Source organism: Apium graveolens, chromosome 4 (genome assembly GCF_009905375.1).
Source record: "Apium graveolens cultivar Ventura chromosome 4, ASM990537v1, whole genome shotgun sequence".
NCBI classification, from domain to species: domain Eukaryota; kingdom Viridiplantae; phylum Streptophyta; class Magnoliopsida; order Apiales; family Apiaceae; genus Apium; species Apium graveolens.
Genome location: NC_133650.1, coordinates 166,108,263 through 166,180,351, shown reverse-complemented (window position 1 = coordinate 166,180,351; position 72,089 = coordinate 166,108,263). Strand labels below are relative to the sequence as shown.

The window sequence follows — 72,089 nt, the reverse complement described above, 5'->3', positions numbered from 1 at the left end:
AATCTTTAACTACACATTCCAATCCTTTACACCAATAAATCACAGACAAATAGTATATATCAACATACTGCTACCAAAACCAAGACACATATTTTATTTAATTAATACTTCCACAATTACATATTTAAATAATTCAAAAATACACGAGTCGTTATATCATTTCCCCTTAAAAAAGATTTTGTCCTCAGAATTTGGTTTAACTAAATAAGTGAGGATATTTGTCAAGCATATCTGACTTTAGTTTCCAAGTAGACTCTTCTACTCGAGGATTTCAAATGTACTTACTATAGATATGCACTCATTTCGAATGACTTGCCTTTAACGATCAAGAATTTAGATCGATCACTTGATTTGAATCGGATACTTATCGCCCTAACCTTGACAGGTAAAACATATTATATGGACATACTGTTGTGACGGTAATATCAACTCATAAACAACTTTATCTATAGTTATCAATACCTCAAATGGTTCACTAAATTTAGGACTCAACTTGCCCTCTCTCTCCAGATCTATCCAACCTTTTTCAAGGTAAAACTTTTACTAACACTACTAGTCACATTTCTATACCCATACACTCTCTCGATACAAATCCGCCTTCGTGCTTTGATTATCCCAAACTGCTTTAATCAATATTACTACGCCCTTGGTGTGCTGAATTAACGTAGAATTTGACAACTTCCTTTCTCCCATTTTATCTCAATAAAGTGGTGACCTACACTTGCGTCCACCTAAGGCTTGGTAAAGTAGCATTCTAAAGCTGACATTGATGATAAATAATCATCCCTGTTTTCCTTAAAACTCAACCTCTCCACATATCTTGTTTTTCCTGAATCGCTTCATCACTTTGACTCTTCGCTTAAGGATGGTAAGCGGTGCGCATTTTAAACTTGGTTTCTAAACATTTAAACATCTCCTATTTGTTTTCATCAGTTAAGGCTGAAAAGTAATCTCATATATAAACTTCAGATTCCACTCTTTCCAATTCATTTATTAACTCCTCAGTGATATTAATTACATTCAATCCCTTCTTTCTGTACAAGGCATCTGTTACCATTCGGCTTTATTTAGGTAGTTGGTAATGGATTAATCAGAATCTTTTGTTAACCTCGGTCAAAATTTTATACTTGAGAGCTCAATGTATAGTTGCTCTCCTTCTAATCTTTGGGGAAAAATCTTTGGGCATTCCACACAAACTTTCTTATTCTTTGAATAGATGAGGATGTTATCAATAAGTACAATTTGCTTATCCAAGTACTCCTTATACACCATGTCCCTTAATTCCTTATAGAAAACTGATACACTTGTTATTTCACATAATATCACCAGAGCTTACAATGCTTATAACTCATTTTAATCGTAATCTCTGTTATGTCCTCAGGTCGGATCCTAAGTTAATTCCCAATACATAACACACTTCTTGAATTAGGTCTCATAAGTAATCAATTCTTTATAGGGTCTCACTTCTTCTTTTTCATTGTTTTGTTAAACTCCCGATAATCAGTACATACTCTTATAATTTCATTCCTTTTCTCCATGAACATCACTGGTACCCTTCACGATTCACTTCTTGTAAAACCACTCCCTGGGTCTACCTTATCCACTAGGCCTCCAATACTTCGCCTTAATTCTTTGACATATCCAACACTTCCTAATCCATCTTGAAATTTCCTTCTTATATTTGGTTATCACTATTTTTCTTTAAATTTCCGTATATCTTGGCATTTCTTCAATAAATTAAATACTTTATATTGTGAATTCCCTGTGGGATCTCATTTCTTAGTCCTTCTACTTGTAGCATCCAAGTGCTGGAAGAAAACCTGGGGGTATCATGTTCGTTCTCCTGGGCGCATAAATTTCATCTTACTAACTGCTAACATCGTGATCCATTATCTTTTCTTAACATCTCCTTATCTTTCCCTTAACAATTTTGACTGAAAGGTCATACTATCTATCCTTTCTCCTTTTGGATTATAAACTCTGACTTCCAATTCCAACTTTTGAAATTCCATAGATAATTCATCTGGTACAGTTTCTATGTTTACTTTCTTCTTTTTACTTATCATTTTCCACTACATTGATTTTCCTTGTAAATATATACTTCAAACTTTTATGGTCCGTATAGATTTTACACCTGTCTCCATACATATTATGTTTCCCAATCTTTCAAAACCAATCTTATTACTATTAGTCCCAATTATGAGTAGGATACTTCTTCTCATAAGGTTTCGGTTGTCTGGGTGCATATACAATAACTTTATTGTGTTGCATCAACATACTTCCTACTTCCTTATGGGAAGCATCACTATAAACTACCAAATCCCCTTGATACTTTCCAAAGTGATAATGCAGGTGTTGTAACCATTCTTTCATTTAACTTCGCAAAACTTTCTTCACCCTTCCCCATTTCCTATAAACTTCGTACTTTCCTGGTTAGCTTCGTCAAAGGTATTGCAACTTTCAAGAAATCTTGCACAAATTTTCAATAATAACTGGTCTATGGTAAAACTTCTTACTTTTGTTGGTGCTTTAGGTCTTTCTTTATTCATAGTAACTTTAATTTCTGATGGATCCCCTTTGATCTCCTCCTCACTGCCCATTTATGCTTCCTTCCATCAAAACTTTCACCTGGTAACATTTTCATACATCTTCTTTCTTCTTCGACTTCCTAGTTATCATTAAATATCTTGCATGGTCCTCCTTGGACTTTAAGTAACATAAATATAACTTACTCGGATCTTCCTTCACGATTTTGTTCATCAAGTTTAAATATTACTAGTATATTGGTTAATTCAAACGACAATACTAGAATTTTATACCCACAGTACTTAGTTCTGAAAATTATCTTTGATATGTCCATAGATTTAATCTTCAATTGGTGAAATACCAAGTCTTAAATCAATCTTATAAAAGTACTTTGCTTCTTTCATTTGATCAAACAAATCATTGGTTCGAGGTAACAGATACTTGCTCTTGATAGTAAACTTGTTGAGCTTTCGCTAGTCGACGTATAATCTCATATTTCCATCTTTTATTAATAATTAATACTGGTGCACCTTATAGGGTACACTAGGTCTAATCGCTCCTTCTAACATCTCTTGCATCTGTTTTGCTAATTTCCTCATTTTAACTGGTGCCATTTTGTGTAAGGCCTTGGTCACTGGCTTCGTTTCAGGTGCTAAGTCAATCGCGAGCTTCATTTCTCTATCTGGAGGAAATGTCGATAACTTATCTGGAAACATATCTTGAACCTCCTTAATTGCTATAAAATCTTCAATTTTGTTTGCTTCTAACTTTTATTTATCTCATAATCACCATAATGCTCACATCTTGATCACCGTAATCATCGTTAACAAATTCTTTACCCTCCTTCTTCCTTTATACCTCATCATATTCTAATTTGACATATTCAGGGCTATCTTTTCATCACGACGGTTTATCCGGGCATCATGCTTAAATAGTCAATCCATTCCTTAGAATAATGTCAAATCCTCTTATCTTCCATGATATCAATTCTTCATAACTTATTGCCAGAAATCTCAATACCACCATTGGTACTTACTTATTCAACAATTTTATGTTCTTGACTTGTTAGTCCTTTGATCCTAATCTTATCAATTCAACAGGATAATTCATCTTATCAACAAAACCTTGAGAGATAAACAATTAAGTTCCTCTCACATCTTTTAATACTCTATCGCATAAGGTATTCACCATAATCATCCACGTCATCACGTCCGTATTCTGAATAACATATTTCACATGTAAATTGCATAGTCTCGTTCTCGAAGGCGTATTCCTTATTGGAGCAGATTCCCTTGGCTCTTAGTGGATCCTTCACTGGGGCTAGTGATTGCAATCCTTGCCATATGCTCTGGTCTCCTTTCCGTGCATAAGAGGTAGCTGGAACTTTGTCTGCTTGGTCCATAATACGTTGATTTGTTTGAAAAACTTTTGCAAAGAACGATGGTATAACGAAATAACTAGAAGGATTCATAATTCAATAAACTTGAAGTTGAAAAGAAAGAAGGAATAGTGATTTGGATATGAATGAGACAACCACATTGGTACTTAAGATGGCCAGTCTTTTGTACCATATGGCATACATCACATAATTAGGTGGCGTCCCACCCGACTCTTCGTCATCCTGACAAAGCGTCTCACCATAACACCGTTTGTCCCAATCATAGAGTAAAACTTGAGGGGAACAATTTAAATTTAAAAGGAATGCAATATCCTCCTTTTTGATATCATCATAAGGAGTTTATTAAGAAAAGAAGTTCATATATTTTTAGGAATTAAAAAAAAATATACGTTGTAATATTGAAGACAAGAACGACACCATTGGTCACCATCCACATTTCACTTGTATTTATCTTTCGAGCTTGTTCGATCATATTCCCATTGTTCCATATAACAACTTTAGAAAGTACGTTGAAATGCCTTCGCAAATTAGGCAGTATGGTAAATTCTTACTTGTCACATTTTGCGTCTTTAACATCGCACCTACACGTATAATACTTTAACAATTTAATCATAAGAGCGTCCCTACCAGATAACCTTGAGTTTCCTATTTTTAATTTAGAACAACCCCGAATCATTCAACATAACAATCCTTTTGTTAATAATATTCTTCTTTTGGAAAGGTCTGGAAATCTTCCCAATCTTCTTCGGTCATGCCCAGGCTTCTGTTAAATTAATGAATTCTATAAACTCTGATAGTCCCAATAATTGGATAAGTAATTGCTCCGTACGCTGATTCTGTTGTTAATCTTATCAAACAATATTTGTACCTTTCTGTTAGGAATAATCAACTTCTTCATAATCGCGGGTTACTTTGTTCTTTGAATTAACAATACTAGGCCTGAAACAAGTATCCTTCCAGGTAATCCGGGTCTTTTAACAAACAAGAAACTCAAGTAGTAACTTGACAACCAATGTTTAAAACTTATTTTATTTAAAAAGGCTTTTAGAAATTTTTATAAGAAAAATCTTTTTCAAAAACTTGTTAAAAATTTTGAAAATCACAAATCTGGTTGTCCTTACTATATGAGTTGGTTGTTGTCCTTCCGACCTATAACAAGGTACCAAATTAAAGAAACGATCACATAAAAGTCCCTTCATTTTAATCTACCTTCTTTCCTTTATGAGGTCCATTTGCCTTCCTTAATCGATGATCCCTTCAATTGTCGTTGCATGTTATCGTATTTGTAGCTTCACATCAAAACTTTCATACTGGTAATATTCCCGTCATCAACTTTGCAATCGATGAGTGGAGCAGACTATCCAATAGTCAACAAGTCGGCTAATGTCACATCACCTTGTTACTATAAATATATCACATCGTTATAACATCATTATCTAAATTCAAGAAAGCTCCAGATCTATACTCTTCTCTAACTCTCTTTCAAAACTCATCTAGTCCATTCCTCAAGCTAGTCATGGGGGCCTAGTCACTAATGGCTTCATTTAATCTGGTAGCAGCTATCCTTCGAAACACATGAATCTTCTTTCTAAACTTCTTCTCATCTTTATTTATATCTCTAATACTCACTATTTACTGTAACTCCCGAATTCATCCTCGTAGTTATTGTTACTTCATAGGACAAGTTTTAAACTTGGGTATAGAACAGGGTGTAGGGTAAGTTGAAAAGACACACTCACAGCCAATTGTCCAGTAAAACAAGAATAAACAGATGGAGGTTCTTAAATAGATAGTCTCGTATCAAGAGGTGGTAGAATAGCGTAGAATAGCTTGAAGAGGGGAAACTGTCATAACGGAAGGTAATACCATTAATAATGATGGAAGAACAGGCTGCAATTCAAATCTGGGAGAAGATGACGACCCTCGAACGGAAAGCTCCAAATGATCAGATGATATAGGGAAATCAGGATTTGCCATTGCCGTTGTCTGGAAATCATGTCGCAAGCTAAGAATCCCGAATTGCAACACGAACCATGTCGGAGACCTACTATACAATCGCACTCATCCTCACGACGTCTTATCTTTCTATTTCCTATTCCTAATCCTAACCCTCTACCCAATCCCGACAATCTAGGCTTGTTTCAGTGACTTATAACCTGTAGCTCTAATACCAACCTGTGGCGCCTTTCAAACCCGGGTCAGAAGTTTGGGGTCCACAACACAAACACAATATATAAACCTGTATATAAGATACTATTTACAATGACCCTGCTTTACATAAACACGGATCGCAACAGGTTAAAGTACAAAAACAAGCCACCACCTTAACTTTTATTACAACGTACCAAATCCCAACTAATTTAACTTACAACTGATAATAAAATTATTCTTACAATCTTACTATCTCATTACTGTAATAAGCTCCTGCTAGCTCGATCCAATTCAAACTGAAATCTTAGCTCGTACATTGAACTAGGAAACCTCGCTATCAACCGTATCCTTCTTAACTGTAAAATATATAAAAAGATTCGCAAGAGTGAGCTAACTAGCTCAGCAAGTCATAATAACGATAACTGAGGTTAAATAAAGATCAAACGAGATGATTCAGAGAAATCAAGTTTTTTTGAACTAATCATTAGAATTGGATATTCATTTTAAATTTTAAAACCAAGGTTAGGCTGTTGATCAGTCACGTACTAACCCCGAGCAAAGCACACAACACTGCTCTAACTAATGGATCCAAGTCACACATTGGCCTAACTTGACCATTGATATGGTCTGACCACGAATCTGGTCCATACATATATAAAAAAAACTATCCAATTCTAAAGCAGTTCAATATGATAAACAATATAATTCGATACAACAAGATCATAATCAATGATGATTAAACACTTGAATAAAATGTAAGGAAACTCATGGATATCACAAGGGTATATCATGGTAGGTATAAGAAACGGTTTTCAGTCCGTAAAGGATCCTGTATTAGACAAATAATGATTTTTCAAGGTATAGTTCTTTGATGTTATAAAGAATGATTGGAGTATAAATTTTTTAGTGTTTTCAAACAATTTTGTTCCAGTGCTTGGTGTTTGGTAGTTATACATTTGGGGAGTAGTATCATTTTTGGGTGGTTTGGTATCTGAAAATCAACAAAGGATGGTTTACAAAGAATAAGGCTTACGGCTCAAGATCAAGAAAGATCAGGGTTCAAGGGTAAATAGTTTAAAGCACTTGCAATATTAAAACAAGAGTTATTTTGAATAATAGCGACATGTTATAAAACAATTCGAAAATATTTGCAATATATCTTGAAGAAAAGTTCAGAAGTACTTGCCTTACAGGGCTTTACAACTAGTACTGATCAGTTCTGAGCCGAGTCTGTCGCTCAGGCTTTAACGTCCAACCACTAGATCCCATTGGATTCGACTTCGACACTCAGGTTTTTCTGTTGAAACTCTACTGAGGTCGTCGACTGAACACTAGGTTATCTCTAGTCCATTATCCACTTTCGGTTTTCCGACTAGAACCTACAGGGTCGAAATACTCTATTTTAGGTACCCAGTTATGCTTGACATATCCTCGCTAATCACCTACCCATACGATAACATATTTCGACTCGTAATCATTCATATTGTAATAACACAAACCATAATTAGAGTTCACGTTCTCGAAATCGGTTCAGTGTTTGTTTTCAGAAAATCCTTATACTTGTCATTTTACGAAATTAGGGTTACTAAGTTTTGGACATAACATTTACCACAACATACAATCAATTTCGTATGTGTATTTACTTATACTCGCTCGACGTCCCGATAATCCTCGGATACGCTCCATTATTTCCGTAGTTTGATTTCCCGGAAATCGGACAGCGTTCCCTTTATTTATCGGACTACCCGTCGAAACATCATCGACGTCAATAATACAAATCACAATCCAATTTTCACAATTCCACAACCATTCCTATACGAAACTAATTACACGATTCTTTTTATTTATTCTATAAAAATTAGGACTCAGAATAAATTCATCACCGTTGGCTCGCTGGGGCTCATTGCCGACGGCGGTAAAATTTGCGGGTACCCGTTTATTTCGGGTTTCCGACGCGAATCCTACCGATTAAATAATTTTCCCCCATGCAATTATTTTTACATCACGCAATTTACTCAAATAATCTCCTATTAAATAAATAAATTAATAAATAAATAATAAGAAAATGCCAATCAGAATAGGACTAAGAAACCGCACCAACACCACACGCACACACGCGCGGGTGTGGCCGGAAAGGAAAGAACAGCGATCGGAAATACACATAAAACATCACGCAGCAACACTATAATCCCAAAACAAACTGATATATATACACACGCCTATACATACATCTGTATATGTATCAACCGGAACCACCAGGAAACAAATGGCAATTACTGAAAAAAAGAAACGACGGAGACTGGGGAAACCGGAGAAGGCAGGGGGGGTGGGGATAGATATGCAAAAGAGAGAGAAGCACAGAGTGTGAGAGATAGATGAGAGAGACGAGAGCTGTGAGAATTAGAGAGATTTGATTGAGAGAAATCGAGAAAAAGTCTCGAGAATTTGAGGGATTAATGAAAAAGAGGGATGTTGCTGCTGTGTACATGTTGCACTGAAAAAAATATATACGTGTCTCTTTAATTGAATAACCATGAGAAACGTGTTTTACTTACCTGAATAACCCCGCTTCCGTACCGTTTTAATTTGTTTCACGATATAAGGTGCAAATAAATACTAACCGAAATGATTCCAAAACAATCTTAAAATATTATAAATATCCCGAAGTTAATTAAAACGTAAATTTTGAAATTTTAAAACAAATTCTGAAACGCAATTTATACCCGCTTTTAACAAATAACGAATCAACGCGCGGGTGAACTTAATCTTAAAAATCCCCAGAATAATTTTAAAATTCCTTGAATATTCCCAACTTAAATAAATATGAGTTTCATAATTTTTAAAGAATTCTGGAATTAAATACAGATTTTATAATTAAATGCAATCAGAAAATCATACAGGGTTAAATAATTGATAAAATATTGATTTCTAAATTTTATAAAATCCCAAAAATAATTATTGAAATTTTAAAATCATGAAACTAATTTTAGAGTCAATCCAAATATTTACAGGTTTAAAACTCTAATAAAATCACCTTTAAAAATAAAACAGAATAATATAACTCAATCTTTAACTACACATTCCAATCCTTTACACCAATAAATCACAAACAAATAGTATATATCAACATACTGCTACCAAAACCAAGACACATATTTTATTTAATTAATACTTCCACAATTACATATTTAAATAATTCAAAAATACACGAGTCGTTATAGCATATGTAAATGAAATGATCCTACAGCTTCTGCAGCAACTCTTGCTCCATTTCCCATCCGTAGAATCACCTCCTCTTCCTCAAGAGTCCTACTTCTCCTTAGTCCCTGCAACGAATTGCAAATGTGAGAACCAGATGCGGTATCTAATACCTAAGTAGAAATTTGATTTAATGACATATTCACTTCAATCATGAACATACCTGAAACAGAAGCGGTAGTCTCACTACCCTTCTTCTTCTTCAATTCTGCAAGGTAAACCTTGCAGTTCCTTTTCCAGTGCCCCACCTTATTACAGTGGAAGCAAACAGCTTTGCTCTTGGGGTCTTTTGGTGGAACCGGATTTTTCTCACCTGCTTTCTTCTTCTTGGAAGGGTTCTTCTTCCTTTTCTTAGGATTGGAACCTTCACCAATTAGAAGAACAGAGCTCTTCTTATAGGGAAAATTCGATTCCGCAGTCTTCAACATGTTGTGGAGTTCAGCCAGGCTGACATCCAACTTATTAATGTGAAAGTTCACAACAAACTGCGAAAACGAACCCGGAAGTGATTGCAAGACCAAGTCTTGGCTCAGCTCCCCATCCATGGCAAAACCAAGTTGTCCAAGATGTTCAATCAAATTGATCATCTTAAGTATATGGTCATTCACAGATGATCCCTCAGACATCCTACAACCGAACAGCTCCTTCGATATCTCATATCGAGTTGTCCTCCCTGCCACATCATACAACTCTTGTAGATGTGCTAGAATAGTGTGAGCATTCATATGCTCATGCTGCTTCTGTAGTTCAATGTTCATGGAAGCTAGCATGATACATTGAGCAACATTTGCATCATCTATCCACTTACGATACACAAAATGTTCATCATTATGTACATCGTCAGCAGGTTTAGCAGGCTTAGGTGAGTCAAGCACATATTCCAGCTTCTCCACCCTGAGAATAATTCTCAAGTTTCGAAGCTAGTCATCAAAACTAGGACCAGTCAACTTGTGAGCATCTAGTATGCTCCGGAGTGATAGTGTAAAAGACATAACGTATATAGTAAATCTGTAAATGATGAACATATAACAACACTTAGCAAATATTCAATTTCATTTCAAAACACTATATGAATCGGGTCTTTATTCATAAGTGACTCCCACTAGTTAATCTAATTTATACAACCCCCTAAGTGAAAAATTAAGCATTCATAATGCTAGTGGGAATAGGGATCCTACATTCCATCACACAACCTCGGCTGTAGCACGAAACGTCATGTGATGTTCAATAGGCAGACAACTCTTGTCAATTACATCTTATGTTATTCCCTAATAAAACTTTAGCCTCTTGAATAATTGAGTCACGGCTGTAGCATGACAGACTCAATATTCTAAGTCAAGTATAACCCAACATTTTGTACAATTGAATCAGTCTCCAACGGCCCACGGCTGCAGCACATAACGACCTTTAGATTCTAATTCAATGTACACATCTCTATGTAATAGAAAAGTATTTCTTATTTCGAAATCAAAGCCCTCGGCTGTAGCACGAAACGATAATGATTTAAAAATAAGAAATACTTTCTATCATGTTAGAAGGCTATGACTGACACAAGCTCATTGTGTCATTGGCCAATTACTACTTGATATTATTTAATTTTAGAGGGATTATATTATGTTACAATCATAATCATATTATAAAAAGATTATTCCTTTTAAATTAAATATTTCAAATCAATAATCGATAATCAGATGATTCCCAGATCGGGGGGAGCATTGTCAAGAGGCGTCACTTAATACCCCTTTCTTATAGATCGAAATCTGCTTTTGACAGAATCATCCTTTCTCTCAAAATTGAAAATTCATATTTAATTACGTGTTTCATAAACATAAGAATCTCATGATTGTATTCATAATATTATTGTTAAGGCAAGAAACGATTCCTATTCTAGATTTTCTAGAGCACGCCTTATATTGAGTTCACCTAAATCTATCATCGCATGATAAACATAGGCATATATCTCATATATAAAAATAAATAAACAAGTAAGCATGCAAGTAATATCATGTCACACATTGATATAATGATGCATGGATTCGGTCAGAAATGCACCGGAATGTGCAGATCACTTCTACAGACTACACATGAGTTGATTTATGTACTCAGTTCAGGCAACAAATCGACCGTTTGGCTGGAAAACTCGATCGAACCTCGCCGCCGCCGTCGAGTTCTTCAACTCTGGCGAGGCTCCATCTCGATTCCAGTAATCAATTTAACTACATATTTCGAATCCTCATAAGAAACAAACATGATGGCAACGTCAGTTTTTACCCAGATGTAGCCAAATGAAAATGCCCAAAAGTTGATCAAGAACATTCAAAGTTTTAAAACCCTAATTTCGAATTATCAATAATCAAACCTCATCTACACATATTACTCGGATCCAAATTTGAAGTATCATATATGAAAACGAATGGCACATCATACTCTACATCATGGAATCATCAAATCACATAAATCATATCAAAATCAAAAAGTCATAATTTATTCATAATTAAATTCAAATTTAATAAAATAAATAGAAGGTTACTTGATATTTCTGCAGTGGTATGGATTGTAGAACTTGAATCTACTCGTCCATAGTTTTGATTTGACTACTTGCATGCCCAACTCTGAGTTGAATAACGCCTTCGAATCTTCGTTTGATTATGAAGAACGCGACGAATTTTATGGTTTTTCTCTGGAAATTATATAATTTTACTGATTACAAATGATTATCTGAACAAAATACAATATTGTCTTGGCTATTTATATTTATGGAATATTGGTACCCCGTTGGATCATATCGGATATAAAAATATTATGTTTATTTGATCAAACAGATCCAAATCAGTACCAGTTTTAGGATAATTATCCAAATTTATACATTTTGTAAATACAGACTTGGTCTCAGTGCTTTGGTTACACGTATTACGAGAAGATAATATAATAGTTTAATCAAAAGATCTCGTTTCTCGAAAATACGGGTTTTATCGATTTACCGAAACAAATATTGTATCGAAAATTTTGCGTCGGGACCCGCACAGGAAAAACCGTACTCCGGATCGAAAAGGTCAAAACATGAAAAATGCTCGGAATATTGCAATTAGGTTCAGAAGGAGTTTTTCCGAGACTTCTGGGTTATAAACGTAAAAACGGTTGAAGTCGGTTGGTTCCCGATTATACAAAATAGTTTATAAATACTCGGAAAAATAATTTATAAAATCCATAAATTATTTATAAAATCATATAACAATATAAAAATTAATAAAAAAAATTACAATTATCTATACTTTATTTTGGACATATAAAAATTAAAATACTCAAATTTTACCACATTTAAACATTCAAACACAATTACCAATCAACAGATAATTCATCAAAATTCACATAATAATCACAGAATATTTATTTATTGATAAAAATAATTACACGTCATATCCCGGATATTACAGAGTTGGGGTTGGGCCTGCTCACTACAAGGTCCACCCTACAAATATCTATCGAAAGTTCTTGTATGCGTCTAACATGACTTTCATCATCGCTGTTTTCTTGTAGTAATACGCATCATCAAATTTTTCTTTGATGTGTTCTTCAATGACCTTTATGTCATCTTTATTGTGAATAATATTAAAGCTGTTGTAATTTGTCGACAAAATTTTTTTACAAATCGGTCTATCACATTTTTCAATAAACCTTTTCACACTTTCTAAACCCTCAAGATAATTTTTGACATTTATATAACCAAAATCTTCTCTACTTCATACATCTAAGAAGCTACCTTATTTTGGTTGAGTAAATTCATCAAGCACATTATTCACATGACCAGGTTTATACTTTTGAATTATATCATCTCGCTTATTTACACTCAATATACATCTTATAACTATAATTCGTGGGTAAAAATATTTCCATCATCAACTGTCTCGTTCATCATTATGTTTTCTGTCTCATTCTTCACTTTATTTTGATCGTTTCTTTTTTATGTCTCTTGCTCTACATAACCAGTTTATCCTACCAATCACAGTTGTACTCTTTAACCTGTTAGGTACCATTTTCACATGTTTACTCTTCGGATCACCCATAACATCAAAGTATATTATCAATATGTCAATTTAGAAATTCATTAGCTCCGAGATACCCATAAAATAATGATATATCAAACTTCAGAAATTCATTGTTATTGATCTGATTACCTATATAATCAACACAATTTTTCCCACCTCAATAGATTCGATTACGATCTTCTCTTTCACTTCAACACTAATAACATTAATTGTTATTATTATTCATGTTGTCTATCAATGTAGTCATCAAGCCTGTCAAAACCTTGAGAGTCGCAGTAAAATCATCTCATCCTCTATAAGTTCTTTTTCGATAAATTATTTACTCCAAATGAATAAGGTAACAAAAAACGAGAAATCATGTTTTATTTTCAATTGACATAACACCAACATTAGGAATTCGAATTTCCTTAAAGGTCTCATTCTTAAAACGTTTGAATCCAGAAATAATCATCGAGTTCATAAGAAATAATTTTTGAATCCACAAAAAAAACCTCTAGTATTTTAATTTCAATAAAAGATCATAATATGTTGCATCATTTTATTATTTACATAATAATAATAATAAATCTTAAAAATAAAATAAAACCAAATTCTAATTTAAATTATATATTATGTAAAATTTAGTGTGCTCATGGAAGTTTGAGCATGAACATATGACCAAAACCTACTATTGCAGCTCTTTATCTCGACATTGACCATGAAATCAAGAAGCATGATTATACCATCATACAAACCTTAGCATCGTGATCATGCATACTTGCACATGATCATATAAAACTATAATGAAACTCAATTTTGGCTTACCACTTAACCAATGTATTTTTTATGTTACCTTGTTTTGATTCATTGTGGACTCGATATACGATAAAAACTCTCTTATGTCATTATTATATGCACAAAAGGGTAGGAACAACACATGTTTCAAGGATTTCAAAAAATTTAGGTTCAAGATTTACTAGTATGGGATACGATAACTCGTATGAGAAAATATCAAAGAATAATGATTTTTATAAACTCAGAACAAAAAAGCAATATCTTCCATAATGTTTCTTGATTATAATATTAATGTTATTAAGATAAAGTTTGTTAAAATAAAGTAGTCACCTTTTTAATATGATTTGTACATTAATATATCAACAAATGAATGAATAGACTTGATAATATCATACAAAAAAAGATAATTCATCACACAACATCTGAGCCTTTGAGAAAAAAATGGATTAGGTGATATATACTATGATCCCTAAATGAAAGATGTTTATGTGATTGTCAAAAAATAACATGAAATATTCCCAATTTTGATAATTGGTTCAATAATTCATAATAACGTGTATATATATATGGGTGCCCTTCCACAGCCACAGGTGGTTCTAATAACCACCTGCTGCATTGTTACATTGCGGAAGTATAGCAGCATTACTTCAATGCGGGTTACGCATTGTTACATTGCGGGAGCTCACCAGCTTTGACTCAATGCGGCTTGCGCAATGCTTCATTGCTGGAAACAATTTAGTTTTATTTTTAAATAATTTTAAAATAATAAATAATAAATATATAAATAATTTTAATTGATGTTTAAATTGCTAATTTATTTATTGTTTGGTTTTTATATTTTTATTTTGTATTTATATATTTCAGTTAATAAATTCTTTATTTTAACAAACTATTACTTAAAATTTGGGAAATTACAGAACAGCCCCCGCTGCCGCAATGAACCATTGCGGCTGCCGCAATGAGCCATTGCTTCAGACGAGACCCGGTTTTAACCCGTTTCTTCCTGAAATCCCTAATTTCATAATATTAAAAACCTAATTCCAAAAGCAGCGGGCGATTTCAGGTGAATTCGAGCGATTTCAACATCTACTCCGGCGATTCAGCTACTTAGGTATGATTCTCATCATCTACACACACGTATACATACACGTATACATACACATAGTTATATACTGCCGCAATGACCCATTGCTGCCTCCTATGGTGAGATTGTTATAACAATTGCGTGATTCAGACTGTTTGGAGTTATATTTATGTGTTTTTCTAGTGATATGTTATAATTCAATTTACTCGAAGAAGTTTTGAGATTAGGATATGTTATAATTCAATTGCGTGATTAAGAATGCCAAGTATAAAAGATGCAGAATACAAAATTGTAACCTAGCTGATATAATTCGAATTATTTGGATTGCGTTGTTGTGAATTTGGTTAGTAGTAATTTGACTCGTTTGTGCGCTTTAATGGTTCGAAATGTACTGGTAATTGTTTGGCGTAGTAAGTTGAGATATGTTATTGTGATTAGACAGTGGATGGAATGCTTGTTGATTGATTGATTGGTTGTGGCTAGCTTATAAACGAATGAGTCATGCCAATTTTTCGGTAGGACTTAAAATAGAAAATAACGGTTCTATAAATGTTTCGTGTTTAAGTTGGGATTATATAGTATATTTTATTATGCACTTTGTAGTTACTATGGAGAATGAGTGCGGGCCTATTGTTGGATCACTCCTGACGATGCAGGATGATCATATTAGTACTGCCATATGGGCGGGAGGTGTGCGGGATAAGCTGGATGTACGGCAGTACACAGCTAATCATCAGCAGTGGATACTTTCGGATCCCCAGCGTGAGTTGCTGAGCCAATGGGGTTTCTTGGATTTCATGAACAATCGTTCAGTTCCTCAAAACGATATTCATTTGATAACGGCCTTAGTGGAAAGGTACTAATTTGTAATCAATTTTCTCATTTATTTGAATCGTCACTGGCAATGTTTGTGATGTTTGTGTATGAATGCAATTACAGGTGGAGGCCAAAGACTAACACCTTTCACTTTCCATTTGGTGAGTTGACCATCACCCTCGAGGATGTATACATGATTATGGGCCTCCCTGTTAAGGGTCATCCAGTTACTCATAGGGAGCTTGACGCTCCGAAGGAGTATTGGATGAGGGAATGGTAGGATGCAAGATTGGATGAGGTGGGGCGTAAAGATATGTATAGGGACGACCCTTAACAGGTTGTTATTACCTTAATACTCCACTGATTCTTAAAGGTTGTTATTACCTTAATACTTTCCAATTCATACTGTCAAAACTCATACTATCCCTATTAAGGGTGAAATGTCAACCTTTATGCATTCCCCTAGGATTCGTTTTAAGTTACCGATGTTCTATCCTTGACTCCACCTTTAAAAAGGTACATGCATCCTTCCATGGATAAATCAAGTTATATATCCCTGATAAGGGTGTCTTATTCAATCATTCCCACCTCGATAGTATATGCCTAATTTCACAATAACATCTGTTTTCAAAATGAGGTCAATCAATATGGCCTCCAAAAGATAACAACGGTTATCCGCTTTTCTTGCCTAATTTGGTAACGATAACAAGGATGTTCTGGAAGATATTGGTCGTGTTCAACGTGAACCTCTTCTTAATAATTCCTTATTTACTTTTGTTGTTTATCTCAACAGTCACCTCAATGTTGGGATATCTTTCATACCTGGCGTCTCCCTTTCTGGGTATCGAGCCACCGATCTTACACTTCACATTCTTGAAGGTCACTTCCTTCATCCAATTTTCCTAATTTCTTACTTCCTTGTCTCCTCAGTCTATCCGCGTCTCATTATTTATCCTTCGAATTATCTCACGGTTTCCTCGAATCCTCCCAACTTACAGGGGATAAAATATATGTATCTCTTATGCCTTCAACCATCAATTTTAACTCATGGTGAATCACCCTCATCCTAACGATTACATACTTTTCTATTTCTATTGCTACGAGTCTTTAGGGTTTCCTCATACCCAACTCCTTTATCATTCCTCAAACTCTATTGCCTTTATATTCCTTTCCACTTCAGTTTCTTTTTATTTTCCTTTCTCTTATCATTATTTCATGAACCAACACAACATAAGCATTGATTTCAAACATCCCGTCATTCTGGATTCGTGTCCTCAGAACGAATCTTGATAACTTTTACAGCTTAGATTCATAATTCATCATACTCGTCTGCCTTTGTTCTGGCTCTAAAGCTTTTACACTATCTCCATAACCTTGGGAAGTACTTTCCTGAAAACAACTGATTGAACTTAAATCAATTTATTATAATCTCTTGCTCCGTGCCTTCCTTGGCCTTTCACCAGTGGGTGGCCTCTCTCTTAGGAGGGTAAGTGACAAAACAGTCTTTTGTGATTCGTCAATCATTTAGAATCTCAAATGATTCCTATATTTCCTTTAGCCAGGCTCTTGCCCCGACTGGGTCAACCTGTTCATTGGAACTCTGAGAGCTTAGCGATTTAAAGGTCATGAAAGAATTTCCTACTGCATTATTTCCTCAAGGTGGTGGTTGGGAATAAAGTATAAGTTCTGTTTAGACAGGTCCATGAATTTCCGTATAGGAGTACCGTCTCGGGTCTCCTGATCTCGCTCGACTTCTGTTTTCTCAGTCTAAATATTTCTTCCTACTCCCCATAATTTGGGGTCATCTTTTAATTTAAACTCCTCATTTTCCACTTTAGTATATTCTGGGTTCCTTATATCTTAATTGCGACCTCCCTGATTATCCCATTCAAGGTTTGCCCCTAATCTTATTCCTTGTGGGGGCATATTAGTTGGAAAAATTTTGAGAATCTCTGGATATTTGTCTTACTTACTTTGCTTAAGTCTTTCCCTCGTTCAGTCCTTGCACGATTGCAAATTATGAATTCTCAAGTTCGATAAACTTCATGACACTCTCTTAAGTGTTAATAGAGAAATTAACAATGTGATCTTATCACAAACAAACTGATCTGAACTGAAATTAATGAATATATACATAACCATTTGTTCGAGGGTACAACAACTGAACACATTAAAGAGAATTACATTATTTGATCTGATCGCTTCTATCCCAAAAGTACTACCATAGATAATCATCTAGTCATTAAAACTAATCATCCATAACTTAGGCTAATCCTCCAAAAGCGGTGCTGCATGAAATTCTTGTCAGATTGCTCAGACTCTGCACACTATCATGGATCAAGAAATGCGGGCACGCACAACATCCCTAACCTGCTCCATTAAAGCGGTGATGAGGTCTAAGATAGTTGCAAGTAGAGCTGGATCAATCTGACCCTCAAGATGGCCTCTAACTGTAACACGGCTGGTAGCCTTAATCCTTTCCATGCTATACGCTAATCCTGCAGGAAGTACTCCGCCCTCAATCCTTGGTGCAGTAAGTCGGTCCAACAGATCACTTCTAACATTACGGGCCTCAGACAGGCCACCCAAAGTCATGTAATAATTGGCGATAAGAGAAGCCTGAGTGGTTGCATCTAGCAGTCCATGGGGTGCAGGTGGTGCAGGCCCAGGGGATCCAAATGGATAACCAAGCACGGTATCAGGTGACAATGGTGCAGGAGATAAAGGTGGCATTTCCTCAGTAGGTGATGGGCTCTGTACAGGAGAGGGAACATGAATTGGTGGAACCTCATGGATGTCTTCAGGAACCTCGGGAAGAGGGTCTGATACTGGTATAATTGGTGCCGTGGAAGGCCCCACTCCTTCTGCCCTTATTAACCTTTGTGCCTTGGTAACTCTTCATCCTCTAGTGCCACCCTCGCGGCCATTCTTGCTCTGGTAGTCGCCCTGACTACGGTCATCAATTCCTCAGCGGTCCTCTCTTCATTCTCGTCAGGATCCTCCACGAGATCCTCCTCGGCAATAATCCCTTCTGGGATAACATCGTCAACCGCAACATTCTCAATATGAATCTCATCCGGTCCCTCGTTAGGGTACTCTATCAGATTCACAATTTGATCTCCAACATGTAATAAAACATCCTCATGCTGATGCTCCTGAACCTCAGGGTTCGGTGGCTGCCCTATACGAGAACGAACTATGTTACTATCACGGTATTTATAAGGGTTCCCATAAGGGTTTTAACTGTCAGTACTACGTTAGGTAGTCCGACTATGAACTTGGCAAGAGTTCTTATTATCTTAGTGAACTTATTATCTTAACGTCAAATCATCTCTGAGGTTTATAACGCTTCGCTCTGATACCATTTCTGTAACACCCCCAAATCCGGGGTCGGGGATCCGGGTTGTCACGAGTTCCATTTCCCTTAATAACACCCAATCTTAATAAATAAACAACTACTCTGTACTGTGACCCCACAATAAACACACACACCACAAGTTATAGTCTCAGAGATGAATATCCAAAAACAATCACAAGTCGTTTTATTCCACAATTATATGCCAATACACCTTAAAAGGGTTTCTGAATAAATTTACATTTCTTTGCAATTATTACAATTGATAAAGATACATAAGTCTGGTACATCAAAAGTTGAAAGCCTAGCCTATTGGTAGTTCCTACCTCAGCTACAGCGACATCCATGCCTATAGGAAACTGCGGAACGTTTCCTAATCGCTTGCGAATCGGGAGCTCGGTCCTGTTCATCTTTTCTATATGTTGTTGTGTGATGAAAGAAGAAAGCAAGGGTGAGCAGCAAGCCCACCAAAATAATATGTATAATGATTAACAATATATGAGCCTTCTCATAGTACTCATGAAAGTCTTGGTCAAAAGAAATGAACCAAGTTTGATATCTTAATGCGATGAAGTCGCAAAATATTCAGTATATGTACATATATACTTTTCACAATCTTTGAAATCCTCTGACGTGTATAATATACACAGAGTTCCAGTTTATAACTGTATAAAATTATCGTTGCAAGGTGATCTCATATATCTAACCTTGTCTCAACGTTTTTCTGAAAATCTTTGACATGCACAAGATAATCATTTACTAGATATAAGTTTAAAAGATAAAGTTACAAGATACTCCAATATACTTATATCCGAATACTACTTGAACTACCACCGTTCAAGTTATAATCAGTTTCAAAAATTCATCACCCAGATGAGACTACAAGATAAGACTTGAATAGATTCAATCCTTGAAATATCATTATAAATAATGAAGTTACGAGATGCTTCATTAAGTCCCGATATATAATATATTCATATATATCTCCCATACATTTCCTGAAAACCTCTATCACGTAAAGTATGAACAGAGTTGCAATATTCCATAAATTTGGAAAGGAAAAGAATTCTGGCATAAACCCGATATCTTGCTGATCAGGCAAAGATACCAATAAGTAACCTTTTCTACTAGTAGATGGATGAATCCCCCACCAGTCATCACCCTGGCCACATAAGGACCTTGTGCTGGACCGCCACCCGGCCTCTTACACGTTGATGGACTGCCACCCAGCCACTTACACTTTGATAGACCGTACCCCGGCCTGTCGCTTATGCCGACTCAATTAGATGGGCTTACTTCCCGAACGTTGGGTAAGTAATCAATTCATTTGTTTTCTCAAAACAGCAACCACATTGCGAATGTAAAATACACCACAGAGCTGGATCCCCCAGGTTTTGAGCGAGTATTTAAATCCCCTTTGAAAGGAAGATCTTAAATATAAAAATGAGTTTTGGGGTCCACTCTAACTTTAAGAATCATTCTGAAGACTCGAAAACATTTTTAAGAATGTTTGGAGTACTGCTGATTTATTAAAATAAATCAGTCCCAATATATTCGAAATATCTGAATATTATTATTTAAATAATATTCTCATAAAGATAATTCTTATTAAAAATATTCGAAGTAGAAGTTTTAAAACTCATACTTGAAATGAATATTAAATAACAAAAGATATACTTATACGAAAGTACTATCTTTATTTGAATAATCGAAAATAAGTTTGATTATCGAAACGTTATTCTTTGATAAAATAAAGAATATTATTAAATAATAAGCGGAGTCGTAATACCTCGAATGAATATTATAAATAATATTCATTAAATAAAATAAGTGGAGTCATACATCCTCAAATGAATATTCAAATAATATTCATTAAATAATATAAACTGAGTCATAAGCCCTCGAATGAATATTCAAATAATATTCATTAAATAATATAAAGTTATCGAATAAACCTTATTCGATTAATAGTTTTTAAAACTATTCATATATATATATTATACTCGGGAGCCTCGCCTCCCGGTTTTAGAAAAAGTTCACATTTTGATCCCCTATACTAAGGGTAAACTCAAATACCGCTTATCTCTAGCATATGTATTATGCAACTATAAGCATTTGAACCAACAGATATATAAATCAAGAATATGAAACAGGCATGCATATATACCATATCACATGCTACAATATATCGCACGAATTTGCTAATAACAAATATGCATTTATCGCAAGATCATGCATATACACATATACATCACAACAACAGTTATAACGGGTAGAAAACTTGCCTGAGCGACTGGGGGTTACAAATGGCTCGGGACGAGTCTGGTAACCTATAAACAACATGTGAGTTGGAATTAAACCAAAGTCACTTGTAAATCTATACTTTAACCCAATTTAGACTCTAACGCTCACTTTGCGCTTACTGATTCTCTTAAGTCACTCGAGTACCCTCGGCTCCACCATTTTTAATAATTTAACCATTACGAGTTTTAAGACGATTCTTTCGCGAGTGTCTTACCAACTTCCTAACACACTCTACATAAATGTTTCATACTCCAATTAGCCCTTTTTGGTCTTTAACATATGTTTCAAAGTAAGGCGAGGGGTAAGGGTTCGTTCGCGAAACGTCGTTACTTCAAAACGGCCGTTTCTCCTAAACCGTACATCGGAATCAAACGAACCACATATCAAAATGAAGCTCGTAACATGAAATATCTAAACATGGCAATGGTCAAAACTTAGCAGGGAGTTCTCGGGTCCTAATGTTATGAACAAAAGCAGTCTAAAGTAAATCGGACATTACGACGGCTATGTTTACGTGATTTTCCAAATTTAAACCAGTCCAAATCAATCACCAATCAATCCCAATTCATTCATACAACCAACATCCATCCAAAAAACACTATAACAGTCCCAACACCTCAAGTTCTTCGAATTTATGTTATTCTCATCATGAACTTAAACTATACTTAATTCCTTTAACAAATCAACAAGATTCAACATTCATACCACTACCACTCCAACCCAAACTCTAAACAAACAAGCTTCATGCTTCACATATACTATATTACTAATAACCATTCCTAAATACTCAAAACTAAAGCTAGGGTTTGGAGTTTATACCTTCTTGAAGCTTCTTAACACAATCACAAGAGCTTTGAATGCCTAAAGAACCTTGATCCTTGCTTGTATAACCTTAAACTTTCATGAAAATTCAAGAAACTAAAGTTATTTCTTTGAAAGTTACTATTCACCATCTTCTTCCTTGAATTATTGGAAGAGATTGTGAAGGAATTTGAAGCTTAAACTCATGGAATAGCTATATCTATGCATAAGGAGTACTAGATAATTATCTTACCAATTAAGGAAGCTTGGAACTTGAATTTTGAAATTCTTCTTCTTGAAAATGGGGAAAAGCCGAGAGCAAGCTTGGAAGAAAGAGATGATTTTGTGTTTTTGCTTTGATTTGTTTTTGGTTGTTTGTTTTTGTTTAGATTTTGGTTAATTACCTTAATAACCTTGAACTTTGTGTGGTTATCATTCATCCACACCTCCTTCCCTCCTATGTCATGCTTATGTCATGCTTATGATGTCATCATCCCTTACTTGCCCTCTTCTTATTGGTTGGATGACCTCATCATCCCTAACCTCCTTGATTAACTTCCTAATTGTTTGCCTAATGACCGCTGATCTGTTATACGGTTCGCTTAACTTTCGTTCTCGTTTCTCGTTTGAGGGATCATACCCGGGATCTTATTACCTGGGTTTCCTTAACCTTTCTCAATATATTATAATCCTTTTATGATCCTCTCTTATAATCCTATATTTTAAATCCTTTTTATCCTGTTACCTTATACTCAATTCTTTCCGTATCTAGTGGATTTCCGGGAGAAATCAAAGTGTTCGGATTTGGATTCTGACGATCTTTACATACACTTATATACCACATAGAGTACTAATAATATCTCAGAAGATCAATAAAAGAACCCCTACATAGTGTGACATGAAAAGTTTTCTCATTCAGCATAATCTGCAAAATCACTATTCATAAGGGTTTCAAAAATTTCCAAAAATTAGGGTTATTACAGAATACTTGGAAGAAAAGATATCTGATTGATATATTTTAGGAAGCAGAATTATATTTCATATCAATTAGCGATTATCTTGTAACTGTGTAGTATATAAACACAGACATAGGGTTTACAGTATAAGTGTTATCATTATTCGAGAAGATTATTCATTGTAACCCTAGCAGCTCTCATGATATTGTTCATCACTGAGAGGTAACAGTTCCATACTGTAACAGAGTTTATTGTTTCAATAAAGTTTGTTTTCTGTTACTTAAGTTCTTAAAGTTCGATTTGAGTGTACTATACACTTTATTCACCCCCTCTACAGTGTGTGTGTGACCTAAAAAGTGGTATCAGAGCCTATCTGTTAACACACATACAGTTAAAGATCCAAACACAATCATGTCGGACACAGAAACTCCAACTAAGCCTACCAAAACTGAGGAACCACCAAATACACAAATTCAGAGTCGGTATGAGACCATCAGAGTTCCCATACTGAGACCATCTGAATATCCCATATGGAAGGTAAGGATGACCATGTTCCTGGAAGCAACAGATCCAGAATACCTTGATAGAATCAAGGAAGGCCCTCACAAACCAACCAAGCTCGCTGTTGCAGTTGCAGGTGAAGCAGCAAAGACCGTACCAAAGGAGAAGAGTGATTATACTGCTGAAGATATAACATCAATTGTTAAGGATGCCAAGGTACGACACTTACTGCATAGTGCCATTGATAATGTAATATCAAACAGGGTAATCAACTGCAAGACTGCTAAGGAGATATGGGATACTCTGGAAATAAGGTGTCAGGGAACGGAGATAATTAAGAAGAACAGGAAGACAATACTCACTCAAGAGTATGAACACTTTGACTCAAAGACTAATGAGTCATTGAATGATTTATATGATAGATTTGTCAAACTTTTGAATGATTTGTCATTGATTAATAAAGAGTATGATCTTGAAGATTCAAACCTTAAGTTCCTGTTAGCTCTTCCTGAATGCTGGGATTTGAAGGCAACGATAATAAGAGACAACTATAATCTTGATGAAACAACTCTTGACGAAATCTATGGTATGCTCAAGACTCATGAGCTTGAGATGGAACAAAGAAGCAAGAGGAAAGGAGGAAAGTCAAGGACAGTTGCTCTTAAGGCTGAAGAAGAATCCCCCAAAGCAGCTTCCTCAAAGAAAGACAAGGGTAAAGCTCTTTTCATAAAGTCTGATACTGAGTCATCAAGTTCTGAGAGTGATGATGACTCAGATTCTGAAAGCTTGCCTGAGACTGATGCTGATGAGGAGATGATGAAGCTGTGTGCTCTTATGGTGAAAGGAATCACAAAGATTGCATACAGGAAGTTCAGGAAGGGAAAGAAGTTTTCCAGGAAAGGCATAAGTTCTGATAAGAAGAATTTTAGAAGATCTGAAGGCAGAGGAGGAAAGTCTGACAGAGGAGATTACACCAATGTTAAATGCTAAACTGTGGTGAGAAAGGCCACATATCTCCTGATTGCAAGAAGGTAAAGGGTGACAAAGGCAAGGCTCTTGTCACAAAGCAGAAAAGCTGGACAGACACCTCAGACTCTGAAAGTGAGGAGAACTATACATTGATGGAAAATGCTGATAAATCAAGTGCTGAGAGCAGTTCTGAAGCTGCTGAAACAAAGGTACCTCAGACTACTTATGCTTTTCATACTGATGATATTAATGAGTTGAGAAGATATCTTAAAACCATGTTTGTTAGTTATAGAGATCAAACTTTAACATGTGAGAGATTAACTTCTGAAAATCTTGCATTTAAGAAAAGAAATGATTTCTTAGAAAAAGAGTTAGTCATGTTCCATCAAACTCAGAAGGATAGAGATGATGCCTTTTATGTTAGGGATGAAGTTCTAAAAATGAATGAATCTCTAAAAACTGAGTTAGAAAAGGAAAGAGAGATTATCAGGACTTGGACTAACTCTGGCAAAACAACTCAAAATTTGCTAAGTAGTGGAAACTGGAAAGAGGGCTTAGGTTATGGAGAAGATAAGAATGATAAAGGAACTGAAGAAATTAAGCCTGTTCATAAACAAAAGCCAAAGTTAAAACCTGTTAAGTTTGTAACTGTAAAGTCTGAAAATAAGAAATCAGAAGTTACAAAGGAATTAACTTCTGACAAACTAAAACAGGAAAAGACAGCTGAAGTGAACATAGGCTTAATGACAAAGAAGCAGCTTAAGCATAAGCTGAAAGATGTTAAGAATGCAAACAAGGTAAAATCACCTAGAAAAAATAGGAATGGAAAGGAAGGTGTGAATAAAAGCAATAATTATAAACCTGTTCCTGATGCTTCTAGGAAAACATGTCATAACTGTGGAAGTTCTAACCATCTGGCTTCTTTTTGCAGGAAGAATAAGAATATTAACTCCTTACCTTCAAAATCAGGAGTTAAGAGTCAGTCTGTTAGATACAAACCACAAAATCCTTGTTTTCATTGTGGTAGTTTATGGTATTCCATTTATACTTGTAAGGAATATCATAGTTTGTACTATGATTATTATCAAATAAAACCTTCTTTGAAGAAAGTTTCCATTATTCCTTCTAGTGTAAATTCTGATTCAAAGTCTGATAGTGTAAGTTCTGATAAGAAAAATGTTAACATAAACTCTGATGCTAAATCCGCTGCAAATGTTAACAAACTTAATAAGGCCAAAGGATCCAAGAAAGTCTGGGTCCTTAAAACTAATAATTAGTGGTCTTTGTGATTGCAGGGCAACAGGAAAAATATTCTAGTTCTGGACAGTGGATGTTCAGGACATATGACTGGAAATAAGGCCCTGCTATCAGACTTTGTGGAGAAAGCTGGCCCAAGTGTTTCTTATGGAGATGGCAACATTGGAAAAACATTGGGATATGGCAATATCAATCTTGGAAATGTCATAATTAAAGAAGTAGCTCTGGTCTCAGGACTTAAACACAACCTACTGAGTATAAGTCAAATCTGTGACAGAGGTTATCATGTTGATTTCTTTGAAGAACACTGTGAAATTGTGAGTAAATCTAAAGGCAAAGTTGTTCTGAAAGAATACAGGCGTGGTAACATTTATAAAGTTAAGCTTTCAACAAGTACTGATGGTTCTGCAATCTGTCTGATGAGTAGAGCATCAATTGAAGAAAGCTGGAATTGGCACAAGAAACTCTCTTATTTAAATTTCAACAATATAAATGAACTGGTCAAGAAAGATCTTGTGAGAGGATTGCCAAAAACAGTATTTGCTCCTGATGGTCTTTGTGATTCCTGTCAGAAAGCCAAATAAAGAAAATCTTCATTCAAGAGCAAGACTGAATCATCAATTCTTGAGCCTTATCATCTACTACATGTTGATCTATTTGGTCCAGTAAATGTCATGTCTATTGCAAAGAAGAAGTATGCGTTGGTCATAGTGGATGAGTTCACCAGATACACATGGGTGTATTTCTTGCACACAAAAAGTGAAACTGCATATATCTTGATTGATCATGTCAAACAGCTGGATAAAATGGTCAAAGATTCTGTGAAAATTTTAAGGAGTGATAATGGCACTGAGTTCAAGAATTTGATAATGGAAGAGTTCTGCAAAAACCATGGAATAAAGCAGGAATTTTCTGCTCCAGGAACTCCACAGCAGAATGGAGTTGTTGAAAGAAAAAATAGGACTCTCATTGAAGCTGCACGTACAATGCTTAAAGAAGCAAAGCTTCCAACCTATTTCTGGGCTGAAGCTGTACAGACTGCTTGTTTTACTCAAAATGCAACACTCATTAACAAGCATGGAAAAACACCATATGAGATGGTGAAGAAAAAGAAGCCAAATCTGAAATATTTTCATGTATTTGGATGTAAGTGTTTTGTTCTCAAGACTCATCCTGAACAGCTATCAAAGTTTGATCTAAAAGCTGATGAAGGAATCTTTGTTGGTTATCCACTTTCCATAAAAGCCTTTAGAGTCTATAATTTGAGAACAAAAGTGGTCATGGAATCTATCAATGTCTCTTTTGATGACAAGAAGATTACTGGTCTTGAAGATTTCATTGACCATGATCAGCTGAGATTTGAAAATGAAGACTCAAATTCTGATACTGAAAATCCTGACAGTCTAAGTCCTGATACTGTAAACTCTGATGGAATAAACTCTGATGTTATTGAAACTGTGGTGGCTACGCCAAGGGAAGATGCACCTATGCAGGGGGAGCATACTCAAGATCCTACCAGAGCTCAAGAAACATCAGAACATACATCTGGCTCTTCAAGTTCTGATTCATCAAGTTCTGATAAGCCAAGTTCTGATAGTGCTGAAAATCTAAATACTGAAGAATCCAACTCAGAGAGCACAGTTTCAGGGGGAGCATCAGAAAATGAAGATAGCATGGATCATGGGGGAGCATCCAGTTCTAGAGAAAACCTTCCATCTGCAAGGAAGTGGAAAAAATCACATACACCTGATTTGATAATTGGAAATCCTGATGCAAGTGTCAGAACTAGAACAGGTACTTCAAATGAATGTCTCTACAATTCTTTTCTCTCTCAGACTGAGCCAAAGAAAGTTGAAGAAGCTCTTCAAGATGCTGATTGGGTGCAAGTAATGCAGGAAGAGTTAAATGAATTTGAAAGAAACAAAGTCTGGACCCTAGTGCCAAGACCAAAGAATAGATCTGTTGTTGGTACAAAATGGGTATTCAGAAATAAAACTGACAGTGATGGCATAATTACAAGGAATAAGGCAAGACTGGTCGCAAAAGGATATTCTCAACAGGAGGGAATTGATTATAATGAAACATTTGCACCAGTTGCTAGGTTAGAAGCCATAAGGATATTTTTGGCTTATGCTGCTCACAAAAAGTTTACTGTCTTTCAAATGGATGTGAAAAGTGCTTTTCTCAATGGAGAATTGGAGGAGGAAGTATATGTTGAACAACCTCCAGGCTTTGTAGATTCCAAACATCCAGATTATGTCTACAGGCTTGATAAAGCACTTTATGGACTTAAGCAAGCTCCTAGAGCATGGTATGAGACTTTAGCTCAGTTTCTTCTGGAAAGTGGATTCAACAGAGGAACAATAGACAAAACACTATTCTACCTCAACGATGGAAAGGACTTACTTCTGGTCCAGATTTATGTTGATGATATCATCTTTGGATCTACAAATGACAGAGTTTGCAAGAAGTTTGCCAAACTGATGCAGTCAAGATATCAGATGAGTATGATGGGGGAACTTAGCTATTTTCTGGGCCTTCAAGTCAAGCAGAATGAAGAAGGCACTTTTATTTGTCAAACCAAGTACACCAAAAACTTGCTGAAGAAATTTGGAATGCAAGATTGTTCAAGTGCATCCACTCCTATGGCCACTACAACAAAACTGGATAAGGATACTGGTAAATCAGTAGATATTACTGATTACAGAGGTATGATTGGCTCTCTACTCTATCTAACTGCTAGTAGACCTGATATCATGTATGCTACCTGTCTTTGTGCAAGATTTCAAGCAGATCCAAGAGAACCTCACTTAACAGATGTGAAAAGAATCTTTAAGTATCTTAAAGGAACAGCTGATCTGGGATTGTGGTATCCTAGAGAATCAGACTTTAAACTAATAGGTTACTCAGATGCAGATTTTGCAGGCTGCAAAATTGACAGAAAAGGTACAAGTGGAAGCTGCCAATTTCTTGGAGGCAGATTGGTTTCTTGGTTCAGCAAGAAACAAAAGTCAATTTCCACATCAACTGCAGAAGCAGAGTATATTGCTGCATGAAGCTGTTGTGCACAGATTCTTTGGATGAAGAATCAGTTACTGGATTATGGGTTAACATATTTCAAAATCCCTATTTACTGTGATAATCAAAGTGCTATTGCTATGACAGGTAATCCAGTTTAACACTCTATGACAAAGCACATCAGCATCAGGTACCACTTCATCAGGGAACATGTGGATGAAGGTACAGTGGAATTACATTTTGTTCCCACAGATCAACAACTAGCAGATATCTTCACAAAACCACTATGTGAAGCTACTTTTACAAGATTGGTAAATGAACTTGGAATGGTTTCAGGTTCTTTCTCTAAATCTGCTTAGTCTTGTTCTGTGTTATCAGACTTTATGCTCAGTATTTACAGAATTAATCTCATTGTGTATTTTGTGCTTAATTGATAAATGTTTTTAGGTACTGACTGTTGTCTGATATATGTTTCTAAACTCTGATAAGTGATATGTCTGTTCAAGTAACTATTCAATCCTATGAGGATAACTGTGCTAGATACTGACCTAGTAGTCTTCAATAAACAAATGATTCCATGTAAGAAGTAATTATTTCCGTGGAAATCTTATGACACTAGCAAATTCTGATAATTGAGCTTAGTTAAGTTTACTTTGTATATCTTATTACTAAGTCACAAATTAGAATAATGCTACTCATCTGTTAAGTTCTGATACTAGTAAAACTGCTGAATGTACTAAGTGCTGATAAACCTCACTTATCAAAAGAAAAAGCAAAAAGATCAAAGAATAAAATCAGGTACTCCTTTGAGATCTAGAGTAAAAATGTGGAAGGGACGACCCAAGTGCATTGCTGGTATTAAGTAAATATGCATTAGAAAAGCAAAATATTTTCTTGGTGACTTTTCACACTCTATGATTACTGGAGAAATACTCTGATAATAGCATAAATTCTGATAAGCAGTCGTGACTCACTTACACTGAGAAGCCACTATAAAATAGAATTTCAAAAGATGCATAAAATTAGCACAAAATAGTTGAGGTGGACTCAAGCATTAACTCATTCATCAGTAGGTTTCAGGACAATGACAGCTCTTTAGCAAAATTTTAGTTATGCCTTATTTCTAAGATGTACTGAAGTGAATCAGACTTTACTCTTTGTCTGTTATTTAGCTTAATGCACACACTAATCACTCCATCTGAATGATGAAAATTACTGTGGAGGTCTCTGTTATTCTAGATAAACAGTCATTGTGTCACTTTGCATAAATTCTGAGGACAAGCTCTGGTTTCATATTCTGATGATTAAGTTCTGAAGAGTATAACTCAGAACTTGTATGAGGACTTACTAAGATGGGCATTCCTTCTTCGAGTTAAGAAATTATGTTCTGATGACTGTTAAGTTCTGGTATAGGTCTAAGTTCTGATTTCTCAGTCTAATCCTTTACTTGGATTATCTGTGAATAAAATTTGGTAACAGTCTCAGTTCGAACTAGAATATGTTGAAGTGGAAGATTAATAGTCACTATGGTTAGGGTTAATGGTATTTGTACCTGAACAGTCCAATGTTACTTGTTTCTTGTGCGCTTTAAACCATGTTTCCTCTTTCCAATGAATGTTATTCTTTTTCAAAGTCTAGGGAGACGAGGTAGAATTAATTCTACCTGTCAGCATTCAATTTATTTGCGTCTTCTGGCATTCTCTTGCCTATATAAGCAACCACTTCACATCAGCCTTCCCATCACACTTTTATCACAAACTCACTCTCGTTTTTCATTTATCATCACAAATGGCTGCATTTGGCTGGTTCTACAATTATGGTGATGAGACTGTGCATGTCTTTTTGAATGGAATTCCAACTCCATACCTTATCACCAACATTCCTCACAATCTCTGGATTCAATTTCCAGAGGTTATCAAACGTGATCCGGTGGCCGTTCGAAGAGAACTTCATCTTCATCGTCTTCGCCAGCAAGAGCGAATCATCCGACTCGCCATTCTGTTTGTCGAGAGTAGGAAGAAGAAGATGACTTAATCTCGTCTTCTTCCTGTTTTTCTCCATCATCAGCTTTGTCAGGCTTCTTAGCTAGGACTAAGGCTGTTGATGTTAGGTTTAGAAGCTTAGGGAAAATCTTGTATAAGTATTGATGTAATTTCCATTTCATGAATGTATTGTCTTGATATATTAATGAAAGTTGTTTTTACTTCAAGATTTTGTCTCTGAGTTATTTTATCTTGTGTTGATAAATCCTGATTGATATTCTGATGACCATATAAATTTTGTTTTATATTAAGTTCTGATTCGTTTTCAGCACTTACTTATCTAATTTATCTTGGTCATTTTCATGTGATTTATTTTCAGAATATTAATGATGCAGTGAAAAATAATTCAATCAGTGATAACGGTTTAAAGTTTGAATTAAAACTATTTCTCTTGATAAATGGAACGGTTTTTCCTTGAAACTAGGCAAATGGGTAAGTAATGATTCCTGTTTTCTCGAGCCCAGTAACTATCCGTTATTACTGCATGTCTGACAGGTGTCCAACGGTAACATTTTTGTTTAGAGTATAAGTACAACAGAGAGAGGATTTCTTTAATCTTTTATTTCCTTCATATTTTTTTTCTCTCTACTTACTCTCCTTCTTCTCACGTTGGTTTTTCATACAGACATTTTATCAAACACCTAACAGGCACTTTTGAATCTCAATTTTTCACATGGCACCTAAGGATTTAATCATTGATGGAGCTAAGTTTGTTCCAAACAACTATGCTGCAATTCTTGATCATGCTGAAGCTCCATCTGAATTGCATTTTGTTCAAGATCTTCTTGCACACAGTGAGATTGGGTACGCATTAACACAGCCTGAAGTCTTTTCGAGTCAACAAGTTCTGACGTTTTGGCGGACTGGGCACTTTGATGATGGTGGTAAACATGGCACTCCCAGTATTGTTTTTGAAGTGGGTGATTCATCTTTTGTCGTCACTCCTGGTACAATACGCAAAGCTCTACATCTCCCAGAAAATTGTACTTTTTCAACTCCAGAGGAATCAGCACTTCAGGAGTTAATGGCTGATTTGGGATATGAAAAGAGTTTGGCAAAGCTTGGGCAGTTAAAAAGGGCTAATATCAGAAGAGAATGGAGTTTCTTCTTTGACTGCATCACCAAAGCTTTTGGGAACAAATGTTCGAATTTTGATGCTATCCCAATTCTGAGTCAGCACATAGGGTATGCTATTATCCATCAAACTCATTTTGATTTTGCAACTGGAATAATTGGTTCTATTGGGGATAGGATGACAGAGGATAGAAATGTTGTCTATTTTGCTAGATTCTGTCAACTAATATATACTTTTTGTACTGATGAACCTCAATTAGTCAGTTCCTCAACCCCACCTTTTAGAGTTGCAAAACGATATTTTAATGATCTGGTAAATGCTGATACTAAGAAAACAGTGGTTAGACCCTTACAGATTCCTCAATCTGTAAAACAGATCCTAGTAAATGCTGATCCTGATACTTATAGATCTGTTTACTCTGATGTCCAACCAACCACAAACACCCAAAAACCATCATCCTCAGCACCTACCACTCATACTACTCAACCTACCCTCAGGACTTATCTCAAATCCTATCTCTCTACTTCACAGACTATTCAACCCTCATCCTCCAAGCCAAAGAGGACAAAAACTATTCCTCAAACACCTCAAAAGAGGAGGAGGACTGTACTGAGAGATGAATCTGATACTGAGGAACAGGTTCCTTCTTCAGAACCTGTTGTAGGTGAAGCTGAGACAGTGACTTCTCAGAAAGATTCTGGAATTGGGGGATCTAGGCTTCTCAAACGGCTTAGAAGAATGACAGTTCCTGAAACTCCCAAAGAATCCAAATCAACAACGAGATACAAGAAACAGAGGGCAAAAAGGCCAGTTTCAGATGATGAAGAGGAAGCAGCTAAGGAAGGGGATCAGGAATCTCTGATCTCATAAGACAAGGAATTTGCTCCAGTCACTTCTTCTCCATCAACTCCATCTCAGGAAGCTGTTTCTGAAAAGGCTAACACACCTTCTGTGTCTTCTGTTGATCCAGGCACAAGTGCTGATATTGATGTTCAAAACTTGGTTGTGCCTGCAGTAATTCTCTTAGAAGCTCCACCAACAAATATTCCTTCCACAACACCTGTTACTGATGCTGTTCAAACTCCAGAGTTATCAACAACACCTTCTCTGCATCTAGATACTGATGATCAGACTTTAGGTGAGCATCAGGATATGGCTGTTGATCAGAACTTAGTATCAGATCAGCAATTAGAGGATGCTGAAGCCTCCATTGCTACTCACACTGTTTTCTTATCAGCTGATACTGATTCTTTAAGTTCTGATGCTGCACATGCTGGAGATACTGGTGATGCTGCTCCAACTGTAGATGCTGATGAAGCAGGTCCTTCAGGACTTACTCCTCAACAGACTCTTCCTAAGTCTGAACTGGTTAAGCAGTTTATTACCGGGGAAGCACCAGTACCTTGGAGTGAAACTCTTGCAGGTCAGGAGTGGACTAAGGAATGGAACTCAGTTTCATGTGTTCCAACTGAAAAACATCTTGCTGAGCACTTGACTAAAGCTGATGAAATGTTAAATTCTGATGATTTCAAAACTCAGCTTAGAGTCACTGCATTGAGTAATAAACATTTACAAGGTCTTCATTCAACTACTCATGCAGAGCTACACAAGATTCAGGAGAACTTTATCAAATAGGAACAAGTTTGGAAAATTGATAAGAAAAAGTTCTTCCAACCTACCATTGACAGGATTGCTTATATTGAGAAGACTCAAGATCATCAACAAGCTCAGATTGATGAAATTCTGAAAAATCAAGCTTCTCAGCAATCACAACTAACTGAAATCCAATCCTCAGTGGAATTGCTTCTCTCTCTTCTACTACCTGCTGATGCCAAAAAGGGGGAGAAAGTGATTAAGTCCAAATGCAAGACTGACAAGACACTGACAGGAAAGGATAATGAAAAAGATGATCAAGGAAGCTATGGAATGGGTAGAGGTCATAGTCAAGGTAGAGGATTCACATCAAGATAAGCTAGTCACAGGACAAGTTCTGATACTAGGAAAAGAATAAGTTCTGCTGCTGGTAAAAGGATAAGTTCTGATGAAATTCTAGATCTTGATGAGGAAATGTCAAGACAGTTATTTCTTCAGGAAAATCCAGGAATGGACTTGGAAAGTTTAAAGGAAGAAGAAGCCAGACTTAAATCAGAGAAAGTCACATCTAAATCTGAAGCTTCTGGTAAAAAGTCACTTCCAAAACTCAAAGGCATTGTGATCAAAGAAAGGACACATACTGAAGCAACATTGGCTAGATCACAACCACAGATAGATCCAAGATCCAAGGGTAAAGAAAAGGTTGGTGAACCTATCAAGGTTTATGTACCTCCTGAGAAAGAAGAAATTACTGATGAAAAGGATGATCTTGCTCTGACTTCAAGAAATGTTCTTAAAACAACCTCTGACATGGCTCAAGTTGTTCAGAGTCAAAAAATTGTAAATTCTGATATTCAAAAGAAGAAAGTAACCTCTGACATAGCTCAAGTTAACTTGATATCAGAAAATAGATCAAAGACACTCCTACCAGGATTCACTAAAGCAAAACAGACTCAATCTTTGAAGACTACTGCAAGTGGTTTTGAAGCAAGAGTAGTCACTGGAAAGGAAGCAAGAGATAAAACTGGATTGGGAAGTGCTGATGAAAGAAGAGTACACAACACTACCAATTATCCAACTTCCTTGAGTGAACCGGGTATTGGAGCAACTCCTGAGAGATTGAATCAACTGGAATCTGTACAGATGGTTTACCATACCTACTTGAAAGAATACATCATGTTGTATTTCATGACAGATGGTAGGGTTTATCATATAAGACAAAATGCCATTCCATTGAAGTATTTTGAAGAATCGGAGCATGTACTTTTCTTACTTCAAGTGGATGACAGAATAACAGGGACTGCTGCAAACTACTTAAAAGAACAGATTCAGAGACAGAAAAGGCTTTATTCTGTTAAGTCTGACAGCACATATGTTCCAAAGTACAGAGATCACAATGGTGATATTGTTGATATGAAGCCTAATACTGCACAGATCAGAACATATCTTGGTATTAAGGGACTTGAATTCAATCTGGAGTCTGACAAAGCTTATGTCATAAGACTAGATAAGAAGTTGAGAAAAGCAAAGATCAATGATCTCAGAGCTGCAATCTTTCAAACTGGTGAAGATACTGCAGAGCTTAAAGATGTCAAGAGGAGAATGATTGATGAACTCAGATATGCTGAGAAATGTTTGTTGAAGAACTATCTCAGAACAACTGCTGACATCAGAGAGATCAGAAAATAATGAAGCCAAGTCGAAGATCTACAACTGCTTAAATTCTGATATTTATACAGGCTGAAGTTGTTATCAGAAGTTGAATATTGGTAAAGCTTTAAGGACTGTAAGTTGTAGTTATCTAGTCTAATTCTCATGCATTTGTACTTAATGTTTTTGACATCATCAAATATCTGTTAAACTTGTATATTATGCTAATTTACAAGTTGGGGGAGATTGTTAGATATATTTGATAATGTCATGGCTAATATGTTTTATGTTTAGCTTTCAGATCTTACTAGAACAGGATAAATCAGTACTTAACTGTTGATCAGTACTTATACTGGAAGTCAGGACTTAAGGATATCAGTACTTATGTTATCAGGAGATAATCATCAGAAGATAGATATCAGAACTTAAGTGCTGAAGGACGATCAAATAAGGACAGTAGCTGATTAAAGGAAAGAAGATCAAGATAAACATAAGAAGAGATATGCATGAAGAAGGAATTCTGTAAAGAATGGAATACTTGGAAGAAAAGATATCTAATTGATATATTTTAGGAAGCAGAATTATATTCCATATCAATTAGCGATTATCTTGTAACTATGTAGTATATAAACACAGACATAGGGTTTACACTATAAGTGTTATCATTATTCGAGAAGATTATTCATTGTAACCCTTGCAGCTCTCGTGATATTGTTCATCACTGAGAGGTAAAAGTTCCATACTGTAACAGAGTTTATTGTTTCAATAAAGTTTGTTTTCTGTTACTTAAGTTCTTAAAGTTCAATTTGAGTGTACTATACACTGTATTCACCCCCTCTACAGTGTGTGTGTGACCTAAAAATCATGCCCTTATTTTGCCCTGTATTCTTACTTACTCTGTATTTCCTTTGTCGCAGGTACTTACAACTCATCCAGGATTCACCTCGGATTAAATCGTATGCATGGGGAGCTGCTGTATTGAGCTATTTGTTTAGAGGTTTGACCAAGGCTGCTCATAAGAGTGCAACAGCACTTAATGGATGCACGATGCTCCTAATGTTGTGGCACACGAGAGGTTGTTACCTGGTGCTCCTAAGATTGTACCTGGGGTGGAGCTTGTTTGGCCGAGGGCTTTGGCATGGGCTGAGCCAAACCCTGATCGGAGGGAGAACCCTCACCACCATACAGGTAGTTCTTTTTTGCATATTTACTATTTGAACTCTCCTTCGAATAAACATTTGCATGCTTTTGAACTATCCAATTTCATATGTTCCCTTATTGTTTTGCTTATAGGTCAGTACCGAGGGGATTTTGACCGATTTGAGATGAGTTGGCTGACATGGGAGCCTTATCGGTTATTCTTTGATGCGGTGGACTATTCTGAGGAGCAGTATGATGTTGAGATGATGGATGCTTCGTATATGAGTCTCGACCGTATTCCACTTATTTGCTTCGAGATTGTCGAGTATGTCATACCGGACAGAGTCTTGAGACAGTTCGGTATGCTGCAGCATATTCCAGATGATCCTATTGATATGTCTGCTCTACGGAGGGACAGGTTATCTCGTTGGCAGAGGGACCAGCATATGACTACTTTGAGACAGTATCGGGATGAGTGGTATGCTTATCTTGATGGCCGGATAGAGCCCGTTGGAGAGGGGCAGTACGTGAGCATTGACCAGTATATATACTGGTATAGGACCCATAGTAAGCTGAGGATTACTCGTTTTGTGGGTGTTGATTCACGCAAGATAGTGCCACGTGACTGGTACTCTCAGCAGGACATGGCTGATGCGGTATGTTTTAGAGTTTAGATTAATATTTGAATCCCGTATTCATTTATTTCATTGTTGCATTTTTATAGGGTGTTTAGGTAGATGATTAATAGTTAATGATTTGTGTAGCTTGACTGTGGGATGAGGACATTGCATGCTATTCACAGCCATGATCCCCCAGACTTGTTCTATGAGTGCATTCCTGAGTTTCTGATTCGTTATGATCGAGTCAACACTGAGTGGAGGGGTCCTGCATTCAGTAGACCCAGTTTTGATAGACCCTCACATGCACAGGATATGCATATTGATCCAAATGCTCATCCTTCACCGCATAAATGTACACGTGAGGTGCGTTTCATTTAAGTCATTCCAAAATCCAGTCTACTATATTGAATGTGAATGTGTGTATGATCGTTATCTTATCGTGTTATTGCAGGAGTTTGCTTCTGATTCTCATGATTCACCTACATAGGCAGCCAGTAAACGTCCTCGTCAGGTACTACTCTTTAGTTATAGAACTTTACTTTTTTTACTATTGTGTGTCTTATACATATTCGAGCATGTTATTCGAGTAGTCTAACTCTTTAGTTTTAGAGGTGTATATAATGTTTGATACGCAATCCATTTGTAGGTTGCTGCTACTGCTACCCCTGCTTCACAGTCGACCCCCCTATCCGCCCCCCCTGTTGTTCAGTCTGAGGTACTACTCTTTAGTTTTAGAACTTTACTTTTTTTACTATTGTGTGTCTTATACATATTCGAGTATGTTATTCGAGTAGTCTAACTCTTTAGTTTTAGAGGTGTATATAATGTTTGATACTCAATGCATTTGTAGGTTGCTGCTACTGCAACCCCTGCTTCACAGTCGACCCCCCTATCCGCCCCCTGTTGTTCAGTCTGATGTTGTTCAGTCTGAGGTACTACTCTTTAGTTTTAGAGCTTTACTTTTTCTTACTATTGTGTGTCTTATACATATTCGAGTATGTTATTCGAGTAGTCTAACTCCTTAGTTTTAGAGGTGTATATAATGTTTGATACTCAATGCATTTGTAGGTTGCTGCTACTGCTCCCCCTGCTTCACAGTCGACCCCCCTATCCGCCCCCCTGTTGTTCAGTCTGATGTTGTTCAGTCTGAGGTACTACTCTTTAGTTTTAGAGCTTTACTTTTTTTTACTATTGTGTGTCTTATACATATTCGAGTATGTTATTCGAGTAGTCTAACTCTTTAGATTTAGAGATGTATATAATGTTTGATACTCAATGCATTTGTAGGTTGCTGCTACTGCTACCCCTGTTACTCCTACTACCGAGCGCACTTTTGGGAGTTCTGAGTTGACTCCTGCTACTAAGTTGACTCCACTTGCAGGTGGCATGGTGAAATTCGGTAGTCATAGTGATGTTATTCCTGATAGTTTGAGGATGATTCTTGATGTACGTATGTTGAATCATTCCATTTTTTATGTTTGATTCTTGCAGTACGTATTTTGAATATGTGTATGATTTGATTCTCTTGAAATGTATTTGCAGATGGACACTGATGAAGACAAGTTGAAGGATAAACTGAGGCGGGGTGGTCCTGGGCGGCATGCTGATATGACGAGGCCATTGAAAAACAGGAAGATTTTTTGGCTATACAAGCACTGGTGGGGTAATAAGAATGATTTTATTTGGAGAGATCATAGAGGCACTGCTGAGCTTACTTGAGATTATGTCCAGACCTTAAAGCCCGAATGTGATTTAGACAGCAATGTCGTGGATGCCTACATAGAGTTGTTGAAGGTTAGGGAGTCCATCTCAGGTCTGGAGCCCACGGCTAAGAAGTTCTTCTTTAACTTCAGCTTTTTTGTGCAACTGCTGTTAAAAGATTATTGCAAGAACTTGAAGGTAAAACAAAAAGTACTTTTTAGTTTATGTGTTACTAAGTTAATGATAATTGATAACTCTTTGATTTTGTAGTTCATTTGATCTTTTATAATTGTTTCAATGTTGCAGGCCCATCCCGAAGCTGAACTTTCAAATGTGCAGTTGGCCGGTCTGCATAGTTTATATAATTCATATGTAGTCCAAAGGATTGGGCCATCATTATTGGATTGTGACTTTGCTTTCTACCCTTGCTGCAATGATGCTCACTGGTTTTTGTTCATTCTGGACATTAAACAACAGAAGCTCCTTTTAATTGATCCTCTAGCTGAATGGGGGGATAGTCTTAAGAGTATTTACTCTCGATATATATATGCCATGGTATTCTATGTTCTTCGTAATTACTAGTCAATTTACATACACTTGTCATTGTTGGTTACTAATTATATGAAACCAAACCTTTCTAGGAGTGCATAGTGCCAGCTATGTTGCATTACTTGGATCCTTCCAGATTTGATGAACATAAGTTGAAGGTTCATTTCGTACAGGAATGACCGATGCAGTCCAATACCCATGATTGTGGCGTGTACGTGTGCAAGTACATGGATGCTATACTTAATGGCATATCGTTAAGAGATGCTGTTTGGGAGCTTGTATTGGGTATTTGGACATTCCGGTATCGCATAGCTTGGGAGCTTTCAAAAGGGCTCGCTAGACGGATAAGTGAGTATGGGATCCAGCATAGGAACAGAGGACTATAGTTTATATTTTGGATTTGTTCCGGTGTTTTCTTTATTATTGATTATGATTATTTTTATTGGATTGATGTTGCATTTAGATTTGATGTTGATTAGTTGGTTGATTTAGATTTAGTTGAAACAGGTTGGTAAGTTATAAAAATAAACGGAACCATGCCGTTTTTTTTCTTAAACTATGTAAATCACCCGCAATGTTGATGTTAGCAGTATAAAGGTCTGTGACCAGTTTTCTGCAGAAAACTGGCAAGCACTAGGTTGCTTGTCAGTTTTCTGCAGAAAACTGGTCACAGACCTCAGCATTGAATCATTGCGGGAGAGTCATCCGTCGGATAATCAAAAGTATTATCCGTCGAGTGATATAAATCCTCATCCGTCGGAGACCTCAGCATTGAATCATTGCGGGAGAGTCATCCATCGAATAATCAAAAGGATTATCCGTCGAGTGATATAAATCCTCATCCTTCGGAGACCTCAGCATTGAATCATTATGGGAGAGTCATCCGTCGAATAATCAAAAGGATTATCCGTCGAGTGATATAAATCCTCATCCGTCGGAGACCTCGGCATTGAATCATTGCAGAAGAGTCATCCGTCGAATAATCATTGCAGAAGACCTCATCATTGAATCATTGCGGGAGAGTCATCCGTCGGATAATAATAAGGATTATCCGTCGAGTTATTCGTCACTAGTTCGCATTGACTAATTTAATGTTTAGTTGACTTTGTTGATTAAATCACTTTTTTCAAAATTTTACATTAATACTGCATATTTTAAATATTTTAAGAATTTTGGTGTTGGAAAATATTTTAAAAATATTAATATTACTAAACTCACTTTTGTTAACAAAAAGAGGCAGTGAGTTTTGGGTGGAGCAGAGTACCCAACAATGAGTCATTGCTGCAGTGAGACCTCTAGCAATGTCTCACTGATGGGTGCTCTATCACAATTCTCTTACAATATTTTAAGTTGGATAATAAGAGTTTTGGTGTTGAAAATATTTTAAACAATATTAATATTAATAATAAGAGTTGGATAATATTTTTGTTAAAAAAATAACATTAATATGCAACATTAATATTATGTGTAAATTTAAATAACGTTAAAAGAACTAATGTACTACTTGTCAACAATTGTTAGGTTAAAACCTAAAAATTTCTTCGATCATGCTCCTCCCTTAGGGGACAGTTTCTTGCATCATGTTCTCCTCCGATCGCCCCACAATAATTGCACTTTCGAGGCTCGATCTTGATCTTTGAAGTTGCTGTCTCAATTCCACTTTTTTATCTTTTTGTTTTCTTCCTTCCTTTAGTTTTCGACGTTGGAGGATCAAATATTGGATCATGTTGGTAGTCCTCTTGAGTTTTCGCCTCATGGGTTATTTCTCTACGCTCTTCATCCACAAAAGCATCTTTCAAGTATCTCTTCTCTCTATCAATCACACCCATTAAGTATTTATACTGTGAAACAGAACAACTACTGGAAGCAGCTAAATCTTGAAAAGATTTGCACAATGCACCATACCTTAATGGTTGTGATGCACCATCATTACCAATACAGGGAAGAGCATATGGAAGAGGCCCCGCAATTTTGTTGCCGTTCATTGTCCACCTACCCATGATGAGACTTTCCGGTATCTTGATTTTTTGTTTTTTGTCAAGATAACGAATTATGTGTTTGCAAATCATCCCGGAATGTTCAAACTTCTTACACGAGCATTCAATTTTTTCATACATGAAAACCGTCACTCGATATTTTCTTCTGCAATTCTCCGGAAGGGTAGCCTTCTCAACCAAATACAGTTTCGACATATAAGTTCCATTGTTTTTGACACTGTTCACGATGTAACATGTACTTTTCATAAGCTCCTTTTGAAACCGTTTGAACATTTCTTTCGTGTAGATTTCGGATGCATGCATTTCCAAGGATGAGTGCAAAACTAATCTCCTTTCCAATTGTTCGCTGTCATAATCGGCTTTAACCTCCTTCAGATATTGTGTCTCCAAAGCCTTTTGGGAGTTCTTCAATGAATTCCTTCAAACCGGTAGATGATTGCATATATTCATCAAAAAAAAAATTTGTAGACTCGCTTCTTGAAGTTGTAGTCATGCCAGCGGAAAAATGTTGCTTCGTGTAAGCACCAATCCATTGAGTTCTAATAGCATACATGTCATTTAACCAAGCATGATCCTCAAGATCGTATTTCTCGACTAATTGCTCCCATTTACCTTCAAATTCTGTAGGTGTCAACGACTTGTACACACATGCATTAAACTCTGTCTTGAACTCCGGATAATTTGTGTACAAATAAGACAACTTCTCGGGAAACTTACTACTTATATGCCATGTACAATACGTATGCTTTGTTTGTGGCATAGGCATGACCTCGGCAATGGCATTTCCCAATGCAATGTCTTGATCAGTAATAATTGTTCGAGGCGGTTTATTGTCGACGGCTTCCAACCATGTCCTCAAAACCCACTTATACGATACCTCAGTCTCATCCCTTACAAGTGCAAATCCAAATAGTATATTTTGATAATGGTGGTTTACGCCCGTAATAGGTATGAAAGGCATACAATACCTATTCATCCGGTAAGTTGAATCAAACGTAACTACATCACCAAAATTCTTGTACGCGTTCATGGACCGAGGATCAACCCACACCAAACCCCGTACACGATTCTCATCATCTACATCCACCCGATAAAAGAAATTACCAAAACTATTTTCTTGTAGTTCTCGTAACAAAAGTAATCCACACTCCGCATCACCCGATCAAACACTCGGCGCCGAATATCACGTATGACATTACGTACGTCTTGATTAGAAAAACCAAGATTTTCAACACCCCCCTTTGTCTCGCTAAGAAACTTCATTACTTTGCCCGTCTCAATTCCCGATTTGTTAAACAACTCAATCAATGATCGCGTCATAGGATCTATGTTGAGTGATCTTTGAAAAAATTGAACTTTTTCCGGCGACACCAATTTATGATTGTGTTCTAAATCCACCGAACTAATTTGCCATTTGTCCATCTTCATTTTGTGAACGACACACATTCGAGCACCACAATTCGTTCGTGGAATTACCTCTCTAACTCGTTTTCCTTTACCAAAATCCAACGGCGTCGCTCCTACCCTTCCACCTTTTCGACAAATAAACAAACGGTATGATGGTTCATTTATGTTTGTTCGCTTATGAGTATTCCTAATTATTATCTCGAATCCCTCTTTTCGACCATAATTCCTATAAAATGCTTCCGCATCATCCAATGTATCGAAAATCTTGCCGACATAAGGCACAACATCGTTACTATTCTTAAATCCATGATTCTTTTTCTCAACATTTTTCTCATCTTTTACGTCATCAACATTTTCACCGTCAAAATTATCACCACCAACGTTATCATCAACATTATGACCGCCAACATTATCACCACCAACGTTATCATCAACATTATGACCGCCAACATTATTACCACCAACGTTATTATCAACATTATGAACACTAACATAATCAACATCAATATTATCACTATCAAAATTTATAGTATCTTCATCAACAAATAACTTACGACGAGCTACGGGGTTTCGTCTAACGAGGGGGTATAATAATCGTAATTATCATTTTCACTAGAAGAGGAACTACAAGCTTTAAATAAAAAAGAAGCCATCAACAATCGAAAACAAACCTTTTGAGATCACCTTCAAGAATGAGTAAATTGAAAGTAAATTTGAAATTGTTGAAAGTATATTGTAAATTGTAAAATGAGTAATAAGAAGTAAATGTTGAATCAAACAAAACTGTCTCCAGCAATGAAACATTCCAGCAATGAAACATTGCTGGAGTGACCCATTAAATATAACCACCAATGTTGAAGTAAATGTTGAATCAAACAAAACTGTCTCCAGCAATGAAACATTCCAGTAATGAAACATTGCTGGAGTGACCCATTAAATATAACCACCAACCAGATTTTGGAGCCATTATAGCCGAGTTCCTGACGCAATATAATATTATATATTGGATTTTTTATTGCTTTTGCTGTCAAATCGCCGATTCGCCGAGTAGGATTTGACAATGGGTTGAATTGAATATAATTATAACCTAAGCCCAAGGATTCTCTGAGTAAGAACCTCCGAATTGGATCAGTTTCTCCTCAACAAATAAGTATCCGTCGGAGACTTCAGCATTGAATCATTGCGGGAGAGCATCCGTCGGATAATCAAAAGGATTACCCGTCGAGTGATATAAATCCTCATCCGTCGGAGACCTCAGCATTGAATTATTGCGGGAGAGTCATCCGTCGGATAATTAAAAGGATTATCCGTCGAGTTATCCGTCACTAGTTCGCATTGACTAGTCAACAGTCTTACCCCTCAGCTTCCGCAACATTTTTTTTTTGCCTAAATTAAATTTTTGGTTTTCAAATAGTATTTCTGAATTTTTATTATTACAATATTTTGTGAGTTTTATGTTTTTAAAAATTGTCATATATGTTATTTTAGTTAAAAAATCAAATTATCAATTTTAATAATAAAATTTATATTATTAATTTTATACTTTTTTGTGAATTCATACTTAATTTTTGTGCAAATATTAAATCAATATAAATTTTTGTGAATTCATACTTAATTTTTGTGCAAATATTAAATCAATATCAATTTTTGTGAATTCATACCTAATTTTTGTTTTTAAAATTTATATTAATAATTTTATACTTTTTTGTGAATTCATACTTAATTTTTGTGCCATTATTATTATAAGTTGACTGGTCAAAGGTTGGACCGACATACCGCATTGGCTCATTGCTGCAGAATCACTTTCCGCATTGACCCATTGCTACAGTCGTGCCTGCCGCATTGGGTCAATGCGGCAGATTAGTCAACAGTCTTACCCCTCAGCTTCCGCAACATTTTTTTTTGTGCCTAAATTAAATTTTTGGTTTTTAAAATTCCGGTTTTCAGCCTATAAATAGTGCTTTTGTAATCTCATTTTTTTTCATTCTATATTTTCTCTTCAACATTCTCTTCTCTCTATTTTCCGAAAAATGATTTTCTACTATGATTGGGACAATAACAAGGTAATTATCAATGACGTGGCTTATGATGGGCCGGAAGGAGATGAAGACATAGCAATAGCTCTCCGCCGTATTCAAATGGCGCTTGAGCGCAAGAAAAGAAAGGAAGATGAGGCGAAGGCGAAGGCGGAAAGTTGAAGAGGAAGAAGGACGACGATAAGGGTGATAAAGGCGGTTCTTCCAACACCGTTAAAACTTAATCATTCTCGTCGGAATAAAATGTTTAAGTTATTATGTATTTTGTTTAAGAAAATATTTGAATGTACTCCTTTTCTATTTTAATGAAATAAATTATTTAATATTTATCTTTCTTGTATTGTCGAATTTAATTTATCAATTTTTAATTTATAATAAACAAATATAATGTTAAAAATTAAAAATATGAAAAACTAAAAAAATGAATTGTTATCGAATTTTCTTTGCCTATAAAAAATATAAAATAACTTAGCCTCTAAAATGTTAAAAATTTCTTGGTAACAAACTATATAAAAATTTCTTGTTATGTTATCATGCACATATTAAAAATATGAAAAACTAAAAAAATGAAATTTTATTGAATTTTCTTTGCCTATAAAAATTATAAAATAACTTAGAATAACTCGGCCACCTACCGCATTGTGTCATTGCGGCCCCATCAATGAAACAATGCGGCAGGTGGCTCTTCAACCACCTGCCCACGTGTTTTAAATATGTTGTGGCTGTGATTTACACCTCCCGCGTTGACACATTGCGGGAGGAGGAGATTTTTTTATTATTTTGTTCTTATTTATTTAAAATGGAAAAATTGTATAATTTTTTTTAATTCAGTATAACTTCATTATACAGTACAAATGTGTTATTATACATAAATTTGAAATATTTAAAATTTAAATTAAAATAGTTTATGTAGAATTCACTCAAAAAAGTTCAAGGCAAACAAGTATGATTGTTTATTGATCGAAAGGTGTCGGACGACACCTTTCGATCAATAAACAATCATAACATTTAACATTTCAGTTATCATCTGTGTTTTTTTTTATTTTTTTCATTAAAACTAATATTTTAATTATTTTTCCGATTATATATCTAATTAAATTTTAAATTCTTAACTCATTATACAATTGATAATATAAATGGGAAGTAGTAATAAAATTAGTAAATATAGAAATAAGTTGTTGTTCAAATTAGTTATATACTTTTTAACTCCGTTATTATCGGAAACAAATTAAATCATTAAAATATATTTTTTTGTTATTTAAGAAATTAAATAACTGCTTCATTGCGTTGTTGCAATGAAACAATGCGGTAGTATTGTTGCATTGAAACAATGCGGCAGTATCTGCAGCAATGTTTCATTGCAGCCTTTGCAATGAAACATTGCGGCAGTATCTGCCGCTATATTTCAATGCAGAAGGTGGTTAGTACAACCACCCGGGGTTGTGAACCAAAACCCTATATATATATACGGGTTAACTTTTCTAAAATTATCTCTGAAATTGAAATATCTTTTCATATAAATAAATGAGAATGATATTGTAATTACTGAGTATTATTATATACTTTGAAGTTTGTATATTTAACATATTCCATCCAACAAAAAATTAAATGTAGCATAAAATTTTTAGATTCTTTGTTGAAAAATAAAACCATAAATAAAGTAATGTGAGATGCCATAAAGCGCGTGGAAAGAGTGAGTTTGAGTATACACTCAATAAGTAATCTCTCTCTATCTCTCTCCACATAGTACATCAAGTTCTCGTTTTTGATTTGATTAATTAATCGCTTATTATCTTCTCCCAGGGAGATCCAGATCTATTAATTTACTATTCTGTCCTACACATATCATATATACACATCCCATCATCATCAGTGTGTGCGTTTATGTGTGATTGAAAATGGAACGGGGGTTGTCTGTAGTGGTATTACTGGTGCTGACGATCTCATCGTCAAGTGCAAGTTCTTCAAATCACAAGTATAAAAATGGCGATTCTGTCCCTCTTTATGTCAACAAAGTCGGTCCCTTTCAGAACCCTAGGTATTATTATTCCTTTTCTATCCCCCCCCCCAATTTTTAATTTTGTAATTATGCTCGATTTTGTTTCAAATTATTCAGTTGAGTGTTACTGCTTTTTTTGTTGATTGGATCTGGAATTTGTGTTGCTACTGCTGAATGCCTGTAAAGATTTTTCGTAAATTGTTGTTTTCGGAAACAGAATTATTTGTTTGAGTGGAGCTGATTTAGCTGGGGATTGGAAATGTAGATGTTGGTTTGCAAGTCTTTTTTGTGGTTTATGCTTTTAGTTATCTCCACTGTATGAGAGAAGGTGCAATGCGTTATGGGGCTGAGAATCGACTGTCTTTTAATTTCATTTATCTTCAACTGAATATATAAAATGAATTGGTAATTTCACTTCTGAAATTCACAATTGGCGATATTTGAATTATGTTCTACCAATTCCTGTACCTAAAATTCATAAAGTTGTATTTGGATTCTAATTTTTACGCCAAATAAGTATTTTTATGAATTTTGTTCTACCAATTCGTGTACCAATTCTTGTTCATCTAGGGCGATACTGTTACTGACAAAAATTATTCATTAGAAGGAAGCTGTTCATTAAATCTCGATGACAGAGGGGAACCTAAAATACTGGCTGGCTCAGACAAAAAAAAATTATACCTAGCCATTGCACGGACTCCACTGCCGTCCCTGCCTTTTTTTTAAATAATCATGTGAAAGCTAGAAAACTACAGATGTCACCATCATACACCTCAGATCCGTACTCAGGCACCGATGTCTACAAACTACGACATGCCAAACATGCACCAACTTATATGCCATATGTCTCTTTCTTTACTGCTACATGATGATTAAAGCTTCCTCTTTTCTAAATATCTCTATATTACCTTAAAAGATTCTTTGTTTCACCCAGTTATCAAGAAGTTCGCTTATTGAAAATTTAAAGTTGAAGTTCAATTTAGATATTCTAGCTTCTAGGTAATCATTTGTCTTTTTTATAAGTGCTTAAGAAGTCTGGGCAGTTTCACATTGAGAAGAACTAAATAAATGTATATGTAACATGTTAAGAGAACAAAATCTGGTGATTTGTAAATAGACAGTGAACTCCACTAGCTTTGATGTCTTGCGGTGGTAACAAAAGGGCCAATATAGCAAATAGTATAAATTTAAGAATATATCTACTATCTTAATAATCACTGGAATAGGGAACCTTGATCGACCTCTTTTCTTTTATTTTATTGTTTTCGCATACTTGCTGAAATTTATTTGAAGCCCGATTGTTGTCTTACAGGTGATTTATTTCTTAGATTATGCAGTTGGATCATGTAGCCTGTAGTGTACTATGTCCTTCATTATTGATTGTGTGGACATTTTTGTGTATATACTTATCAATTATGTGTTGGTAATTTCAATGGAATACTTTTAATATGTGAGTCGCTATTATCTAATACATACGTATATATATACTTTTTAATTTTTAGAAGAAAATAATGGTCTTGTTTGTTTGGTTGATGCTAATTTTTTTCCTCCAATTGCAGCGAGACATACAGGTATTTTGATCTTCCATTCTGTATGCCAGGTTGGTCATTTATATAGAATTCTCTCCTTTTTTCCCCATACTCCTTCATGTCTTGCTAATAGCTAGATTACTTTTACAATTTTACCTAATTTTGTTTTGATGGTTTATCAGGTTCAACTCATTTGCGTGATAAACCAGAAGCCCTTGGTGAAGTTCTAAATGGTGATCGTCTAGTGAGTGCCCCCTACCAGCTTGACTTTCTGGTTGAGAAAGACTCGGAAGTTGTGTGCAGGAAGAGGCTGACAAAGGAAGAAGTTTCTAAATTCCGAAGTGCTGTTGCAAAGGATTACTATTTTCAGATGTACTATGATGATTTGCCACTTTGGGGTTTCTTGGGTAAAGCTGAAAAAGACACTAAAGCCGATCCCGGAGAGAGTAAATATTATTTATTTAAGCATCTTCATTTCGAGGTACTATACAACAAGGATCGTGTCATTGAGGTTAATGTGCGAACTGATCCTAGTGCTCTTGTGGACCTTAGGGAAGACAAAGAAGTTGATGCAGACTTTATGTACACTGTCAAGTGGAAAGAGACAAATATTCCCTTTGAGAAAAGAATGGATAAGTACTCACAGTCATCAAATATGCCACATCACTTGGAAATACATTGGTTCTCAATTATCAATTCTTGTGTGACAGTTCTACTCCTAACAGGATTTCTTGCCACAATTCTCATGAGAGTATTGAAAAATGATTTTGTCAAGTAAGCAATACGATTTCTATACTTTAATTTTAAGTGTTCCTTGTAATTAATACCTGAGTGCCCTTTTGAATTCATTAGAGAGACAGTCTTTCATGTATAGTACTGTGTCATCTCTTATAATATTGTTTTTAAGCTAGAAAAACACTGTTATTTATATTTTACCTTCACGTCTTTTCAAAACTCTCGTGCCAGTTTAAAATTGTTTCTTAATGTGTGCCAAAGGTACACTCATGACGAAGAGACAGCAGAAGACCAAGAAGAAACTGGATGGAAGTACATCCATGGGGATGTTTTCCGATACCCAAAGTACAAATCTGTGTTTGCTGCAGCACTTGGTTCAGGCACCCAACTCTTTGCTATGTAAAAATATCTTGAAACTTCATAATAACTTTGTTTGGTCAAGTTGACCTATATATTTATCATAGTATATTTATGACTTTTTTCTTCTTTTCAGTGCAATTCTTGTTTTCATGCTAGCGCTGGTCGGCGTGTTCTATCCATACAACCGGGGGGCTTTGTTTACGGCACTGGTTGTCATATATGCGCTTACATCTGGATTTGCTGGTTATACTGCAGCTTCTTTTTATTGCCAATTGGAAGGAACAAACTGGGTATGTTTCAACTGATGCATCTATGGTCGCTTTAGAGTTATGGATTGGGGATGTATGTCAGATAATGAACTTATAATCGATTTTGGTTCCTATGGTCTCATTTACACCTGTGATTATTGGTTCCATAACTTAAAATTTATAATGGAAGGTCTTGGCTAGATTTTCTGATGAGGATCAACTTTAAAATTTTCATTATATAGATGTTGCTGGATGATATTTTCTCATGCAAAATCACATTCAGTGTTGTGGATTTTGCAGGGCTTTAAACAAACCCAAATACATGTTCATACGAAACTCTTTTTACTTGCACATTGTACTTTTTTGCACAATGATCCTTGTTTGTGTAAATGTTTCCGATTGTGGGAAAACACTTACACTATCTGGTCCATTAGATTATTTAAAGAATTAAGCTTTGGATAAGTTCTATTCCCAAAATATGGGAAATGTATATACTGGAGAATAACTGTTCTGACTGACAATTTTTTACTGTATAGGTAAGGAATCTGTTGTTGACCGGAAGTCTTTTTTGTGGGCCTCTGTTTCTAACATTCTGCTTCCTTAACACCGTAGCAATTGCTTACAATGCCACTGCGGCACTGCCATTTGGTACAATTGTGGTGATAGTTCTTATATGGGTCCTAGTGACATCACCTCTACTAGTTCTAGGTGGGATTGCCGGAAAGAATAGCAAGGCAGAATTTCAAGCTCCTGTACGAACCACAAAGTATCCTAGGGAGATTCCACCATTGCCATGGTATCGTGGAACTCTTCCGCAGATGGCAATGGCTGGTTTTTTGCCTTTCAGTGCCATCTATATTGAACTTTACTATATATTTGCTAGTGTGTGGGGCCACAGGATTTACACCATCTACAGCATCTTGTTCATCGTCTTCATTATTCTTCTGATTGTAACGGCATTTATTACTGTCGCATTGACATACTTTCAACTTGCTGCTGAGGATCATGAATGGTGGTGGAGGTACTAATCTACCATGTTTATGCCAAAATATTTATCTACATATGTCATCATTTACTTATTCCCAGTCCCCTACCTGCTTTTGACATGCGGTGATCAAATACATTGATGTGCTTGATAGAAAATCAAATCACACAACTATATGTATGTGTGTGTATATATTATATGTATATGTACATGTGTGTGTATATATGTGTGTGTGTGTGTGTGTATGTGTATATATTTCAAATGTATGTGTTCTATATATCTTTTTAGCTCTGGTATCACCACAGGTATCTACTATGTGAACAAGTGTGAGGATGCTTGTCTTCCCAGTTCCCACCAATAATAATGATATTAGGTAGATTTTCATCCATCAAAAACCTCAAAACTGCTCTAGGTTAAGACAAATGTGGGTGACATTTTACAAATGAAATGGCACAGCAAATATACGTGTCCAGATGTATTAGTTATAAAATTCAGAAGGTGTATTTTGCCATTCTATGATTTGTTTCTTGTAGGTCCTGAATTTTTGAGTTTGTCTAACTTTGCATTTTACTATTGTGGTTCATTCATCTGAATACTTACTAGAAGGATACTTAAATTAGGGGTTGCTTTGTATGTGGACTAACCTTGTCTTCTTTCACGATCTTTCCAGGTCTTTCCTGTGTGGTGGATCGACTGGATTATTCATATACGGCTATTGCTTGTATTACTACTATGCACGATCAGATATGAATGGTTTCATGCAGACATCATTCTTCTTTGGATACATGGCTTGCATTTGTTATGGTTTTTTCCTCATGCTTGGGAGTGTCGGTTTCCGAGCATCTCTGTTTTTTGTGCGTCACATATATCGGTCAATCAAGTGTGAGTAATGAGTCACCACTACTATGGTAGTCCGAAGTTCAAGAGTATGCTTAACAATCAAAAATCTGACTGCCATTCTCGGATCAAAGATGTCCAATGTAGTACAGTAGGAATTCTCAGCTGTAGCACTTGAGTTATTTCACAATTGTAATGCATCACAGGGAAAAGGTTATTCCAGTTTTGCATGACAATTCAAAATTTAATGCTCTTGTAGTAGTAGATTTAGTTTTAAGGACTTTGTTTACTCATTTTGCTCCGGACTCATATATACTATTATATGTATACATGTCGTTGATTCAGGAACTCACACTCTGTTATATGTCAGTGAACTAGAATTTGAACTTACAGAGCTTGAGATGAGCACAAAGTGAACCGTTCTTTTCCCCTTTGCTAAAGAATACTATCTGCTCTATTTTGTTCGGGGGGAGGGTGCTGGTGGTTTCGTGAAATATTTGCACGAAGTTTTGCGTTTAAGAAGGAAAAATCAGGCATTTTTAACGGGCATCTCTTTGGTTAATGAAGATATATTTTAATACAAAATAATGGGTGTTTTTTCAGTCGGGTACGAGTATATGTCAGAATCAGGGGACTCGGTGTTTACAGTCCCCAGCGCCAAGGGATCCTCAATTTTTTCAATCCCGAGTCAGGACCGGCCTTCGAGAGCGGGAATGCATCAGTTATCTTAAGTTCATTTGTTTGAAGACACGGTCGTGTTAGATCTTTTTCTAAACAACAAACACGTTACATATTAGAATCAAGGTATCGCATTGTTGTGTTTCAGTGGATTTATAATGGGCCCAAATTTTATGTCATTATTCTTTGCTCTTCATTCCTCTAAAAAATTCTGCACCAAAATTTGTCTAATGCCCCTTAAAATATAATTTTAACGTTCTACTTTTAAAATATGATATTGTCTCTGATAAATTAATTATTTTTCAATTTAATAATTAATTCATAATCAGCCCATCAAACTTACTTTCAATTTTTGATTTTATAATCATGAATATAGTTACAAATGAAGAAAGTTGCAAAAAATTCCTAATAAGAGTTTATATTTGAAGAAAAAAATTGTGATAATTAGTTTTACCCGAGCTATAGTACTTCAAATAATACTGTTAAGTACTTTTTAGGAATACAGTCGCTCATAACTCAAATTAAAAATTTAAAAATCTCATTATAAAAAGCACTTTCTTCAGAATAAAACATAGAAAGGTAAATCACTAGGGTAATAGTCATAAACGTTCGCTCATACTCTCTCCGTCCCATTTTACATGTTGCTTTTGGAAAAAAACGTATATTAAGAAAATGATTAGTTAGATAACATTTTCAACAAAATACCTCATTAAATGCATTGAAAAAAGAGAATAGATACTCCCTTCGTCCCAATTTATCTGTCTTGTTTGATTTTTGATGGTCAAATTGACCCAACTTTGACCATAAATATAAGCTTATTATTTCAATATTCTGAAAAACTGAAAAATACATATTGAAGTAAATTGAACATACTTTCTAATGATATAATATTTATAAATATTTTCAATAATGTGCTATATGCAATTTTCAGTCAAAGTTGGGTTAATTTGACCGTAAAAAGTCAAACAGGACAGATAAATTGGGACGGAAGGAGTACTAATTTTAGAAAGTCAAATCTTGGAAATAACAAATCTAAGAATAAATTTAAAAAATTATACTTAAATTTACATTGAAAGAAGAGAGAGACAAGTAATTTGGGACAATTTCTTTTCCAAAAAGGATATATATATTGGGACAGAGGGAGTATCATATTTAGAGGTTCCCTAAACCTCTCAACAACGTCCAACACCCCTCCTCCATCAGCAACTCTAAAATCGTGTCTTGGAGTCGGAGACAAATTTCTAATGATTTCAAGATGGATGCATTAGATGACAAGCACATTACAAGAACATACAACACCGTAGAGCAGCTTACAAAAGGTTTCCTTGATAAGATCAGGGAATGGCATAAAACACGGAATGCTTATTTGCACAGATACTAAAGAGTTGGTTTAACCAATAAATATGTCATGAGAACGGAAACGTCCAGATACCTATAATTAAACTGCAAAACAAGATGGTTTAGACAGCACAAACCTTGCACAAACTAGCTCTGCAAAAACATGCCTACTAGTTTACGGTTTACAATGTTTAAGATGAAACATATCAGTGAGCAAACCAACTATAATAAATTATCACAATCAAGAGAGCCAACCAAAATTAAAGTAAAAGCATGGTAGTAATAAAAGTGACAACATGATTCCGTCAGGTCCCAGTCAAGAGTAATAGATAATTTCTCTTTGGGCGAGAATGACCACAAGTTTGATTACCCTGCAAAACTACCTACCACTAACCCACTACTAAGACTTACAACCCTACTACTTCCAACACAATCACTACTAATCACATAAATATATTAATAATAGTAATCAAGTAATTAAAGTAACTGATAAATCTAAAACTCTAATTGATGAAAATAACAGTTGCCCTAAGACATGTTCCAGGGGTCTAACGGATTCAGTATATAAAGCCTCAGGCAATCTGGACAGCAAAGTTGTATTCAGGTTTTCCAAAGACTTCTGGTCCCTCTAAACATCAATTTCAATGTTCTTATGCATGTTTGTCTTTGTCAATGCATTTAGTTGTGTTTCCTCAACTTTGTACTTTAGCAAGGAACCTACAAACCACCCAAGTACCATAGTTCACTGTTAAGACTTGAAAAAAAGAGGAACACGCAATGTTGGAGACCTTATACAATCAAAGTATTTACTTATCTTTGGTGCAAAAAAAAAAGTAACTACTTATCTTTAGTTTGAGCCTTGCAACTGTGGAAAAAAGTTTCTACTTATCTTTAGTTTGAGCCTTGCTATTTCATTGTGGTGACAAAGTTTTCTACCTTCTTAAAGATAAATATGGTAATAGGTTCAATTGACAATATATAACGCCAACTGATAAAATAATACCAATAATTATATTACACAGTTGGGAGGCTGACAGACCACAGGTCCTACAGATATCTGCACTCTCTCGAAAATCACTAAAGTAGAACGTGGCACTTGAAAAAACTCAATAATCCATTATATGAAAGCCCCGCCAGTAATTGTTCAAAGAACTCCTTACATTTAAAATGTTTTTCGAAGATGAACTCAGGTTGAACCATATATACAAACTTAGTTGAGCATATGGAATTGTAACTTAATAATCAGTAATTCTAAAAATTAGCTGAAACATAACCAAATTCCATGAATCAGCTACTTCCCTGCCATTCCCCTTGCACCAAATATAGACATCTCTCTCATATCTAAATCTTTGCATTGATTTCACTTATCTTCCCGCAAGACAAATTTATGCAAGAAAAAAGAAATTCTTCTTGATAATAGTTTCGGTATGTAAATTAACAAATCCGGAATAAGATCCGAATCTGAAAGAAACAAGGTTTTTTTGTATGGAAAGAAGCAGCCTGTCACAAGCAAAATTTAAGCAACTTCCTTAAATATTAAAGCTACTTTTCATATAACATGAATGGCTTAAATATCAGAACCTTTGTATAAAGACTCATGAATGGAGTAACAAGTAATTTGCCTATTAAGAAAAACATGCATAGAATATATTGCAAGTCTGTGTAGAAGTATTTCAACAGAATGATGTACATAATGTAGAAGGTCCTTCAGAACCGGATGCATATAAATCTCGATAGGAAGGAACATTCAGTTTAATCTACAATCCATTCAATGAATGTACTTTAATCTACAATCCCTTCTGTCTCATGACTTCCCAAAGAGTAGACTTTTTACTTATTTAATAATTTTAGAGTAAAACTTTTTTTTTCCAGTCATATTATACAATGGTTTATGATGCCTTGGACGAGGGTCTGGAACAGTATACGAGGTGACAAGCAGTAGCTCAAAAGTGTTAGCTTCAATCCTAGACAAGTAGCTTTTGTTCATAAACTTAAATCAAGAGCTCAAATTGCAGCACAACCACAACATAAATCACAACATAAATAACAGAATTTCCCCTTCAATTGGAAAAGACAACCAAAACATAGATAACAAAATTTCCCATTTAACCAAAAAGACAAAAAGAAAAAGAAATCACTATCCCGGATACATCACAATAAAACAACTTAACTTTAACCAAGGTGCCACGTACAACTAATGAACAACAGAATTAACTTGCCAAATTAAAAAAATTACCTCCAGAACCTACAAAGCAAACCCCTTCAAGTATTCAGGATCACGCTTAGCTCGTTCCTGAAACTTCTTAAACCACCGATCAAGTATATCCATCGGCACAATCAACTTACTCCCATCCACCCCACAAAAAGACTGCATAAAATTGAACAAATTCTCGCCAACTTTCATCGCCAATCGCTCAATTTTCTTGTCAGCCGCCACATCAAGCGAAGGCAATGTGGGTAAATCCACAACAGAAACCCCAATTTTAGCGGAAACAGGAGGAGAATCAGCAGCCATGAGCTGCAATTGTCCACCAGGCTCCGGCCAAGTCAACGAAAGAACAGCGGAGGGACGCGTAATCGTAACAGCGCCACAAAACACGAAAGGTGAGCCCGGAGACTGTATGTATACAGCCAGGGCTTTATCAGGTGGAAGAGTAAAGTTATTCAACAAAAAGATACAAACTTCTCTTATAGAATCATAAGCCTCTCCTGTAAATTTAAACACAATAAATAAATAAATAATATTAAGATTTAGACATAAATATTGTAGGGGGGGGGGGGGGGTTGTCATAAGTACCTACGAAGTGGTTCATGTCGAGGACCCAATGGAAAGTATCGATTTGGGTGAAAGTGGAGATGTCCATGGGAAAGCTGCGATTGGGAAAAACGACACCGAACATTGTCGTTTTGGGTTTAAGTTTGAAAGCAATCTTTTGGGAGCAAGCAGGGGCTTCTCACGAACAAGATGGAGTAGAGGAGAGAGAGTGAATTTTGGGGGTTCCAATGAAAATTTAACAAGTAGTAATGGTTTTCCGGTAATAAGGGGTAGAAGATTCTAGTAAATTCCTGCCAAATCCCGAAGGCCAAAATCAAAATTATTAGGGGTTTTAATTTCAACCAAAGAGATTTTTTTATTTTTTACTCAAATGAATATTTTGCCCTTATACGTGTTACTATATTTATCAGGGAAAAAAATGTTTTTCTAGGCAAACCTAGGCTTTACAATTAATTTACCCTAGTTCTAACCACTATGGTACTTAAATCAATATGTGTTGTTAATCATATATATATATGTTAAGTATTCCTGTATGTCTCCAAATGAATAATAAATATTTGGTATTTCAAGTATTGAAGAGCAAGAATTCTCCAAATCGACCGAAGTCGCCCGATCCAAACTGTCCAAGCTGATATTTTCGATTTATAACGGTTTGGTTCGATAACGGTTTGGAATTTAAAAAACAAATATTTTCGGTTCAGTTTTGATTTTAACCTCCAAACCGATCGAATTAACCGAACCGAACTGATCATTTATATTAAAATATTAATATATATGCGTGAGTAATTTATAATAATAAATGTAATTTATAATCTACAAAATAAGTAAAAGATTAAACATATAAAAGTATCAACATAAAGACTTATATAAATAAGATTGAAAATTTAATTTTAATCCATATATTATGTAATCACATTTTAGTTGACTTATTCCCTCTCTTTTTATTTGTCAAGTTCTTGTAATTTTTACATCCTATTTAAAATATAATTGAAAGTTAAAATATAAATGAGTAAATTGCATTTTGCACCACTTATAAATATTAACTTTTTTGGTTTGATCTTAAACTTTTAATTTTGGCAAAATGCATCCCTTAACTTTAAATTTCACTTCATATTGCACATTTTTTATAATTTCCGTCCAAAATAACCGTTACTGTGAGGGGTAAAGTCAAGTTTTTTTTAAGTTTATATATTGACTATATGTACCCTATAGTTTTAATATTTTGACGATATGCACCCTACAGTTTTATAATTTATACTTTATTTTAAACTAGCTTTATTACCCGTGAAAGGCACGTGCTAGCTTTATTTATAAAAAAATGCTATTTTTTGTGTACTTTTACGATATTTGCGTATTGTTTCATACAATATTGTGTGGTTCATGTTAGAAGGACTGCTGTAACGACGAACATCCTTAAATTTATATTGTGTCGCGAATGTAAAGTTTAGAGTGCACTCTTACCATTAAAAATAATGATTTTCTATCAAGTCTCAATGATTTTTTCAACTGGAGATACCAAAAATATTATAATGTTTAGGTGTCATGTTTATCAAAATATGGGGGCGAAATAGTAAATTTTTTTGCACGGCAAACTCGAACTTCAAATTACTCGGTTCATAAGGTTCACGAGTCTTATCGAGCCGATATTATTTTTTAATAGAAATATATTTTTATCTAAATATTTAATATTTTATTAATATTTTATATATTTATTAGAATCGAATTCGAGCATAACCTATCATATTTTGAGTTTTTGTCAATATTTTGGTGAAATTGATTCAAGTTTTCGAGCCGAACTTGAGGCTACTGGACTATTTTTAACCCAAGTTTCATGCTTGATTTAAGATTCAGGTGAAACCGAGCTCGTGCTCGAGCCCATATATTTTTAGTCGAGTTCAAGTCTGAAAGTTTTCGACTCGGCTCGACTTGATTATACCCTTAGTTGTTATAAAGTTGGTATTTCGAAGTGAGTTAGTTACCCAAATCTCAATATTTAATAAACTATTATTAAATGGTAATATATTGTCGATAAGTTAATATATTAACATAATATCAACAAGTTATTTATTTAACATTTTAATTTTTTTTATAAATAAAAAATAATTAAAATCACGTGGTTGTACATGAGTATAAAGTTAGTATATTATAGTTAGCTAATTACTCAAGTCTTAGAATAATTTTATTATATATCAATATTAGATTATATAGGTTTTGTCATCCAATATAAAGAAAAAAATATATAACTCGGTACTTGATGTTATCAAAATATAATCAAATGAGCCTTTAGCTCTATCGATTGAAGTCAAATGTTTGGATATAAGTGTCACATGTTCAATTCTACAAGCCAATAATATTTTTCCATATTTATTCAAATAAAGACGCAAAATATTAATTTCGAATTATATGTTTTCCCTAAAAAATTTGAACCTATCGAACTTTTTACGACCTGAATTTCGAGTTTAAAATATAAAGTTCGGTTGAACTCGAGTTCGTGCTCGAACCCAAATATTTTTAATCGAGTACGAGCCTGACAGTTTTCGACTAGACTCGGATTGATTATACCCTTAGTTGTTACACGAGTATAAAGTTAGTATCTCGATGTGAGTTAATTATCCGATTTATGATAATTAATAAATTATTATTATATGGTAAGATATTATCAACAAGTTAATATGATAATATATTATCAACAAGAAGTTATTTATTGATTGTCTAAATTAAAAAAAATTATAATCCCGTTGTTGCACATGAGTGTAAAGTTATTATATTGTAATCAGCTAATTAACCAAGTCTTAAAATAATTTTATTCTATATAAATATTGAATTATATAGGTTTAGTCACCCAAAATAAAGAAAGAAGTATGTAACTCAATACTCGATTTTATCAAAATTTAACCAAATGAGCTTCTAGCTCAATTGGTTAAAGTCATATGTTTATTATAATTGTAAAGTTAGCATATTGAAATGAGCTATTCAATCAAGTCTCAAATCATTATGTTTTATATAAATATTAAAAAATATATAAAATTTAATATAAGGCAAGACACCTCGTGTAAATAAGTAAGTTATACTCAATACTTAATGTTATAAAATTTTAACCAAAAGTGTCTCTAGCTCAGGTGGTTGATGTGTTTAATTTGCAAATAGTTGGCATATGTTTGATTCCTATCAGCAACAACTATTTTTAATATTTATTAAAATACATGGGTAAAACAGTAATTTCGAATAAAATATTTTCCAAAAAACTTGATGTTGCAGATTATAAAGATAACAGATTTTATATAAATATTAAAATAAAAATAAAATTTAATGCAAGGCAAGACACCTCATGTAAATAAATAAGTTATAAGTCAATACTTAATGTTATAAAAGTTTAACCACAAGCGTCTCTAGCTCGTTGATGTGTTTAATTTGTAAGTAATTGGCATAGGTTCGATTCCTATCAACAACAACTATTTTTGATATTTATTAAAATACATGGGCAAAACAGTAATTTCGAATAAAATGTTTCCCCAAAAATTTGATGTTGCAGTATTATAAAGATAATAGATTTTCATAGTTTTTAAAATCCATAAAAATATAGATTATAAAGTTAAATTAAAAAACAAAATATATAGGAGACAAACTGGTTAGGGTCGAATATGATTTTTAAAAAATTTAAACCGAAACCCAAAATTAATGCTATAAAAATCGATCCAAATCAAAACAAATGCTATAAAAATTAAGGAAATCCCACGGTAGGAGAATTTATGATTATGCCTCCTGAGTCAGAGCCTGTCGCTTAAATGTGGTTTACCTTGATTCACGTGGTTTGCAAGCTATTACGTGATCCCATAGGGTTTACCCAGTGCGCAGTGCGCACCCGAAGGGTATCGGCTGCGGGTTACCTACGCTTAAAAAAATAAAAAATTAAGAAAATCTTGAACTCAAATATATACATAAAATTCGATGGTTTTTAATAGATTATCATATTATGAAATCCCAACCAAACAGAATAAAGTAGAAAATTTTGGTTTATATAGTTTACTTTAGTGGATTCCGAGAAAAAAAATGTCCAATAACATTGCATGCATTTTGCTAGTATTTAATTTGGTACATATTTTGTAGCTAATTTATTTTAAAGACAAACATAAGAACATGAATCAAATGAAGTATTCAGCAACACTAAAAATTTTTAAAAATTAAGAAAATTATTATTTTAATAGAGATTTATTATAAAAATATTAAAACAAAAATAAGAAATTATAAATTACAAAGACCGTGTCAAAAAGTAATAACAAAACCTAGACACATATATATGATAAAATAGATATGTTTTGATATTATTATTTAAAAATATATATAATTTAAAATTATTTGCACAGTATTTAAATTAAATTAATTTGGATAAAAGACTTATTTGTGATTTCGATTCAGATTTTATAGAGAATATTTATATTTTAATTATATTTCAAGTGAAAAAAATATTATCTAACATTAACATACAAGTTAAAATCGGGGTGTAATCTGTTACAATATTATAAATACGGGGTGCACATTGTAATAATATAAACATAAAAAAATTATTCCAATTTTACCATTGAAAATTGTTAAAAGAGGTACGATATGAAACAAAATTTAAAGTTGAAGGATGCATTCTGCCAAAATTAAAAGTTTAAGATCAAACCGCAAAAGTGAATATTTATAAGGGGTGTAAAGTGCAATGTACTTAATATAAATTTATAATATAATTCAAACTTTTGATTCTTATTTTTCAAGCTCAATTTTAAGTTTAATTTTGTGGTAGAATTTTAATATTGATGTGAAACGGTTTAAACCGAACCAAACCGTTTTAAACGGATCGAATCAGTTTGGTTTTATTTACTTAACGGTTTGGTTCAAATTACAATTTTAGGAAACCGATAACTTGTTGAGATCGGTGAACAAAATAATATATGGGTTCCATTTCAGTGACCGGTTTAATATTTAACATACTTGAAATATCATAAAAATACTTTATTTTATATCAAGAATATCATTCTGAAACTCTGTGTATTCTAAGTTAAATTTATAACTATCTTTCATTATCCAACACTTTAAGAAATACACAGTCACGTGTGTCTTGTAGTGCTTACCACTTACAAAAGTTGAAAACAATAATGATTTAGGTACAAAGTTGAACAAAAAGAAAGATCCTGAGTCGCCAACAAAAATATTTTTTCTTTTAATAGAAAAAAGATATTATGTATTCTACATCCATAAATTAGAAATTTGAATTTTACAATTTGTTTTTTCCTTTCGTAAAGATATATAAATGTAATTGTATGTCATGGATAATTGTAACTTTAAGTTTCCGGTTTCATCCTACTTCTTCTATATTCAACTTGCATGATTAAGGACGTAGAAATTTCATTACAAAATAATTTTTTTTATTTAACATCTCACATCCAAAATGCCAGTCGACAGGTATTTTGATGAATATTAGAGAATGGCCCGTGCCTCCTACGAGCTATTATACTAGTTATTACTAGTTTCGCAACCCGTCATAAATACTTTATATTAGAACAAGTGCCCTTCGTTAACATTCTTTTTATTTTACTTGTGTTATATATATTTAAATGTGAAAAATATATATTAAAAATTAATTAATATATAATTATAATTGTATTCAGAGTTAATATGTATTTATAACAATATTCTAAATGTGTTAGATAACACTTCATTTAAGGGAAAAGTCAGCAATGATGCTTTAGTATTATTTTGGGAGGATGAATGGTATGGTGACACTATCTTGAAAAATGAATTCTATAGACTTTATTTTTTGTCAAATTGAATTATGTGTTGATATTTGACAAGTGTATGATAAGTTTGACAATATTTTCTGGGTAAGATCCTCAGAGATGGATCAAGTACATAAACTGGATGAAAGTATTAGATTGATTAAGCTAAATCTTAAATATGATGAGTTGATTTGGAAGCCTGGGAATGAGCCTTACACTATAAGAGGTAGTATGCAAGCTTTTCAATCCTTGCCTGAAAGAGAGGCTATAGATTGAATTTTTATTTGGAAGCTTAAAATTACTGCAAGCTGTTCTTATGGAAGGGTCAGAGGAACATTCTACTTACTAGGTCTTTGCTTTTCTCAAGAGTTGAATCTAGTATAGGTAGTGCTATGTGTCAATCTTGAAGGGCATATGATGAAGATATCAACCATATTTTCTGAAAATGTGAACATTCAATAATGGTTTGGGTGGATATAGTCAACTGGTCGGGTTTGTCCTCACGGTTTTTATTAAAAACATATATTCATTATAGTTTTTAGTTAAATATTTCAAGGAGCATTTTCATTAAAAAGTCTGGATGGTCACCTTGACAGCATCTTTATGAATAATATGGGGTAAAAGAAATTAGGTTGTGTTTAATGGTAAGAATTTTAATAAGATAGAGTTTTTGTCCTTCTCCAAATCAGATTCATTAAATGGATATAGGCCATGCAGTTGGTAAACAAGGAAAACAATTCTTGGTGGCTCAGGAATTCGATGGGAATGATCACTAAAAATTTTAAATTATTTTTGAAAGTCTTGTTAAATCATGATTGGGTTTTTACTGGATTCGTAGATGGAATTCTTACAAAGTTAAAAGGTGGGATCTTTACTGGTTGTATTGGAAGAGTGGTTAAACTAGAAAAATGGTCAAAGTTGGTAAAATTATCTGCTCCTGTAAGTTCCCGTAAGATTCTAGAGGTTGAGTTAGCTAATACAGAATTTCTTCTCAATCTGTTGAACCAACATGGTAAGAGATCATCCAACATTCTAATATATATAGATAGTAAAGAGCTAGTTAGGATGATACATGTATTGGAAGATATTTTGCTAGGCTTAATCGATAATGGTTGGAGTGTTAAATTCAAAAAATTGAGAAGAGTGTTCATTTTTTTAGCGGATTAGTTAGCTAAGATCGGGGCCTCTTTAAATCAGGCGAATGTCCAATGGGCTTGCTGGCCCAATAATTTATGGGCATGCAAGGAGGTGCAACTCTTTCTGGAGGAGCCATGTACTTTCCAAGGCGCGCCCGAAGAAGGTTTCCCCCAAGAGAAGATTTTTGGAGTTACTTCATTTTACTTACAAGTTCCTAGGTTGTTTTTTGAAAGATGAAAATATTATAAGGCAAAAGTACTAAAGCGACAACATGCGACATGATACACAATATGTAGTCTATATACAAAGTGCGATAAGTAAACGAGTTTGTACAATTACAGGGATTTCACAGAGGCCCGCACCTCGAATAAAAGTCATAGCGATAGTCACAATGTAAAAATACATATGGAAAGCAACATAAAATATAAAAGGCCTAATAGGCCCACATTCATAAAGATGGAGGGCCTAGAAAGTGCACCCATACTCTCATGGGGTGGACTGAAGATAGTATGCGTAGGGAGAATCCGTAGTGGGAAGAACATCACTCACTAGGATAACATCGTCTGTGGGAGCAATATCATCCCGAGGAGCACCACCTCTTGTACCAACTCTCGTATGCTTAGGAGAAGGAATTGAGAGTGCATGAACAACCTCCATGGAAGGAGGACTAGGGCGCACCTTGCGCCAAAAGGAAGGCTCAATAACGTTCATCTTGGGAACCACCTTCTGAAAAGCGAAATCAAGCCTGAAGCATTCGAAATTTGAGGTGCCATACCTAAGAGATAAACACAAGACGACTCAACATAATATACACAAATAAGATATGGCATATGAAGGGAATATATGAAGTAAAAATATATGTGTAAAGGCATGAGCAAAGTGAACATGGAGATGATATATGTGCGTATGAAGAAATATATACAAAGTGTAGCACATAAGGTTGTGCAAAAGAAGTAAAGGCAAAAAAACAACGGGAGACTACTCCTAACGGGTGTACCCCTAAGGGGTTTACACCTCTCAGGACGTGCCCTGATGGTGCATACCACCTAAGGCGCGCCCAAGATATATCAGAGGAAGAAGGGAAACCCTTCTTAAAATCTGCATCATTCATTTTCTTAACGAAAACTCCTTTCTTGCATTTCAAACTCACATCAGGATGGAGAACTCCAATCTTGCTAAGATTATCTTCCGTAACCAGAGTCTCAAGGTTAAATTCCTCTCCAGAAGACAAAGTATGACATTCTCTCTTTTCACGGCCATACCGCTTAACTTCGTCACTTTTTTATCATCTTTTCAGAACAAAGGAAGTAATGTCACAAAAAGAAGGAAATATTGATACAACGCCAAATAAAAGACAAGTTAGAGAGATGTACGAACATCCAAGTTAAATTAAAAACTTGTGATGAAGATGAAGCAATGAAGATGATAAAGGTAATGGTGACCGAAGCAGGGTGGTGAAAAGCTTCATCTTACGATCGAATTTCGTAAACGGATGGAAGGGAGTAAGCGAGCCGTCATCCAGTTGTGATAAAGAAAAAGGAAAAGTGGTTAGGACGTGCCACAACACCAACAAAAATCAAAAAAATATTTTTAAGGAGTTAAGGCACGCCCCAATAGAGAAACAAGGTCACAACCCGAGCTCCGATAAGCTTCGGGTGTGCTCTGTACTATGCAGAGATCGCGACCCGCGAATCCGGAAGCTTCGGCCATGCCTCGTGAAGTAAAATTTAGGGTTGCTACCCAAGAGCTCCGTGACGTGCCTCGGACGCGCCCCCATGTATGAAGTGGGTGAATCGATGTACTAATTTTCTAATTCAAGTTATGAACAAACATGATTGGAGGATAATGTGAAGATTCTATAGTATCTACAAGTTATGCATATTTAACATGCAAGTTAATGGGAAAACATATGAAAATGAAGAAGAGATGTATTCCTGAAAGCAAAATTTCAAATTCATTAAAGTTTCATCCCTAGAACAAATCCCCCGGGGGTAAGGGCGCGTCCCGCGCGATTTCAACGACGGAGAGGAAGATATATTCGGAAACTATTTGTGGAAGATATTTGTAGAAAATATTTATGGAAGATTTTGTGAAATAAAAAATTGAAGTACTTGTCATGGAAAATTGGAAGAAAATTTTACGACAAATCATATCAACTAGATGCTTTTTCTACCAAAGAACAAGTTAACCCATATTTGTGGAAGGGAGCTCACTTGCGAAAGATAAAGTGAAGATGTTGCGGACAAAAAAACTAGAACTATTCATGGAAGATTGAAGGAAGTAAAGAAGATTTTTCACTTTATTTTTAACAAACTAGAAAATTGGGAGTAGTTGTTATGCCATAAAATTGTCATGGGTATTTTATCTGATCTTCAAAAAAATGGTCGGATCATCGTCAATAAAAAAGAATGACAAACGCCAGAGAATGGGTTTCAGGAGTTACGGGCGTGCCCTATACGGGGCTAGCCCTGAATGGAATTCGTTTGTGACGACTATTGACGATAAAGAATTATGATGGCGATTGGTGGAGTTCTATATGAAGGATTACGACTGTCATTAAATTGAAAGCTTATAACAATCAAAGTGAAGGAATCGTGCGATGACCGCTACAACGAAAATGTTACGACGACCGCTATGACACGAATGCTATGACGACCGCTATAAGGGAAGACGACGATAAGGAACAAGTATTGATAAAGGAGCTAAGGGAGAAGGAGTAGAGCTATCAAGAAGCAAGGAATGGTCCGAGCTCCGGGGAATATCCCCGGACCCCTTAGGGCGTGTCTCGTGCTATACGACCGCACGGGGTGGCCGCTCCGCAATACAAGATGAATAACTATCAAGGATTAGCAAGGAGGTAGCTTCCACAACTAAGTTGGAAAGTGAATGAAATATTAAAAGAATACAAGTGAAGAGGAGGAGCCCCGGAGGGACCTCCCATACCTAGGGTGCGCCCTAAGCATGCGAGGAGCCTCAGGACGGCTCCAACCTTCTTAGGGCGAGCCCGAAGAAGGAAAAGGGGCCTCCGGGAGCCTGACATCCCAGAAAACATATTGAAGGCATCGTTCTGTAGTCTTGCGGGTTATCCTCGTAGGGGAACAATCATAAACTCTTAGTGTGTACTTTGGGAGCCCTGTCCCAGCATTTTCCAGGCTGTCCTTGTCGGGAGACTTCAGGGTTATCTCGCACTTTCCACTTATACGCTTGTGATCACTTGTCCTGTAGTCTGGTGGGTTAGCCTAATCGGGGGGCAAGGATGCACTTGAGCATTTGCGGTAAGTCATGGCTATACCTACGGTTACGATCGACGAAAATAACAATAGCGGATGGGATATCCACCAACCATGGAGTTTCCTTATCCGTGAAGTTCCGAAGTCATAACCGAGCCTTGGGCCTTTGTGACTAGGCCGCATCGCTAGGCACTCCTAAAGCAAATTAATGTTCGAATTATAATAGAAAGTTGGTCGACAACTCCTATTGGGTCATGGAATGAGAAGCCAAATCCATCTAAGTTTCTTGTTCTCGAAAAACTGTGTAGGGCTTGATTCTCTATAAAAGGAAGCACGTAGGCACATTGTGAAGGATTGAAAGTGAGAGCTTTATACGCTACCACAAAACACCCTTACAATCTCAGCCCCCGATTCATCATAATCATCATACTCTGACGACTTTTATGGAGAAGGACACCGCTGCAGATCTTTATTTTGACGCGAAACTCAAATTTTTGTTAGCCAAATTCCTTCGTTAATATGATCACACTCAATTAGGTCAGAAGGTCAGTCAACAACAACACTTATGTCAGGTAAGAAGCTCTTTGAACGAGACATATCCAATGTTTTCAAATAGCACTATATAATTGTGTTCATCTCCAGAACCTACAATTTTTGTTTCCCGCTGTTAGATATTAAATGCAACACAGGGGGGGTGAATATGTTTCTTGGATTTTTAGCCTTTTTTAACTTGTTTGGATTTTAGGTGAACAAAGCAGTTTAGAGTTTGCAGATATATTTTATTTACAGAAATAATCAACAAGCATAGTATTTTCAAAACTCACTTAACTTGTATTAAATTAAGTTCATCTTGCTACAAATTCTTTGTTCTTTAGTAAATAAGAATTCAGTTTCTTTCTTGAGAGAATACAAGAAAATCTAGATATGTTTTGTTATATTTAAACTAAGGACCAATGCATGCTTTATAGACTAGCAGCACGGGTTTACAAGACTTGCACTTAAATGTACTAAACTACTTTCTAAAGCAACCTTTTTCTATTTCCATTTCTAGCTTAGCAAATCTGTGCAGAATCTTGCAGGTCTATGACCATCCTTTGTCTAGTTAATCTCAACCCTTGATCTTGTATTCTTCCAACTACTTTGTAGACTTTTTAATCTAATTGAATAGATCGTTTGTTGACTGATAATCTTGAATCTTGAACTTGTCTGCATTCTGTATTTGAGAAGTATATCGAGATCTCAAGTTTGTTCTATAGAGAAGTGACATCTTGATAATTATAGTGACTTATCGAGATATCTGAGTTCTCTATTGGTATACTTGACTTGTCGAGGTCTCTAGATCCTTGCATGTGAAATGACTTGTCGATATGTCTGAGATCTCTAAACGTAGAAGTGACTTGTCGATATCTCAGAGATCTTTATATACACATTTTGACTTATCGATATCTCTGAGATCTCTATATGAGAAATTGACTTGGCGATATCTCCAATTCTTTACATCTTCATTTGACTTGTCGATATCTCTGAGTTCTCTACATGCATAAATGGCTTGTCGATATCTCCAGTTCTCTACATCTTCATTTAACTTGTCGATATATCCGAGACTTCTCTATAAGCCATTTTGGACTTCTCGATAAGTCATTCTGGACTTCTCGAATGACTTCTCGGTATATCTTGATATGTGACTTATCGATATCTTGACTTAGAACATTTTTTATCCAAGATTCTACACTTTTCTCCGAGGCATGATTATGGCTTGATCTTTTTCCAGAGTTTATTCCTTAGCTTGAATCTGTTCACAGAAAAATCCTCCAGTCTAATCTTCTAACCATTTTACAGACTCAAGTATTACAATACATAATACAAAATTGATTATCAAACAACTAAATCTCAGGGTTGTCAATGTGACTTAGTCTTGTTATTGTACAAACATGTCTTGCACAATAATCTCCCCCAATTTTTGAGAAGATTGCTTATCACAAATTCATGCTTGATAACAATACTAACCCCAATCTAAAATCAAATACATAAAAATTGACAGATTGATAAATAAAAATTTAAACATTACATCAGTTCAACATTACAATACTAAGTGAATTTTTCATAGCCTGGTTCTTTCCTAATGAGGTCCTTGAGATTTACTAGCACTTGAAGTTCTTCAATAATTTCTGTCCCTCTTAAGGATTCTACCAGTTTGAGCCAATCATCTAGTTTGTAACTGTTGAGATAGTTTACTTTAAATCTTGAAAATATTCCATATTCAATGTTCAGGAAATGTCCATCCTTTGAGATTCTACTCAGTCCCCTTGCCTTGAGTCTATTTGACCTCTTTTCAAACATCTCCATCTCCTTGGCATACTGTCTTTCCCTTTCCTCCTTCTCAGATTTTATCCTAGCTAGCATGTCTTTCATCCCTTTCTCTCAGCCTTTTAAACATCACATCCTTCCATATCCTTGTAAATGTATCCTTGTCCTTCATTAAGGTAATCATCCTCTTTAATTTTGTGGTAGAGGATGTTTCTATTACTTCCCTGCTAAGCAAGATGAAGGAGTCATCCAAATAGTAGATTCTTACTTCTGACAAAGAGACAACCCAAACTTTGACTATTTCTTCAGATAGTTATTGAAAATAGTCATCATCTATTATGCTTATGTTTAGAGGCAGAAAATCATCTTGATTGAAGCAGTTCCAGATGACACCAGCATTAACTTGCATTTTCTTTGATTTTCTCCCAACAGTCTTGAAATGAGTTTTGATTGGAGGCTTGAATGAAGGTAAGTTTGTGATTTTCTTTAGTGTGACATGGCTGGATCTGATTGGTATTTTGATTAAGGTGTTTGGAGTTTGTTTGACTAGAATTTAGGATTTTGAGGCAGGACTGGTTGATATTATTTTTGGATTGGTTTGTAGGTTTGAGTAGGTTGGATTTTCGTAACTTTTATTTCTTGGACATTTTGTTTTTGTGACTCCCCTTCACCTTCTCTCCGGGTTTTCTTTCCATTTTCTTTTCTCTCTTATCTCCCCTTTTTTCTTCTCATACACCTTATTGCCTATTGCCTTAGAAGATTGACTTGGATTTGAGCCAGAAGATCTTTGTTCATCCTTCCTCTGCTCATCATCATCCAAATCATCTTGAGTATTGATTTGTTTATTTGGCAACTTGGTTCAGCATTCTGTAGATATCTTCCCAATATCCTTATTACTTCCTAATTTTCAGTTATCTTCTTCTTCTTGGATTTTATATTTGTTTCCAATGTCATGATCAGTATGAGATTACCCCTAACACAGTTTTGGGGATTGTAAAGTGTTTACATTCTCTGGTTTGAGAACAGATGTAGGCCACCCCTTGGATAAAGATAGGCTTCAGGAAAAGTAGTTATCTGAGCATTTTTCAGTACTACAAGCAATTGTGTAAAAACCCAAAATTTTGACAACGATAAAAGAACTTTATGAATATTAACCTTGCGGTTTATTAAAAACTTTTGCGACCACACCATATAGTTTTTAATTTAAAATTCCGAGTTGATATTGTGATTTTACATATCAAATGAGTGTAAGTAAACGCTATTAGTTTTCAAAGAAAACGAACTTTTAAAAATGACCGTATCTATGAACCATCAAGGATTACGGGAATCAAAATATAATTACAAATTTAAAATCCTAAAGATTTATATCCAAGAACGATACTTCAAAATATAAAGAACGTATAAGAAAGGATTTACACCGCGAATCGTTTACGAGAATTTAATACGAAAACGAATAAGCGACCGAGCAAACGCGTCAACGAATAGATAAACGTATCGAACCAAACTAACTAAACTAACTAATCATGATAAGAAACTAACCATGGCTAGGTTACCAAATGGTAACCTAAACTAGGAAGCATGATAACCTAAAGCTAGAAATAGTAAAGCTAAAACCTAAAACTAGATAGTTAGCTTGTAAACCTAGGAAGCTAGCAAGATATATCCTAAGATATGCCAACATTTGCTAGTCCTATGATATATACTAGAAGATATACAAGTCATATAATACAATCTTCCAAGAGAAGCATTCAAGAAGCAACAAACTCTCTCTCTCTCTCTCCAAAAAACACCATGCTGATTTTCAAGAACACCATGGAGAGAAAAATTCATATCTCATGTTCTATTCATTCAAAAATCACCATATTTTTACCAAAACTCTTTCATATCATGGGTAAGTCACGTAAAAAATTTCATGCCCATCCATAAAGTTTTCAATTTTATAAAAATATTCGAAGTTGGGGGTGAATAGTAACTCCGAAAATCACTAACTTGTTTACTTGATTTTTCATGAAAGATTAAGGCTCCTAAAGCTAGACCAAGGCTTCATAAAGGATCTTATGACTTTATTAAGTATTAAAAAGCTTTAAGGAAGGTATAAACATTCATCCAAACTTTGTTTAAGTTTTAAGTTTCAAGAAAAGTAAGGATCTTGGATATAAGTATGATTTTGATGATTAATTTGATATTATCTTGATGTTTAGTTAATTAGTTTCAAGGTTAATGATTGTTGTCTCAAGAACATGATGTTCTTCAGAGGATTTAGTGTTGAGATGATGATTTGATGGTTGTTGATGTTGGTATAATGATTTAAAATGTAAACGAAACTCGGATCGTAATCGTAACCTCGTTAAAATGAACAAAACTTGACTTAAGTTTCTGCAGACATTCCTGAATGTATAAACTGTATTTTATTGAAAAGTGAGAGTTGATTATGATAGAAAATGTTATGAGGATCGTTTAGGCGCTTGTATCACTTATTTTCAATTTACGGATCAAAAGTTATGACCGTTTTAGTAAAAGTGATTTACGCGACAAAACTGCTACAAATTACAAATTTTTTAAATATAAATGATCGACCTAAAAATATTTAAAAATCATGAAAATTTTACAGAGAGTAAAAAATAGAGTTTATTAACTTCCATAAAACTTAAAGTAAAAATGTTGATTTTTCAATTTTATAAAAATATCGGAGCCGAGGTCGCACGGAGTATGAACGTCAAAAACAACCCCCTGTTAGGAAACTATCACTTCAGGATTTTCACCCCTGTTACTAGAAAACCATTTTAAAAATTATGTGTTCTAAATTTTGTCTAGATCGCGCATGCAAAAACGGTGTATCAATTGAGTTAACGGTTTGAGAGATATCAATATTTTAGTAAAAGCGGTTTGAATAGTAAAACTCCATAGTTAACCGAACTTTTGAAATGCTTTTCACCTAATTAAATTTATTTTATCAAAATGAAACTTTTAGGATAAATATTAAAAGAACTCAAGAAGCTATTTGAGATAGTTTTGTATTAAAATATTAATTTTACGATTTATTAAAAATAATAGAGTGCGAATCACGTAATAGTAATATCCGGTAAAGTCAAATCTAGAAGACCACTTTGACTGTTCGTTTCGACCAAGGAGTGATACTTATTTCG

The 72,089-nt window shown here is 35.0% G+C and overlaps 3 protein-coding genes across 5 annotated transcripts; 1 reads left to right on the top strand and 2 right to left on the bottom strand.

Annotated features, from left to right (window-relative positions):
- Nucleotides 1-41,943: 41,943 nt before the first annotated feature.
- LOC141719129 (protein FAR1-RELATED SEQUENCE 5-like) lies at nt 41,944-43,809 on the bottom strand. The gene is made up of 3 exons (XM_074521510.1): nt 43,661-43,809; nt 42,770-43,563; nt 41,944-42,659 (listed from the first exon to the last, which is right to left on the bottom strand). The coding sequence occupies exons 1-3, from the start codon at nt 43,807-43,809 to the stop codon at nt 41,944-41,946; spliced, it is 1,659 nt and encodes a 552-aa protein (XP_074377611.1).
- Nucleotides 43,810-46,710: 2,901 nt separating this feature from the next.
- Nucleotides 46,711-52,110, top strand: LOC141720422 (transmembrane 9 superfamily member 3-like). The gene is made up of 7 exons (XM_074522823.1): nt 46,711-47,063; nt 48,584-48,624; nt 48,736-49,327; nt 49,550-49,687; nt 49,782-49,938; nt 50,433-50,917; nt 51,552-52,110. The coding sequence occupies exons 1-7, from the start codon at nt 46,924-46,926 to the stop codon at nt 51,769-51,771; spliced, it is 1,773 nt and encodes a 590-aa protein (XP_074378924.1). The 5' UTR covers nt 46,711-46,923; the 3' UTR covers nt 51,772-52,110.
- Nucleotides 52,111-53,480: 1,370 nt separating this feature from the next.
- LOC141720421 (protein OPI10 homolog) lies at nt 53,481-56,799 on the bottom strand. 3 transcript variants are annotated; one of them, XM_074522821.1, is made up of 3 exons: nt 56,532-56,799; nt 55,971-56,443; nt 53,481-53,839 (listed from the first exon to the last, which is right to left on the bottom strand). In XM_074522821.1, the coding sequence occupies exons 1-2, from the start codon at nt 56,632-56,634 to the stop codon at nt 55,980-55,982; spliced, it is 567 nt and encodes a 188-aa protein (XP_074378922.1). In that variant the 5' UTR covers nt 56,635-56,799; the 3' UTR covers nt 53,481-53,839; nt 55,971-55,979. The 3 variants fall into 3 exon arrangements, with proteins under 3 accessions (XP_074378922.1, XP_074378923.1, XP_074378921.1); XM_074522822.1 differs by lacking the exon at nt 53,481-53,839 and adding an exon at nt 54,045-54,451; XM_074522820.1 differs by lacking the exon at nt 53,481-53,839 and having other exon boundaries at nt 55,744-56,443; nt 56,532-56,795.
- Between the last annotated feature and the right edge of the window lie 15,290 nt (nt 56,800-72,089).

Bases quoted from the DNA above. Each gene is read 5' to 3' on its own strand.
- LOC141719129 (XM_074521510.1), bottom strand. From the start codon at position 43,809: ATGTTTCATTGCTGGAATGTTTCATTGCTGGAGACAGTTTTGTTTGAT. The intron at 43,564-43,660 runs GTTTGTTTTCGA...CCCCCTCGTTAG, and splicing joins CTTGAAGGTGATCTCAAAAG to ACGAAACCCCGTAGCTCGTC. The intron at 42,660-42,769 runs GTGATATTCGGC...GGGTGGATGTAG, and splicing joins AGACGTACGTAATGTCATAC to ATGATGAGAATCGTGTACGG.
- LOC141720422 (XM_074522823.1), top strand. From the start codon at position 46,924: ATGGAACGGGGGTTGTCTGTAGTGGTATTACTGGTGCTGACGATCTCA. The intron at 48,625-48,735 runs GTTGGTCATTTA...ATGGTTTATCAG, and splicing joins TCTTCCATTCTGTATGCCAG to GTTCAACTCATTTGCGTGAT. The intron at 49,328-49,549 runs GTAAGCAATACG...TGTGTGCCAAAG, and splicing joins TTGAAAAATGATTTTGTCAA to GTACACTCATGACGAAGAGA.
- LOC141720421 (XM_074522821.1), bottom strand. From the start codon at position 56,634: ATGTTCGGTGTCGTTTTTCCCAATCGCAGCTTTCCCATGGACATCTCC. The intron at 56,444-56,531 runs GTACTTATGACA...TTAAATTTACAG, and splicing joins CGACATGAACCACTTCGTAG to GAGAGGCTTATGATTCTATA.